This window comes from Heterocephalus glaber, unplaced genomic scaffold (genome assembly GCF_053883595.1).
Source record: "Heterocephalus glaber isolate CG9 unplaced genomic scaffold, H.glaber_assembly_v1.0 deba00001463, whole genome shotgun sequence".
Lineage (NCBI taxonomy): Eukaryota > Metazoa > Chordata > Mammalia > Rodentia > Bathyergidae > Heterocephalus > Heterocephalus glaber.
Window position 1 is genome coordinate 9,683,574 of NW_028258310.1, and position 56,361 is coordinate 9,739,934.

The 56,361-nt window shown below is 40.1% G+C and overlaps 1 protein-coding gene across 1 annotated transcript; it reads left to right on the plus strand.

The window, feature by feature from the left end:
• Window positions 1-13,738: 13,738 nt before the first annotated feature.
• Window positions 13,739-39,946, plus strand: LOC101698514 (interferon-inducible GTPase 1-like). The gene is given in 3 exon segments (XM_087180569.1): window positions 13,739-13,821; window positions 38,017-38,554; window positions 38,557-39,946. Coding segments are annotated over 2 exon segments (1,284 nt in total). The 5' UTR covers window positions 13,739-13,821; window positions 38,017-38,037; the 3' UTR covers window positions 39,324-39,946.
• The last annotated feature ends 16,415 nt before the right edge of the window (window positions 39,947-56,361 follow it).

Below are 56,361 nucleotides of genomic sequence, written 5' to 3' on the forward strand. Positions count from 1 at the left end.
GGATAGGATTGGCACTGCAGAAGCAAAATCTTTATATGTAGATGAAATGATAATTTACAGAGAAAATACTAAGAAATCTCTAGGAGCCCGTAGAACTTGAATTTGAATTTAGCAGGATTAGAAAACACAAGGAAGGGCAGGGGATTTAGCTCAGTGGTTCCGGTGCCTGCCTCGCAAGTGCAAGGTCCCAAGTTCGATCCCCGGTGCCAAAAAAAAGAAAAGAAAATACAAAATATATATAAAAATTCAGGTCTGTGTATACTTGCTATAAATGAAGAATTGGATATTGAAATTTAAAAGTTATGTAGGAGTACAAACGACCTAGAAAAGTTAAAAACAAAAACAAAAACAGCGTTGGAAGACATTTAGTACCTAACTTTAAGATTTCTTCTAAAGCTACAGTAATCAAGGCAGTGTTAGTGTAAGGAAAGACATATAGATCATTGGAATAAAACAGAGAATCTAGAAATAGAACCACACATATATGTTCCACTGAGTTTTGAAAGATTATTTAACATTAACATTTTATAGAATATAAACTCAATTCAAGAGCCGAGAAAGAGGAGGAAGAGATAGTGTTTTCAGCAAATGGCACTAGAACACCTGGTATCCGTATATAAAAAAAATTAACCTCAACCTTTTTTTTTCCATACATGAAAATAAATTGAAGGGATCTATGAACCTAAATAAGAAAGCCTAAAAGTATAAAACTTTAAGAAGAAATTATAAGGGAAAATATTTATGAATTCAGGGTAGGCAAGAACTACCTAGGATACAGAAAACATGATGTATAAAAGAAAAAACTTGATAAATGAGATTCCATCAAAATTTAGAACTTTAAATGACATCATTAAAATGAAAAGTCCTTAGACCATATTTACAATACATATAACCTATGACTAGAATATATAAAGAACTCTTACAGCTCATTAATAGACAAACCATTTAAAAAGTAGACATAAGAAGATGATAAACAGCCAGTACAGCACAAGGAATGAATGGTGTGCAACTCTAGAATCAGAAAAATACTAATCAGTACAATAACAAGATTGAATTATATACTCATTAGACTGATGAAGTTAAAAGTTTTGAAAGCCTTGTCATGACTTTTTCTTTTTGTTGGATTCTCCCTCTTTGCATTTAATTTGTCATGCCCAATGGATTCATTCTGCTGGGCTTCCTGGGGTTGTGATCCTCATTGTCTTTTCCTAGGAAATTGTCTAAAACTTTTTGGAGTGCTGGTTTGGTATTCATGAAGTTCCTGAGGTGCTCTTTATCATGAAAGTATCTTATTTCTCCATCAATTTTGAAAGATAGTTTTGCAGGGTACATCAATCTGGGTTGGAGGCTGTTTTCCTTTAGGGCTTGAAATACATCACTCCAAGCTCTTCTTGCCTCAAGAGTTTGCACTGAGAAGTCTGCTGTGATTCTGATGGGTTTTCCTTTGTATGTGATTTGTTTCTTTTCTCTCACTGCTTGTAGAATTTTGTTCTTCTGTTGGATTTCTGGAATCCTAACTATTCTATGCCTATGTGGAGATTTTTTTTTATTAAGGCTAGCTGGAATCCTATATGCCTCACTTATCTGTATGTCAAGTTCTTTTCCCTTGCTGGGGAAGTTTTCTGCCATCACTTCTGTGAAGAGTTTTTTTATGTCATCTGTACTCTCTCCTCTTTCTTCATTGACTCCAATTGGTCTTATGTTATTCTTCTTTGCATCATCTAGCAGCTGCTGGATTGATTTCTTGTGTTCCTTTACAATTTTAAAGCAATTTTTCTTTTTCTGGTCACTAATTGCAATCTTATCTTCTATATGTGAAATTCTATCCTCACATTGGTTCATTCTGCTGCACAGACTTTCAATGGAGTTTTTAATCCCTTGGAAATCTGTTTGTATCTGTTTTATGGATTCCATTTGTTTCCTATGTTGGGATTCCATCATGTTCCTCAGATCCTTTATTTGATTAATCATGTCTTGCACCATGAGCAAAATCTTTGCTGTTATCTGAGTAATTATTTCTGATTTCATTTTTCCCAGGTCCTCTTTTGTTGCCAGTTCAGAGGGTCCAGGTGGTTGAGTATCAGATTGTTCCATCTCATTCCCCTTTGGGGTTGCTGTAGGTGACCTCAAGGTCTGTTTTTGAGACTTGTTTACATGTCTTCTCATCCACTGGAGGGGATTCTTCTGGCGCCCACGCGGCTCACCTTCTCTGCCCTAGGAGTTTGAGATGGCAGTGGGGGAGCTTCCTTCTGGGTTCTGGGACTGGCTCAGGTTCTCTGCCCCAGGAGCTTGGGATGGTGGTAGGGGAGCTTCCTTCCAGGTTCTGGGACCGGCTCACATTCTCTGCCCTAGGTGTCTGGGATGGCAGTGGAGGAGCTTCCTTCCAGGTGCTGGGACCAGCTGAGCTTCTCTGCCCTAGGAGCCTGGGATGGAGATGGACAGCTTGCTTCCAAGTGCTGGGACCGGCTCACCTTCTCTGTCCTAGGTGCCTGACATCCAAATTTAGAGGGGAAAGGGTTTATCTGGCTTCAGTTCATAGAGGTTTCAGTCCATAATCAGCTGGCTCTCGCTTCTGAGAACATTTAAAAGGCCAACAACATCTAGGAGCAGAGAAGATCTTCTGACACTAGACACTGAATCTGTTGGCAACTTAACCTTAGACTTCCCAGCCTCCAAAACTGTGAGTGATAAATCTCTGCACTTATATTATTGTCCAAATATTCTGTGACCATACTAATTTTTATCTATATGTTTTATCATTCTAAGTTCTTGTTCCTTCCAGGAGAGGAGGGTAAATGTTGATTAAATTGAAATTATGATTATAAATTACACCTAATATCATGTATAATGAATGAAAGAGTAGAAGCTGTGCAAATTACTTGCAAGTGACAAGAAAAACAATTGTATCATAAAATTCAGTCTAGAGGAAGACAAAAGTAAAATGCAGCAGAAACAAAATGTTACTTCTAAGCTGAAAATGCCCATAATTACATTGTCATTGCCCAAATATTTTAGTTAAAAGTAGAAAGACAGGGCTGGGGATTTAGCTCAGTGGTTCTGCCACTTGTCTCACAAGCACAAGGTCCAGAGTTCAATCCCAGGTACCAAAAAAAAAAAGTAGAGAGATTGTTAAGATGTATTTATAATTTTCTACCATATATATTTCATGAGTGACCTATCTCAGATGAGGACATAGAAAATAGCATCCAGAAAAGAAATTCATTGTAGGATTAAATATCCATGAAATAATATTGTAGAGGAAATCCTAAATGGCAAAAATATTCATTAAAACCTGAGAAATAATCTTAATATGTTAATGTTAAACTCCAAATTTTGAGGGGGAACAGGAGAGTTTTTCTGGCTATTGTGGAAGGTCTTGTTTCTTTTTCTACTGAGAGCTGATCAGACCTTGATCTACACTTTGAGGAGAATGACAAGGAATAAAAAGAAAGAGACAGAGACAATTTTCAAGATATTAAGGGGGATTGGAGAGGAGACCTGCCTCTAGCAAACAGACTCAAATGAAACTCCCTAGTTGGCCCACTTTTATTACCCAGTGAGAAGCACAGGAGGAGGGGTAGCATGCTTTTCCTAAAACAGGAACTATAGAGAATGGGTAGGTAAGTGTAGGGAACAGGGAAAGGGATGTTACCAGAAGCCCTACAGTGAGTCCTGGTATCCTGTTAGCCACAACAGCACAAGGTGAATTAAAGAATAAAGGCAGGAAATGAGACTTAGAGAAGAATCTGGGTTCTGGGCCTAATCAATGCTGCTCTTAGCAGCAAAGATGAAGGCATCCCAAGTTTGCCACTATTTATTGGGTTTATAGAGAGTAGTAACAAATGACTCAGAGGGTAGCAATAATCCTAAATTGAAAAGGATCTTATAATCAGAGGAAGCATCAGATGTCACAGAGGGTGGTGGTAATCCTATGACCATGACAATCTTATTTTGATGAGGATCTAAGGTCAATGAGAAGCTTATGTTGATTAGGATGGTACGATGAGCAAAGACATTCTTACAACAGTAGGTGGGATGAGTTAAACTGATAAGGAATTTGTTCCTCCCCAAGTGAAACTTTTCTCTTACTACTCGATTTTCAAGGAACCAGGATGTCTTCAGATCATGTAATCTTGCCCTTGAGTGTCACAGCATCATGGGACCATTGAGGTCTCAGCTGTGACTGGAGGGAAAAATAGTTATGTTTTGGCATGTTATAGCTGGTCTGTAGGCAAGAAGATTAGGCCTAATCATAATTTAATTATGAAATGATTTCTCCCTAAAATGGTGTAGAATGGCTCCTGACAGATAAGGATTAAACTAATGAGGAGCCAGATTTTCTCTACACCCAAAGACCTGTATATTAACAACTGTCTTCAGCAGATGCTGTCTTGCTTCAGGAATGCCAGGTTATTGGCATTCTGCCCACAGCCAGGGTTCATGTGGCTTTGCACATACTTTCCTGTTCCCAAGGCAAATAATACTGACCTCAAATGAGATCTGAGTTATATAGCTTAGTCCCCAACATTTTTCATTCTTTTTTTTCTTTTTTTTAAATAACTGCTTTATGGATATAGTATTCATATCAGTTTTTTTCTCAATGTGGCTGTAAAAGAAATGTCTGCTTATAATTAAATTATAAATAGATTTTAATGTATTGTTTGCAATATTTTCTAATGATTAAAAAATTGCAAAAAATTTCAAAGGAAGAAATCTTCATATATTATATAGAACAACAATCATACTCCTAAAGAAAAAGCAACTTTGCAGACATGATTCAAGGAATGCTATCATGTCTATAAAATTGTGAAAGTGTGTACATGCTTGCTCATAAAATTGTTCTGCAAGGACATATTATTGGCTACCTCTATACACCTCTTGAATTTTGCTATGTGTATATTCTATTGAAGAAAAAAACTGTTGCTTGGGATAAGAAGTGGATAGTGTTAAAAGATTGTAGAAACATGAGATATAAATTTCATTAAACTAAGAAGAGATGGCCAGTCCTCTAGCTAAGAGGAGAAATGCTAGTTAGACATGGACAATGACAAAATGTGACAATTTAAAAGTGCAGATAAAGACTTGCTGTCATATATTCTTGAACCAATATGAAGTGACATGATTCATAGTGAGGGAAATATCTTTAAAAAGTAAGCACACTCTTACACTTTGATCCAGCAATACTACATTGAGACTCTATGCCACAAAAATAAAGAAAAATATGGGCCTAGAGATAGTACTTTTTGGAGTGGAAAAAGACTGTAAAATAATCCAAATGTGGTACTATCAGAAGGACCCAGGACCATGAGAGGGGCCTGCAGGTGGGGGGCAACTGGAGACTGGAAGGGCCTGAGAGGTGATGTGGAAGGGCAGCTAAGAAGGGGCACACTAAGCAAGGTGAGTGACATAGCCAAAAGGTTATTCAGAAAGTGAAGTTCAGCAGGAGCTGGTGTGCCTGGTAATGGGACAGACAAGGTAGGTGCATTAAGGTGTGATTGACAGAGGATACAGTGGCTTCAAACCCTAAATCCTAAGGACAGAGAAATGCTCCCAATTATGTCGCACTCAGACAACTCGAGAAAAGACCTAAGAAAATTGCATGCAATTGAAATAGAATCATCTAAAATAAGTCAGATTATATGCACAAACTATGAAATGATTATAAATTCCATACATATCAGATGGTCATCAGAGATGGAAGATCAGTGAAGCTATGGAGCAGAGATGAATTGTGTTCATCCAGTCACAACATTGTGGTGCCATTTCAGTGGGTAAACAAAAATTCTGACCATCCTTTATCAAGATTAACCTAGGCCCCTGTCACCATTCCACCACTCCTAGGGCAGAGGAGGTAAGGCAATCCCAGAGCCCAGGAGGAGGCTACCTGCTGCCATTCCACCACTCCTAGGGCAGAGGAGGTGAGCTGCACAGCACCAGCAGCACCCCCCACCCCCGTTGGAAATGAGAAGACACATAAACAAGCCTCAAAAACAGACTTCCAGATCACCTGCAGCAACCCCAAAGGGAAATGAGATGGAACAATCTGATACTCAACCACCTGGACTCCCTGAACTGGCAACAAAAGAGAACCTGGAAAAAATGAAATCAGAAATAATTTCTCAGATAACAGCAGAGATTGTGCCCCATAGTGCAAGACATGGTTAATAAATCTAGAGAGGACACAGATAAAAAAAAATAGAGAGAGAATCTGATGAACATGATGGAATCCCAACATAGGAAACAAATGGAATCCATAAAACAGATACAAACAGATTTGCAGGACATTAAAAACTCCTTTGAAAGTCTACACAGCAGAATGAACCAATGTGAGGACAGAATTTCAGATATAGAAGATAAGATTGCAATTAGTGACCAGAAAAAGAAAAATTGCTTTAAAATTGTAAGGGACCATGAGAAGTCAATCCAACAGCTGCTAGACGATGCAAAGAAGAATAACATAAGACTGATTGGAGTCAATGAAGAAACAGGAGAGAGTGCAGAGGACATAAAAAAACTCTTCACAGAAGTGATGGCAGAAAACTTCCCCAGCAGGGGAAAAGAACTTAACATACAGATAAGTGAGGCATGTAGGACTCCAACTAGCTTTGATCAAAAAAAATCTCCATATAGGCATAGAATAGTTAGGACTCCAGAAATCCAACAGAAGAACAAAATTCTACAAGCAGTAAGAGAAAAGAAACAAATCACATACAAAGGAAAGCCCATCAGAATCATAGCAGACTCCTCAATGCAAACCCTCAAGGCAAGAAGAGCTTGGAATGATGTATTTCAAGCCCTAAAGGAAAACAGCCTCCAACCCAGATTGATATACCCTGCAAAACTATCCTTCAAAATTTCTGGAGAAATAAGATACTTTCATGATAAAGAGCACCTTAGGAACTTCATGAATACCAAACCAGTACTCCAAAAAATTTTAGACAATATCCTAGGAAAAGACAATGAGGATCACAACCCCAGGAAGCCCAGCAGAATGAATCCATTGGGCATGACAAATTAAATGCAAAGGGGGAGAATCCAACAAAAAGAAAAGGTCATGACAAAGCTTTTAAAACTTTTAACTTCATTTGTCTAATGAGCATATAATTCAATCTTGTTATTGTACTGATTGTATTTTTCTGATTCTAGAGTTGCATACCTTTCCTTGTGCTGTAATGGCTATTTATCATCTTGTGTTTACTTTTTAATTGGGTTGTCTATTAATGAGCTAGCTGTAAGAGTTCTTTATATAATCCAGTCATACGTTAATATGCTTTGTAAATATGGTCTGTTTAAGGACTACTTTTCATTTTAATGATGTCATTTAAAGTTCTAAATTTTGATGGAATCTCATTTATCAAATTTTTTCTTTCATACATCATGTTTTTTGTATCCTAGGAAGTTCTTGCCTACCCTAAATTCAGCAACATTTTCCCTTTAATTTCTTCTTAAAGTTTTATACTTTCAGGCTTTCATATTTAGGTTCATAGATCCTTTCAAGGTATTTTTATGTATGGAAATAAAGAGTTGAGGTTAATTTCTTATATACAGATACCAGGTTTTCTAGTGCCATTTGCTGAAAACACTATCTTTTCCTCTGCTCTTGAATTAAGTTTATATTCTATAAAATGTTAATGTTAAATAATCTTTCAAAACTCAGTGGACCATATAAGTGTGCTTCTATTTGTAGATTCTCTCTTTTATTCCAATGATCTATATTTCTTTCCTTATACCAACACTGCCTTGATTACTGTAGCTTTAGAGGAAGTCTTAAAATTAGGTACTAAATGTCTTCCAACACTGTTTTGTTTTTCTTTTTCTTTTTGCTTTTCTAGGTCCTTTTTACTCCTACTTAACTTTTAAATTTCAATATCCAATTCTTCATTTATAGCATATACATAGACCTGAATTTTTATATATACCTTGTGTTTTCTAATCCTGCTAAATTCAAATACAAGTTCTATGGGCTCCTAGAGATTTCTTAGTATTTTCCCTGTAAATGATCATTTCATCTATATATAAAGATTTTGCTTCTATCCTGCCAATCCTATCCTAATTGTGTCATTTTATTGCCACACTATTTGGGTTTAGGCCTATGTTTCAAAGTTTAATGCACAGATAAAGAGTAAGCATATCTGCCCTTGTTCCCCACCTTAGGGAGAAAGCATTGTATCTTTTCTATTCATATAAGGCATTCTCACTGGAAGTATGGAGTACATGTCTTTGATCTGGTGAGAAGGTTCTGTTCTCCTGATAGCTTTTACCATGAACAGCTGTAGAATTTAGTCCAGTACTTTTTCTCCAACTAGTGACAGGAGCATATGGCTTTTTCCTTTCCTCTGTTAAAATGATGACTTTTGGGGGTGGATCGTCCAATGATGAACCAACACTGCCATCCCTATAATAAAAACACTTTCCACATACTGCCAGATCTGACTTCTAATTGTTTGTTTTGTTAAACAAATTTCTATCTATGTTCATACTTTTTTCTTCTATTATCTTTATCCAGTTTTAGAATTAGCATAATGTCGATTTCCTAAAATGAGGGGAGAAGTGTTCCTTCTTTCTTCTGCTTTAAATGTTTGATATAATTTATCAGTTAAAATGTATATGAAGTAGGTTTTCAAGCTAGGAATATACTTTCTTTAATAGGTGCTATTCAAATGTTATATTTCCTCCAGAGTTAGTTTCATTAATTTGTCTTCCAAGGTACTTCTTAGAAGTTGTCAAATTTATTTCAAAACAGATTTTTGAAATATGCTTTCTATATCCTTTTAAATTCTGTAAAATCTGTGGTAATGTCTCCTAGATCTTGATATTGTAAATTTTAAAAGTGTGTAACTGATATTTTCTAATGGGAAGTAAAGGTCTCAAGGAGCCGGGGAAGTGGGAGGGGTAGGGGAAAGGGAAGAAGAGAAAAGAAAAATAGGAGAAAAGGAGAAAAATGGAAACAAAGTCTTTGCAAATAGGGAAGGGTGGAAGGGGTGAAGGGATAGCAGGGGAAGGGGAAAAAAATAAGAAGCAAGATACTCATTTAATGGTACAAGATCCCAATGATGAATGTAACTGTATATTATACCTAAAATGTACCAATAAACTTAATGGAGGGAAAAAAAGAGTAACCTAGAATTATGTAAGCTTTTAATGTACAAAATAATCCTCATGTAAAGTGAGAATGCTTGTCCTAGACACTTTGGAATTTGCATACAGGGTTCCCTGGGGATAAAGCCCAAAACCAACTCTGGCTATCTTTATCTAAAACAAGGGAACTGTGGAAGGAAGTCCTGCATAAGCAAACCTGGGGAAAGTAAGGACCATGGTGGCCCCTTAAGCACAGGAGTTTATCAGTAATCATTAATGATACTTCATGTTCCCAGCAGATGTCTCAAATCCACTTTTCATCTTAGTTCACAGGAGAGACAGCCTGAATAGTCTCTCTTGGGTTACATGACCATTTCTTGTGGAGTGAGGTCCAGGAAGGAAGCCCTTGACTAGATATTCCAAGAGGAATACATGATATGGAGGAAGAACTGGTTCCCAAAGTGAAAAAGAGTTGCTATAGGGATCCAGCTTGACATGACTGGAGCCATCTTGATAGTAATTGCCATTTTGCCAGTCACGTGAACCTGGCCATGTTCTAAATTCCATAGAATATACAAAGCCATTAAGATAGTCAGCTGAGCCAGGTGCAGGGAACATACCTAAAATCCCAACTACTTCGGAGGTTGAAGCAAGAGGATCACAAGTTCAAGGCCAGCCTGAGCAACACAGCCAGATGCCAACTCTAAAGAGAAAGAGAAAGCCAGATGAATCTTTGGCTCTGGCCACTGACTAACAGACTATTTCTTAACTGATGTTTTGACATATTAACAGTTTTTAAGAAAGCCCAGAAACCTTCTGGTTGGCTGCCACCAAACTGTGTCTAGCTTAGCAGATAAACTCCCTCCTCTGCTTGGAGCAAGAGGATGCTCCTATCTTGTTGCTGCCCCAGACAAAGCTTATGTCCCTAAGTCTTCAATAAATTGCCCTCTATGCAGCCCTCCCCGCAAAAAGAAGAAGAAGAAGAAGAAGAAGGTCCCAGGAAACAACTTGAAAAGTTTCCCACTGGACAAAATGTGGGAATCCATATAGAGACAGCCACAGTTTATGCAAACACTCCCAATATATTTACATCACGAAGGTCAACCTGACTCTCTTACTCCTGGTTCTCTGGAGATGTGGGGTTTAGTCATATTCAGCAGGTGACTCCTTCAGCATGTAGCTGCAGTGACAGAATGAAGAGGTTGCGGTATCTTCCAGCACAGGAGGCTGAAAGAAAGCTGAGCTGAGGCCAGTGTAGCAGATCTATAATGCATATCTCTCTAAGCTAAATCCATATGCAGAAGAAATATGTGGCATTGTCAAACACATTACATTTTGCTACATACTGTGATATGTGTATAAAGAACTTTATTTGATAATTACATTTTGCTTAAAGAAATTAAGTTTTGTCATAAGTTAGTGTATGCTTACATATTCACCAGGTTGAGGGCCTTGAAGCTCTGGGAGACATTTCAAAAGATGTTGCCTCACAGAAAATCAGACTTACCATTCCTTTACAGTAGCCACCTGGATTGAAGTTGCATAGAAATGTCTGGATAGAATTCCACTTCTTCCACATCCTCCTCTGACATTCTCCTTCCAACTCCATGTGTTTATCTCCTACAGAAGCTTGAGGGTGAGCCTTTCTACCAGGAGGAGGAGTTCCTGTAGGTATATGTGGCTCTTCCCTGGAAACACACAGACTACGGAAGTGCAGGCATTCTTCCTGCCATCACATCTAAATTGTCAGAGGCTATTCAATGTGTGAAAGAGAAAAAGTAGTAATGGCTTCTTCATGACATGCAAGTTAGATGTTACTCCATCAGAACATAAAGTCTGGAGCATGTGGATTCTCCTGACTCAGCAGTCCTACCTAGCCACACAAGGACTGGGCTCCATCTCACCAGCTTTCTGAACTCTTCTACCTCTGATCTTGTAAGGCAACTTAATAAATCCCACTGCATAATTTTCATATATTTTCTATTGATTCTGTTTTTCTAGAGAACCCTGACTAATACATCAGCATAGATTTTTAGACATCATTTTTCCAGTGGAAAAGCAGAACTTTTTCCTGAAGCCATATAGTTAGGGTGAAATATAAGTCTGCTAGCAGAGTCTGTTATATTTTTCTTTAAGGGAAAAATCTTTTAATATTTACAAACAAACAAATTGAAGGGTGGAGTAATATGGCAAAAAGGAAACAGCAGGCTAAGAAGAATACAAATTAGCTAGAATGATTGCTCAGGAGAATAATACATATTTCTTAGCATAATACTGATGTTAAAGAGCCAAAATATCTGCCATTTGGGGGAAGTGGCATCTAGTCTAATAGGCAGTTAGCTGCTCTGAATTGACCTCTTCTTTGCATTTCTCTTTACTCTTCCTTAGCACACATTGCTTCACCTTTCACCATCTGCATAGTTTGAAGCAAAGTCTAGAAAAATGGCACAGAAATACACAGAACTGCAACTATCAGGCAATTGTGTAAACTACCAGTGATTATTTTTTAGTTTTTAAATTCTCATACCTGCATGGAAAAATTACCAATATTCAATGGGTAAAATATTCATTAAAATTTTTTACTTGTCTTTTCATTTAAAGTTTTTTATTAGTACATGTTTGTAATGCATAGTGATTACATTCAGCTTGGGCCTCTTAATTGTACATATCACATCTTAATTTTTTACTCTCCCTATTTGTCGGGAGCAATGCAACATAATTTTAGGGTAAAATCATTTGGTTAGCCTAGTTCTCCTGCCTACAGCCCAGCTACGGAATTCTGAGACATAATTCCATTTTGCCCTCCGGTCACAACTAAGACCTCAATGATCCTGTGATGCTGCGATTCTCCAGGACAAGAAACATCCTGGGAGCTGAAAACATCCTGAGAAGAACAAACATCTACTCAGTTCCTCCTTGTTCTTGGATTGTTACATCTTATGTACTGAACTCTCTGCAAGTCATTTGTTACACTTTGTTTCTCCCGATGTACTGAATAAAAGGTGCGGTAAGCTGGAGGCTTTCATCTTTGCCACCCAGAGCAGCACTGATCAGACCCAAAGCTCAGCTTCTTCTCAGTCTCATTTTTTTCCTTTCCTGTAATTCGCCTTGAGCTGCCGTGGCTCACAGGAGACTAGGACTTACTGCAGAGGTTCTAGTAACGTCCCCTTTCCCTGTTCCCTACACCTATTCCCCACCTCCCTCTCCCTCCTCCAGATTCCCTTCCCACCTCCACAGAGTCTCCCTCCCGGTTTCTTAACATGGCTCTTTACAATATTCAAATTTTGACTTTCTCATATTAGAAAAACCAGGTGATATTTAAGCTTTCATGACTGACTTATTTCACTTAGAATTATGGTCTCAAGATCCATCTCTTTCCCTCCAAATGATTTGAGATTACCCTTCTTTATGGCTGAGTAGTACTGCCTGGCTATAAATACCACATTTTCTTTATTCATTCATGTAGGCAGATGGGCTCCTTCTGAGATATTACTATTATGAGTTGTACTGCTATAAACATAGGTATGTATGTATCACTGTGGTATGATGACTTTAGCTTTTTCAGGAAGATAACCAGAAGAGGTATATAGCTGGATCAAGTGGAACTTCTATTATTAGTATTTTGAGAAAACGCCAACTGATTTTCAAAATGATTTTACTTGATCTTTAATATAAGTATTGGTATAAATCAAAGGCTTACTTTTACAGGAGTGGATAGTTTTTGTAGAAAATTAAGTTTTTGAGTTTGCCATATGTAAAATTCAGGCTTTTCAATGTGTCCTATTAATGTTGTGAGTGGATTTACTTATTACTACTGCTTTACAAATTACCAAGACACTAGTTATTTGTCACTTTGGAGTTTTTTGGAACATTGAGATTGGCTTAAATCTGTAAAGGGACTACTTAAAAGATGTCTGTTTCTAAATTAATATTCATTCCACCGCCTGCCTCACAAACGCAAGGTCCGGAGTTGGATCCCCAGTACCAAAAAAACCCCAAAAAACTAAATTAATATTTAATTAATAAAAGGTAGTCATGTAAGTTCTATTTAATCTTGTTTTATTACTTACACATTTTATAATATGTAAGTAAAAATAGTTTTGATATTATTTAAAAATTAAAATGCTTTGACTTCTTCATTCAATCTTTAATTGAGTTACTAGTTTAATAGATCAAACTCCCCCTGGAAAAAAAGAAAAGAGCACTTTAGAAACTCTAGCAAGGAAACTGATATATGTTTTAATGATAATTATCTGGCTGGAAGTGGAGAGTGGCTAAGATGAGACTGCAGTTGACATTTGCACAGAACCTGGTGGTTCTATCATGTGACTCTTACTTTGGGATGTTATCTGTGAAGTCAGCAGTCAGAGTACATGTCTCTTGTGATCATGGAAAATGTTCCCACTTTGTTAGTGAACTATTTCCCTGTGGTCACCTGGTTTCGTTTATTTCAGGACAGTGCAACTTCTTTTCTCTTAATTGACTGAGTTACAGGAAAGTGAAACAAGCACTACAGCATTTTGGTTTCACTTTTCTGTTCTTGGAAGCCATGGATTCTAAAATGGTAGTAGAGCCATACTGCTCCATGATTGGTTTACAGCACACTGGGGGCTGGGAGAGAAGTCAGGTGATTGTTCAAGTCCAACTGTGCTGCTTGCAGGGCCTCAGATGAGGAAGATTTCAAGGGACTGGATCACAGTGGAGGACAATCCCTGTGCCCTGAACTACATCAACCAATAACAGGTATTTCTGGTAATTCTGGAAGAACATTCAGAGCTGATTTCTGACCCAGAAGGTCTCTTTTCTCTGTGGAGCTAATGGGCAACAAGGCACTTAGAAGCACAGGCTGAAGAGCTGGGGTGCTCAGTTTGCAAGCTAGGGAGCCTGAATGGGAGGGAGGCAGGATTGGCTTGTGGATGGCACATTACTTAAATTTAGCTAATATATTGGATATTATTTACTTGGTAAAATCATCTACTTGTTTTTGCCTGTTTCTAGTGCTTCCCCCTAGAGTAGTTGAAAATGCGTATATCTGAATATATGTCATCAAATATAGAATTTATGAGGTTTGTTGTATCTCAAACCTTTCTTACCTTCTCTATCCACTTCAGAATTTTCATTTTTTAATACTTGAGTGAAAGCTAGACTTGGAATAAAGAATCACTCTCCGCATGCTACTTGTATTAAAACAAACTCTGGAATGTCTATGATTCAGGAGTCTTTTTCATGTTCTTTTTTTTTAAATGAAAAGTAGGAATACTAATAATCTTCTTTTACATTGTGAGAAAATTAAGACTTGCCAGGATATATTGATAAAATAATGTCAGTTATGTGCTGTAATTGTTGCTATCACAAATCCTGCTCACTTTTTTGTTTACGTACTCAGTGGACAAGATTTTTAAGAAATATTTTGGAATATGCATCATTAAAATAAGAAATTTGGACCAAATTAATGAGAGAGGGAAACTGAGAAGATGAAATCAGCTTGAAACAGGAGTTGCTCCTTCAGTAATGGTCTGTACATGCCCAGGGGATGCCTGTCTCCTTTCTCAGTAAATCTGGATGTGGTATTTTTTTTATCTGTTGTCACTTGCAGGTTTAACTTCTCTTTTATTAGATTCTTTCTATCCCTGTCTTCTTGGTCAACAGTGAGGGATGATCTGATCTCACTACTGGATTTTGGCCACGAATGCTTTCAGTCTTCTCCGAGGACTGGTATGAAAAAAACCCCATTTGCCCATCTAAATAGCACAATTCCCACTATTTGTCTGCATCTTGGTCCTTACCCTGCATTCTATCATATTGGGTTAATTTCTTTACATTTCTGTGTGCTTTTCTTTACTTCAAACAGAACAACTGGCATAACCATCAGTGAGCTCCCCTACCAGATGTTCCTAAAATAATGAAAGTAATTTCTTCCCATATTGTCCCTCAGCCCTACCATCCCACCCCAGAACTATGCTGTGCTATAAGGTACCTGAAATGAGGAGAAACTGGCTTGCTCACTCTTTCCCAGTAGCCAAAGAACCTCACCTCAGCATTATTGCCATTTTGGTCCTGAACATATTCTGGTGTATGTGGGGGTGAGGGGTAGGCTGGAAATGGGTGTTCCTGTTTTGTATGCTATTGGATGTTTCACAGCATTCTTGGTCTCTCCATAAGCCAGAAGCATCACCCCTTTCAGCTGTGGCCACCAGAAACGCCTCTAGAGATTGCCAGTATCCTCAGCATGACACAGTTTTCCTGAGCCACTTCAGAGGCACATGCATGTTTTCACCTTGACCATTTTCCTTATCACTGGTTCTTTGTCATGGTGTCCTGGTACCGTGACAATCTGCTCTGTCATCCTGGATTTATATGTTCACAGGAACCCTTTTGCACCTATTCAGGGTTCTAAAAGCCAAGCCTCTGTATCCTGTCTTAATGGTAAAGGTGAACCAATGCATACTTTATACTTTCTGTCATATATTTTGTTTTTCTTCTTCTAATTTATATACATTTTGTGGGCATCAGACCATTGGAAATTGGATTTATTCATGAGCAATTTATGTAACATTTTGTTTCACATTTCACTGGACTGATTGATAAATATATGCACAGTGTTTCATGATTCTGAGGAGGCCCTGTTTTGCATTAGAATGTTGTTTGACCCTTGTCAGAATCCTCAAACCCATTCTCTACAAATAGAGTAGGACTTCAGTGAGCCCTGGACCAGTTAGAACCAGAGAATGGGCACAACTGTTCACAAAGCATTTAAGTGATTTCCTCACTCACTCCATTCAGTTCCTTAAAAGTAAATGATCATATTTTTGTAAGCATTGGTGTTGGAGCTATGGACCAAACAAAAACTCATACTGCCACCCAGAGGCTCAATTGTATTATAGAACTCTGACAGTAAAGTTTAAAAAGATAAATAGCAGAAAGTGCTACAGCAAAAAAGAAAGAGAAATACGGAAGGTGAATGATGGGGACAGGTAAAACTTTTGATCTTAATGAGTATAAAATTTAAACACAGCATGACGATTTTTATTAGTACATGTTTGTAGTACATAATGTTTACATTCCTTGTGGGGAGTTGGTATGTGTGCATAATACATCTTAATCCATTTTTTCATCCTCTTCCCCTTCCCACCCACACCCCTGCTGTGTGACATAATTTAAACAGAGCCTGGGGGTGGGTGATTAAATTAAGAACCTTGTAGCTATCAAGGGAAAAGCAATGAAGAATGTATAAATAGTAAGTACAAAACTCCTGAAATAAGAGGATGGCTCAGGGATAACGGGGTGATTTGAATGCAGAAGCCAAGGGGCCCAGAAGTAGTAAATGAGTTAAAGGTGTTCTGTGTGGTAGGTGTGCTGTGTGGTAGGTAGTGAAGGAATTTTACTCAGTGAGACAAGAATCCTTATGGTGGCTTTAAGGAGAGGAGGGACATGAGTTATCTTATTCATCAACTCTGGCTATGCTCAATAATTCATGTGGTTGGCAAGAACAGGGCAAATAGTTACATGTGGATTGACATAATCCAAACTGGAAATGATGATGCCTTGGAAAAGGTAGAGTGGCTAACCGTGGCAAGTGATTCAGTCTGAATGAATTTGGAGATACAGCCTGTCTCAGTCACCCTTCCCATCTCTGAGACACAATACCTGACACCTGAAACTCAAAGAGGTTTAATTTGGCTCATGGTTACAGTCCATGGTGTGCCTGCTCCAGGGTAGTAACAACATGGCAGAAGGGCATAGTGGAGAAAAGCTGTTTACTCTGTGGCAGCCAGGAGGCAGAAAGGGAAGAGAAGAGCCAGGGAGGGAGATATACCCTTCCAGGTCACACCCAAGCAACCCACCTCTTCTGACTAGACCTTTCCTCTTTATGGCAAGTCAGCTAGAGCACCCTTGGTCCAGTCCCCTTCACCACATTTGTGCACAGTAGACTTTGGGGGACATTCTCCATATAAACTATAACAGAGCCAAAAAGGTTCACTGACAAATTTAATACAAGATTAGATAGAAAGGGAGGATCAAGGATAAATGCAAGAATTTTGCAGTGTTTCCTTAATTAATGATGGGGGTCTGTGTACTGACTGACATAAGATGTCTTGGAAGAGACGGTTTGGGGAAGAGAAAAGGTAAGAACACCAAATCTGAGCTAGTTGAAAATCCATTTCAAAAATCATCTTGTTTTCTCCAACTTCTAGAATGTCACACTCATGACTAATTGACTATATACTGCTACCTGATTTCACACGTGTGTATATGTGGGAGGAGTATATTTGTCTTACACTTTCAGGTAGCTAATGCTATTTATTTGAGTGATTTTCCAGCTGTAATTATAATTAAGATTGATTTGTCATTTTCTTTTCTCTTAGTTTAATTATTCAGAATTACCGTCAGTGGTATTTCACATCTAAAATGAATTAAGCATGATTAATTCATTTTTTCCTTTCATTTTAAAATCTACAACATATATATACACATACATATGTATGTGTATATATATGTATATGTGTATGTATATATATCTAAACTTTGATAATTTGTAGAACTTTTTGGCCATTTAGATCTGACCTCTTATTTTGAAATAAGGAAGTTTAACATTTTTTTCTCAATTTCTATCATGACTCCTGGGTTATTGCCATTTTCTGTTTATTAGTCCCCTAATTTCAACTTCATATTTTATAGAAATTTCATGTTTATTGGCAAGTTTGTGATGGCTCTTGAAATTTCTACTACCATATTTAAATTTTTTGTGGCATTCAAACTGTAATATATTTCTTGCCTGTCCCCTTTTTCTCTTGTCTTGTTAGAATATTTTTGTTTTACTAACAGTTTGTTAAGTCTCTAATTTTGCTAATTATTCACATTTTAAGACTCTCTTTTAAAGGAATTTCTATTCTTTATTTTCTTCTTTGCTATTGTTCTTTTAGGTTTACTCCTGTTTATTTTGCATGAATTTAAGCTTAATTTCCTTAGATCATTTGTTTTCTTCTTTTTCTATTTGAATCTGCAGTTGTAGTGTAGAAACGAATTCCATCACTTACTGTATGGACTGCAGCCCTCCATGGTTCTAGCAAAGGCTGTCTCTTCATTCTTCACTCTATTTTCCCTTTTGTACCCATAATGCTACTCTTGTTTAACTCCAGTACCCATACGTGCAGAGTCAATCTATGAACCTGTGATTTTTTTTTTTCTTTTTTTGGTACCGGGGATCAAACTCGGGACTTTTAACCTGTAATTTCAATCAAGTGAATGGTGTTGGGTCACAGATATCATTCTCTTTCATCTTTCTTTTTCCTCTTTACCTTACATTTTTAGAATTACACACTGCAGATTGGTTATCTCTCTCTCTCTCTCTGAGTAATAAATTATCCCCAGACTTATCCACTTAAACCAATATACATTTATTATCTCACACTTTCTCTGGGTCATGTATCTGAGCATAGATTAATGGCTACTTCACCTCATCCTTTCTCACAGGTCTGCACTCATGGGAGTCAGACAGGACGGTGTCTCAGCTGAGGGGTCCGGTGAGGGCACAGCCTTTTTCTAAGCTCATTTAAATGGTGGAGGCAAGATTTAGGTCCCTGAGAACTATTGCAGTAAAAATTCAGCTCCTTGATAGCCACTGAATGATGGCTTTTCTCAATTTACTGCCACATGGGCACCTGAAAATGGAAGTTTACTGCATCAAAGTCTGAAAGAGGAGAGTCTGCAAGCAAGATGGAGCCACAGACTCTCTGGACTGAATCAAAGAAGGGGCATTCAGTCTCCTCCACTATATTGTCTCTGTCCACTATATTTCTCTGTGAGAAGCAAGATGCAAGTTTGTCATCACCAGGGGGAAGGAAATTACATAGTAAACTGGATATAGAAGTCAGGGATTACAGTGGGTTGTCTTAGAAGATTACTTAACACAAAAATCCATATTTTTTTTCTTTTCACTTTTTTCCTTCCCACCTTATACATTGTTCCCTTCAGAGGCAGCCCCTCCACTTCACTTAGGATTTCCTCTAGTGATGGAAATTGGCAGTATCTTCCAGCCTATATTAATATAGGCAATACAATGAGTAGTATTTTTGCAAGATGAGGAAATATCCATAGAACACAATTGCTTTTACACAAATGTATAAATGTGCCTCGTTCTTAGGCATTCTTGATATTCATACATGATACAATATCTTTTTAATTTTATAGTTTTTCCTCAAATTCATATTTTCTGTTTCTATCCTCTGTTTAAATGTGGTTTAAGCACATTAATTTGTATTTAACTCATTTTTTTTATTGATTGGTTTTTACCATAATTGGTGAGCTTACTCCACTTACACTTATATGAGGGCTTATTTCTGCCATCTTTTTGTTGTTGTTGTTGTTGTTGTTGTTGTTGTTTTGTTTGGTACTGGAGATCGAACGCGGGACCTTGCACTTGCGAGGCAGGTGGCAGAACCACTGAGCTAAATCCCTGGCCCTATTTCTGCCATCTTAATTCTGACTTTCAAAGTGTTGTGCTTAGTTTATTATCTCTTTCTCTCCTTTCTTTTCTTTCAGTAGTTAGACTAAATGTCTTGTAAGTTTTTTGAAATGTTATATCTCTAAATTATTGAGAAAACCTCATAAACACAGAAAAAATTAAGAGTGGACCACTTAAAATTCTTTTCAAATACCCTGGCTTAAAATGTACTTGTGCAAATTATTGGGCTTTGGGATCAGAAATCATTTTTTCTCCCCAAATCAATATTCCAGGTGTCTTATGAATAGATTAAATACAAGTAACTCCTGACAGAGGAGTAGCATACAAAAACTGACTGATGTAATTATTCACAATTTACCTTTTGTTCCTATTATCTGAGTTCGTTTAGTCTACTAAATTTTTTATTATAGAACATCCTTTTCTTTTAATTTTTATTGTATATGTTTGCAATACATAATTATTACCTTCTTTGTAGGGAGTTGGCACATGTACATAACACATTTTAATTATTTTTTCATCCCCTTTCCCTGCCCTCCCTAACCCTCCCTCCATCTCTTTGTCCCCCTCCCTTTTGCAAAGGATCTATCACCCTGTTTCCTATTATCTATCTTTTTTCCTCTTTATTTATATTTTGTGTTTCTCATATAAGAGAAACCATGCAATATTTAAGCTTGGGTGTCTGATTTATTTCACTTAACATTATAGCCTGAAGGTGCATCCATTTTGCTACAAATGACTCAAGTTTATCCTTTTTATGGGAGACTAGTACTCCATTGTAAATAAATACCATATTTTATTTAGTCATTCATCTGTTGATGGACATTTAGGCTGCTTCCAGGATTTAGTTATTAGTTGTGCTGCTATGAGTATGCATGTATCTGTATAATATGATGCCTTTAACTCTTTTGGGAAGAAACCTAGATAGGGAATAAATGGGCCCCATGGAAATTCTATTTGTAATTTTTTAAGGAATTCCCATACTGATATACACAGTTGTTATACTAGTTTACATTCCCATCAACAGTGTAGAAGAGTTCTTCCCCACATACACCTTGTAGTCTTGGCAGCATTTATTATTTGATATCTTGATGATAGCCATTTTTTCTGAAGTAAGAGGGAATGCTAGTACTGTTTTTATTTGCATTTCTACAATGTCCAGAGATGTTAAAATGTTAACAGATTTTTTGAGCTCTTTCTGCATTCTAGACATTAGTCCTGTTGCCATTCTGCAGGTTGTCACTCCACTCTGTTGGTTTCCTTTGCACTTTTTAATTTGATGTGATCCCATGTGTTGATTCTTGATGTTATTTCTTGTGCAACTGAGGCTCTGTTCAGAAGGTCTTTCCTTATTCTTATGTCTTCAAGATGTTTACCTACTTTATCTTTGAGTAGAGTCCTTTCATTCTTTCTTTCTTTCTTTCCTTTTTTTCGTACCAGGGATCAAACTCAGGTCCTTGCCCTTGAGAGGCAGGCAGCAGCAGCACTGAGCTAAATCCCTTGCCTGAGTGTTTTATTTTAATCAGTGGGGCTGGGGATTTAGCTCAGTGGTTCTGGAGCCTGCTGTGCAAGTGCAAGATCCCAAGTTCAATCCCTATTACAAAAATGAAATAAAATAAAACAATATTTTAATCAGTGGTGGTGAACCTATGGCACAAGTGCCACAGAGGGCTGTTTGTTACCACTGAAAACTAAAAACTTCACCATCACTGATTTAGATCTTTGATCCATTTTTATTTTAGTTAGAACAATGTGAGAGATGTGGTCTAGATTCAGTCTTCTAAATATGGATAGTAAGTTTTCCCAGGGCCATTTATTAAAGATGCTATCTTTCCTCCAGTGTATGTTTCTGGCCACTTTGTCAAAGATCAAATATCTGAATGTGCATAGAATTGTTTTTGCATCTTCTGTTCTGATTCATTCATCTACATGTCTGTTTTTGTGCCTGTACCATGCTGTTTTTATCACTGTAGCTTTGTAATATAACTTAGGTCTGAGAATGTGATGCCTCCTGCTTTTAGAATGCTTTGGCTATTCTTGATTGAACCCAGAATGGCTCAACACATGCAAATCAATAAATGTGATCTATAACATAAACACAAGCAAGACAAAAATCACATGATCATCTCAATAGATAGAGAAAAGGATCTTTGAAAAAATACATCATCCATTTATGATAAATAAAAAAACCTTTAAAAAGTAGGTAAGGGGCCAGGGATTTAGCTCAGTCATTTCACCACCTGCTGTGCAAGCACAGGGACCCGAGTTCGATCCCCGGTACCAAAAAAAATAAAGAAATAAATAAATAAATAAAATAGGTAAGAAGGACCTCATCTCAATCTGATAAAAGTGAAGTTGTCCTGCAGTTGTCTTAAGCAATTAACCCCTTCCCAAAATAGCTCCTGATTAAACCCTTTCAAATATGGCGGGCACAACACTAGATTTCTTCCCCAACTCTAGCCTGCATATGGAAGATGTCATTTTAGAATAAAACCCCATGCTTTTTGCAGTTTACAACCACTGTGGGATTTTCTTGGAGCTAGTGCTGCTGACTTGATCCTCTGTTTCTCCCTGGAGGTGCCTACCTTCTCTGGGCTTTCTTTGTGTTAGAAGAGACAGGGCCCCCTCCCCGGGAGCCAGAGTGAGCTTTCCAGACTTTCATTCTTGTCTTTGTGTTGTACTACCTTTCTCCAATTTCACTGTGGTTTCTAGTGTTCCTGTATGCTCTCACCCAATTCCCCAGAAATCTTTTTTTCCTGCATCACATTGTTGTTTTGCAGCTGTCTTGATTCCAGGTCTTAGAGGGGTTGTGTTTTATTATTCCTGGGTTCCTGGAACATCCTGTCCTCTTCCAATTATAGAGAAGTCAACTTTTTCATCACCCTTTCCACATATACAGGAATATATTCACAAACTTGCAATATCAAAATGCTCCCTCATTTATGGTAGCATCTGTTTAAAATTTGAAATACTAGGAGCACTATGAGTTCACAGGGGGTTTAGATAAGCTCCTGAATACTTTCATTTCCAATCTTTCATTTCCAATCTATTATTCTTATTTAATGAACATAGTTACCAAAATCTGCCTCATTTGTTGGGGTTTAGAATACATTCAGTTCAAAAATTTACCTCCTGACGTGGTGGCACATATTGTAATCCAAGCACTCAGAAGACTGAGGCAAGAGGATTGCCATGAGTTTGAGGCCATCCTGGGCTACATAGTGAGTTCAAGGCCAGCCTGGACTACATAGCAAGACCTTGTCCCAAAACTTAAAAAAAAAAATCCCAGTGAAGAGAAAGCAAGATGGTAGCAGAATAATATCTTTAGTGACCTCACCCCTCACCACAGAAACATCAACTTTAATAGATGTTCACACACAAAACTACCTTTATAAGAGCTAAGAATCCAGGTGAAACATCATATCACCTGATTTTAGCACAGTAAGGGAAGATGTAATATAGAAGGCAGTAAGGGAGGAGTTGCTCCTGACATCCCTCCCCAATTCCAAGCAATGCAGGTGGAGAGAGACTCCTCCCACTTGGGTGAAGAAGACAGAATTAAGACATCTTAAGACTTGGAAAACATTACCAGACCTACCATGGTGAAACCCAGTACCAGGCAGAATCCTGCAGCTTCTGCCCCAAGGCAATGCCCTTGGACCAATCTCTGAACCTGAGTTAGCCCAGCAGGTAAGGCTACCTCCACCTCACTCTCCTTCAACCTTTGGTAGCAGAGTATGGAGAAAGATTTCATCTTCTGGGGATTAAGACACAGGAGTAAGCATAAGACTGCCTTATAACTGAGTGCCAGACTGGGAAACTCAACTCTAGGAAGAACCCAGCAGGCTTTGTCTCAGTGCCAATGCCCATGGATGGAGCCTCTAAACCCACCTAAGTGCCAGGTAGAGACCTGTGGCCAAGGTATGATGGACTTGCTTTCTAACCAGCATCACCTGCAACTGCATCCAGCTGTTTTGGGCCATGAATACAACAGCAGCAGAAAGGTAGCCCAGAGAAGCATGGGCTTGGTTTTGTCCCTGTGCTGCACTGGTCTGAGTGAGCTGTGAGCTTTGAATATGACACAGCATTGAGTAATTTGTGGCCTCAGGAATGGATACGCCAGGCAGCAGATGACATTTGCAAATCATTGTCATCTTGGGGTAGGAAGGTGGAAATAGGCTCCAAGTAGTTGCTTAAGAGCCTATAGCCAGTGTCTCTAGAGGAAAGCCCAGTACCAGACAGAAGCTAATGGCCCTTGACCATAGGCTAGTGATTGTGAATTAATGAGTTAACTGGGACAGGCCCAGCCCCATACAGAGACTAGCAGGGATGAACTACCCATTTGGGGGTTTCCTTTGGTTTATCCTAAACAACACACAACCTGCATATTCTCCACAAACTGGACCTTTTCCTATCAATTCCTTACAATCCATGTTAGATTGCTACCGTGTCAAACTATCTTATTATAGTAAAGAGATGTTTTCAGTAAGACTTATTGTAACCACAAAGCAGAAACCTACAATAAACACACCAAAAATTATAAGCAAGAAATCAAAACACACTGCTAGAGAAGATCACTTAACCACAGTGGAATACTATACGAGAAGAAGGAAGAAAGAAAGAAAATAAAAAACAAATAATAATATGGCAGTAATAAGACCTTACCTGTCCATAATTATTTTAAATACAAACAATAAATTCTTATTTAAAAGACAGAGAGTGATTAATGTCAGGGGAGGGGGAATGAGACCAAATTATATGCTACCCACAAGAAATTCACTTCATCAAGAACATGAATACACTGAAAGTAAAGCGATAGAAAAAGATAATCCATTCAATGGAATTTTTAAAAAGGCAGGAACACCCATATTCGTATGAGATAAAATAGGCTTTAAATCAAAAGCAGTAAAAACATCCAGGAAAGTCAATTAATAATAATAAAGGAGTCAATTTAGCAAGAGGAAATAACAATTCTAAATATATATGGACCCAAATACTGGAGCACCTAAATATATAAAGCAACTATCAATTGAACTAAAAGACCAATTTCATTAAAATGATACTAGAGGTTTATAACATCCCATTTTCAGCAATGAGGAAAACAGTCAAACATAAAGCCAACAAAGATATAGCAGATCTAAACTTCACCCTAGGAAAAATGAACCTAACAGAAATATACATAACATTCTACCAACAGCTGCAGAATACCCATTCTTCTCAACTGCACTTGGAATATGCTCTAAGATAGATAACATATTAAACCATATGACAATTCTCAACATTTTTTTACAAATTAAAGTCATGTTGCAGATCTTTTCCTATCAGAATTCAGTAAAACTAGAAATTAATAATAAGTGGAAAATATGTGGAAAATGAATACCATACTTCTGAATACCAATAGATCAAGAAAGTCAAGAAATAAATTTTTTTTAATTTTGAAACAAATGAAAGAGGAAACACAACATAGCAAAAACTATGAGATACACCAAAAGCAGTACTAAGAGAGAATTTTATAGAAATCAATGCCTACATCAAAAATCACAGTGATCTTAAACAACCTGTTTTTGCACCTCGGTGAACCAGAAAAACAAAGCAAATTGAACTTAAAAGTAGAAGACAGGTGGAGGAACGATAGCCTCTCTAATAAATGGTGTTGGAAAAACTGGATTTCAACCTGCCAAAGATTAAAACTAGACACCTATCTTTCACCATGCACTAAACTAAAATTGAAGTGGATTAAAGATCTAAATATCAAAACAGAAACACTAAACTTGCTGGAAGACAAGTTAGGTAGAACTCTTGAAGAATTTGGTATAGGAAAGGACTTTATGAACAAATCCTCAGTAGCATGGGAACTAGCACAAAGAATCAACAACTGGGATCTCATCTTATTAAGCTTCTGCACTGCAAGAGAAACCATCAACATATGGGCCTATGTTTCAAAGTTTAATGGACAGATAAAGAGTAAGCATATCTGCCCTTGTTCCCCACCTTAGGGAGAAAGCATTGTATCTTTTCCATTCATATAAGGCATTTTTGCTGGAAGTATGGAGTACATGTCCTTGATCTGTTGAGAAGGTTCTGTTCTACTTCTAGTCTCCTGACAGCTTTTACCATGAGCATCTGTAGAATTTAGTTCAATACTTTTTCTGCAACTACTGACAGGAACATATGGCTTTTTCCTTTCCTCTGTTAAAATGATGACTTTTGGGGGTGGATCTTTCAATGCTGAACCAACACTACCATCTCTATAATAAAAACACTTTGTACATACTGCCAGATCTGATTTCTAATAGTTTGTATAACAAATTTTTATCTATGTTCATACTTTTCTTTTCTATTATCTTTATCCAGTTTTAGTATTAGCACAATGTTGATTTCCTAAAATGTGGGGAGAAGTGTTCCTTCTTTTTTCTGTTTTAAATGTTTAATATAATTCATCAGTTAAAATGCATATGAGCCTGAGTCACCTGGAAGATACCGAATCACCTCGCTGCAGACAGGTAGGTCTGCCCATACCCTACCGAGGTCCCCAGTCGCGCGGAACACAGGCCGAATTAGCCCGCTGCAGACAGGCAGGTCTGCCCACGCCCTACCGAGGTCCTAAGTCGAACAGAACACGCCGAATCAGCCTGCTGCAGACAGGCAGGTCTGTGCACGCCCTACCGAGGTCCTGAGTCTAGCGGAAGACGCCTAATCACCCCGCTGCAGACGGGCAGGTCAGCCCACACTCTACCGAGGTCTCCAGTCGCGAGGAACACACGCTGAAACAGCCCGCTGCAAACAGATAGGTCCTGAGTCACACAGAACACGCTGAATCAGCCCGCTGCGGACAGACAGGTCTGTGCACGCATTACCGAGGTCCTGAGTCGCGTGGAAGACACCGAATCACCCCGCTGCAGACAGGCAGCCACCTGATTCCACACTACAAAGACGCAGAGGACACCAGACCACCAGACCAAGGTACTGAGTCCGACTGTTCCCGGCCCAGAGGTAGGAGCTTCTGAGGCATCGTCCCACTGCTCCTGGTCCAGAGGAAGGGGTTTCCCGGCCACCATCCCTCCAGCTGCTCCCAGCCCACAGGAAAGGGCTTTTGGGTCACCATCCCTACCGCTGCTCCCGGCCCCTGTCCCACCTCACCCAGCTCAGAGGAGATAATCCATGCAGGTGCTAAGAGCCCCCCGCCCCAGTCGAAATGAGAAAACATGTAAATAAGTCTCAAAACCAGACTTCCAGATCACCTACAGCAACCCCAAAGGGAAATGAGATGGAACACTCTGATACTGAACCACCTGGACCCACTGAACTGGCAACAAAAGGGGATCTGGAAAAAATGAAATCAGAAATAATTTCTCAGATAACAGGAGAAATTGTGCCCCTAGTGCAAGACATGATTAATAAATCTAGAGAGGAGCTGAGGAACGTGATGGAATCCCAACATGAGAAACAAATGGAATCCATAAAACAGATGCAAATAGATTTCCAGGACATGAAAAACCCCATTGAAAGTCTACACAGTAGAATGAGCCAATGTGAGGACAGAATTTCAGATATAAAAGATATGATGGTAGCTACTGACAAGGAAAGGAAAAATTGCTTTAAAATTGTAATGGATCAGGAGAAATCTGTCCAGCAACTGCTAGATGATGCAAAGAAAAATAACATAAGACTGATTGGAGTCAATGAAGAAACAGGAGAGAGTGCAGAGGACATAAAAAGACTGTTCACAGAAATAATGGCAGAAAACTTCCCAAGCACGGGGAAAGAGCTTGAGATACAGATAAGTGAGGCATATAGGACTCCAAATAGCCTTGATCAAAAAAAATCTACACAAAGGCATATAATTGTTAAGATTCCAGAAACACAACAGAAGAACAAAGTTCTACAAGCAGTTAGAGAAAAGAAACAAACCACATACAAAGGAAAGCCCATCAGAATCGCAGCAGACTTGTCAACACAAACCATCAAGGCAAGAAGAGCTTGGAGTGACATATTCCAAGCCCTAAAAGAAAACAGCCTCCAACCCAGATTGATGTACCCTGCAAAACTATCTTTCAAAATGGATGGAGAAATAAGATATTTTCATGACAAAGAGCACCTTAGGAACTTCGTGAATACCAAACCAGCACTCCAAAGAATTTTACACAATATCCTAGGAACAGACATTGAGGATCACAACCCCAGCAAGCAAAGCAGAATGAACACACATGGCATGACAAGAAATTAAATGTAAAGGGGGAGAACCCAACAAAAAGAAAAGGTCATGGCAATGACAAGTCAATGTGTTTCAGTTATAACCATCAATGTTAATGGTCTCAATTCACCAATCAAAAGAAATAGACTGGCGGAATGAGTCAAGAAGCAAAATCCAACAATATGCTGCATACAAGAAACACACTTAATTCAAAAGGAAACTCATAGACTGAAAGTTAAAGGGTGGAAAACAATACTCCATGAGACAGGAACCTGTACAAAAGCAGGAGTAGCTATTCTCTTTGCAGATCAAGTAGATTTCAAACCAACACTGATTAAGAGAGATGAAGAAGTACACTACATCCTTGGAAAGGGAAGAATCCAAGAGGAAGAGATGACAATCATAAATATCTATGCATCAAACACTAGTTCACCCAACTATGTAAAACAAATACTAATGGACATGAAAAGTCATATATGCACTAATACAATTGTAGTGGGTGACCTCAACACCCCACTGTCACAAATAGATAGATCAACTAGACAAAAAGTCAGTAATGAAATACTAGAGCTCAATTGAACTCTTGAACAAATGAACTTAACAGATGTTCACAGAATCTTCCACCCCACAAAATCAGAATACACATTCTTCTCAGCTGCACATGGGTCATTCTCCAAAATAGACCACATACTCACACATAGAACATGTTTAAGTAAGTGCAAAGGAATTAAAGTTATCCCCTGTATATTATCAGACCATAGTGCAATGAAATTGGAGATCCATAGCAAAAGAAACTCAAAAAATTTCATAAACACATGGAAACTGAACAACACACTTCTGAATAACCAATGGGTCAAGGAGGAAATTAAAGAAGAAATCAGACAGTTCCTTCAATTAAATGACAATGACAATACAACATATCGGAATCTATGGGACACAATGAAAGCAGTCTTATGAAGGAAATTCATAGCAGTGAATACTCATATTAGGAAAACTGAGTGATCCCAATTAAACAACCTGATGCTGCACCTCAAGCTTCTAGAAAAAGAAGAACCGGACAACCCCAGAACTCATACAAGGGAGGAAATTATAAAGATCAGAAGAGAAATCAATGCAATGGAGACTAAGAGAATGATACAAAAAAAATCAATGAAACCAAGAGTTGGTTCTTCGAAAGAATCAAATTGACAAACCCTTAGCCAACCTTGTCAGAAAAAGGAAAGAAAAGGCCCAAATCCATGCAATTAGGAATGAAAAGGGTGAAATGACAACAGACCCAGCAGAAATCCAGAGAATCATCAATACCTACTTCCAGAACCTATACTCCAATAAGATGGACAACACAGAAGAAATGGACAGATTCCTAGATACATATGAATTATCAAAGTTGAACAAAGAAGACCTAAAAATTCTGAACAACCCAATTTCAACCAATGAAATTCAAAAGGTAATTAAAAACTTGTCAACTAAGAAAAGCCCTGGCCTTGATGGCTTCACTGCTGAATTCTACAAGACATTTAGAGAGGAACTGCTGCCACTACTGTTTAAACTCTTCAATGAAATTGAAAGAGAAGCAATATTCCCAAATTCATTCCTGGAAGCAAGCATCACCTTCATCCCCAAAGCAGAGAAAGACCCAACCGAAAAGGAGAACTATAGGCCAATCTCACTAATGAACATAGATGCAAAAATCCTTAATAAGATACTGGCAAATAGAATGCAGAAGATCATCAAGAAGATCATACACCCTGATCAAGTGGGATTCATCCCAGGGATGCAGGGATGGTTCAATATACGCAAATCAATCAATGTAATACACTATACCAGTAGAGCCAAGGAGCAAAACCATATGATTATCTCCATAGACACAGAAAAAGCATTTGACAAAATCCAACATGCATTTATGATAAAAAAAAAAAACCTCCAAAAAATTGGAATAGACAGCCTCTACCTCAATCGGATAAAAGCCTTCTATGAAAAACCAACTTACTAAATGGTCAAAAACTGAAATCCTTCACACTAAAATCAGGAACAAGACAAAGATGTCCACTATCACAGCTCCTGTTCAATATAGTTCTGGAAACATGAGCCATGGCAATTAGACAAGACAAAGAAATAAAAGGAATAAAGATAGGAAATAAAGTCAAATTGTAATTATTTGCAGATGACATGATACTCTATATAGAAGACCACAAGAACTCCACCAAAAGTCTTCTAGACTTAATAACCAAATTCAGTCAAGTAGCTGGATACAAGGTCAACACACAAAAATCAATAGCTTTCCTCTACACAAATGACAGACTCACTGAGAGAGAAATAGGGCAAATAATTCCCTTCACAATACCATCCAAAAACCTGAAATACCTAGGAATCAACCTAACAAAAGAAATCAAAGACTTCTTCTCTGAAAACTATGGCACTCTGAAAAGAGAGATTGAAGATGATATAAAAAAATGGAAAGACATCCCCTGCTCCTGGGTAGGAAGGACTAATATAGTGAAAATGGCCATACTTCCAAAACTGCTATATAGATTTAATGCAATTTCAATTGAGATCCCAGCAGCATACTTCGTGGACCTTGAGAAAACAATCCAAAATTTCATTTGGAACAAGAAGAGAGCCAGAATAGCAAAAGCAATTCTAGGTAACAGAGACATGGCAGGGGGTTTCACAATCCTCAACCGGCAACTATACTACAAAGCTACTGTGATAAAAACAGCATGGTACTGGCAAAGAAACAGACCTGAGGACCAGTGGAACAGATTAGAAAATGCAGAAACAATGCCAGACACACTCAGCCATCTCATCTTTGACAAAGGAGCCAAACACCCTCACTGGAGGAAAGATAGCCTCTTTAATAAATGGTGATGGAAAAACTAGGCTTCAACTTGCCAAAGATTAAAACTAGACCTATATCTCTCACCATGCACTAAACTAAAATCAAAATGGATTAAAGATCTAAATATTAAAATAGAAACTCTGAACCAGCTGGAACAGAGGTTAGGTAGAACTCTTGAAGACATTGGTGTAGGAAAAGATTTTATGAACAAAACCTCAGTTGCCCATGAACTAGCACAAACAATCAACATGTGGGATCTCTTCTTCTTAAAAGGCTTCTGCGTGGCAAGAGAAACCACCAGCAGTGTGAAGAGACAACCCACAATGTGGGAAAAAATCTTCACCTGCTCTTCCTCAGACAAAGGTCTACTATCTCGAAGCTATAAAGAACTTAAAAAGATCAGACCTCCCAAATTTAAAGACTCAATCCAAAAATGGGCATCTGAAATGGACAGATATTTCTCAGAGAAGTAGAAATAGCTAATAAATACATGAAAACATGTTCAACATCACTGATCATTTAAGAGATGCAAATGAAAACAATGCTGAGATTCCAACTCACTCCAGAAAAAATGGCTGCTATCATGAAATCAACCAATAACAAAAGCTGATGGGGCTGTGGGGAAAGAGGGACACTGCTCCACTGCTGGTGGGAGTGTAGACTGGTGCAACCACTTTGGAAATTAGTATGGAGATACCTCAAAGAACTAGGACTGGAAGTCCCATTTGACCCAGCTATTCTCCTGCTGGATATCTTCCCCAAAGAATTAAAAGAATCATACCACAGTGATATATGTGCACCCATGTTCATAGCAGCACAGTTTGTGATAGCTAAAACTTGTAAACAGCCCAAATGCCCATCAACTGGAGACTGGATAAAGAAAATGTGGGGGTTTTTTATAAAATGGAGTACTACTCGGCCATAAAAAATGATAAATTAGAGACATTTATAGCTAAGTGGATGCACATTGAGGCAATACTCTTAAGTGAAATAAGTAGGACACACATGTATAAATACCAAATAGTTTCTCTGGTGTGAGAAACTGAAAGTATAAATAAGGACTAAAATGTATAATAGGTAATGTGAAATAGGAAGAAAAGGGGCAAAGGGGAAGGAAGTGGGAGGGCTAGGGGCAAGGATAGAAGAGAATGGGATTAATATGAGAAAATGGAAAAATAGGAACAAAATCTTTGTAAATAGGGTGGACTGGAGGGGTTGAAAGGAGGGCTGGGCAAGGGTGAAAAATAAGAATCAAGAGAGACTATGTAAAGGTACAAATTTCCAATGATGAATTCATTATATTGTATACCTAAAATGTACCAATGATTAGAATGAATAATCAATAATGCAAAATAGGAAGAAAAGATCCAAAGGGGTAGGGGTAGTGGGAGGAGCAGGGGAAAGGAAAGAAGGGAAAGGAAAAATGATGAGAAATGGAAAAAATGGAAATAAAGTCTTAGTAAATAGGGAAGGGTGGAGGGTGTGAAGGGAGGGCTAGGAATGGGGAAAAAATAAGAACCAAGATGCATTATGTAAAGGTACAATTCCCAATGTGAAATGTAATTGTGTTGTATACCTACAATGTACCAATAAAAACATTTAATAAAGTGCAAAAAAAAGAACAACGTGTTTAAAAGTTTAATCATAGAAACAAGTAAATTATATTTCAAACAAAGATAATAAATGTTCAAAACTGATCACTTCCTAGTTCATATACTGTATTTTTCAACTACCTATGCTTTGAATTTTCTTACATCTACTGTAGCCATATGATGGAAAAGCTGTAATGATGCATAACTGCACATCTATTCCTAAATTGATGTCCAGTGGTAGCTGGAAATTGCCTGTGGGAGGAATATTTGTAGCATTTCATGAAAATTGGTAAATGTTACAAATCAAAGATTAGACTCACTGCTTTGCTGATGTCTACATCTAGATTTAAGACAGTGATAAAAGAAATGTTAAGGCAGATTAAATTTTTAAATATGTCCTTCTAATCACCAGGCATGGTGGCACATGCCTGTAATCCCAGCCAGCTAAGGCAGGAGGATTGCCATGAGTTCAAGGCCAGCCCAGGCTACGTAGGGAGTTTGAGGACAGCCTGAGCTACATAGCAAGATCTTGTCTCAAAAAAACAAAAAAAAATAATATAATAAAATTAAAAAGAAGAAGAATAACCTAAGACTGCTTGGAGTCAATGAAGAAACAGGAGAGAGTTCAGATGACATTAAAAAAAAAACTGTTCACAGAAGTGATGGCAGATCCCAATGATGAATGTAACTGTATTTTATACCTAAAATGTACCAATAAACTTAAAGGAAAAAAAATAAAAATAAATATATCAGTTTAGAAGAAAAAAAAAAGTGATGGCAGAAAACTTCCCAAGCAAGGGAAAAGAGCTTGACATACAGATAAGTGAGGCATATAGGACTCCAACTAGCTTTGATCAAAAAAATCTACACTTAGGCAGAGAATAGTTAGGATTCCAGAAACCCAACAGAAGAACAAAATTCTACAAACAGTGAGAGAAAAGAAACAAATCACATACAAAGGAAAGCTCATCAGAATCACAGCAGACTTCTCAATGCAAACCCTCAAGGCAAGAAGAGCTTGGAGTATTTCAAGCCCTTGACATATTTCAAGCCCTAAAGGAAAACAGCCTCCAACGCAGATTGATGTACCCTGCAAAACTATCTTTCAAAATTGCTTCAGAAATAAGATACTTTCATGATAAAGAGCACCTCAGGGGCTGGGGATTTAACTCAGTGGTTCCAGTGCCTGCCTCACAAATGCAAGGTCCCGAGTTCAATCACAGCTACCAAAACAAAAAAAAATTTAGGGGCCGGGTATTTAGCTCAGTGGTTTCACTGCCTGCTGTGCAAGCACAAGGACCCAAGTTCGATCCCTGGTACCAAAAAAAAAAAAAAAAAAAAAAACCAGAAGAGCACCTCAGGAACTTCATGAATACCAAACCAGCACTCCAAAAAATTTTAGACAATATCCTAGGAAAAGACAATGAGGATCACAACCCCAGGAAGCCCAGCAGAATGAATCCATTGGGCACGACAAATTAAATGCAAAGGTGGAGAATCCAACAAAAAGAAAAAGTCATGACAAGGCTTTTAAAACTTTTAACTTCATCTCCATAATGAGTGTATAATTCAGTCTTCTTATTGTACTGATTAGTATTTTTCTGATTCTAGTGTTGCATACCTTTCCTTGTGCTGTAATGGCTATTTATCATCTTCTTGTGTCTACTTTTTAATTGGGTTATCTATTAATGAGCTAGCTGTAAGAGTTCTTTATATATTCTGGTCACAGGTTATATGCATTGTAAATATGGTCTGTTTAAGACTACTTTTCATTTTAACGATGTCATTTAAAGTTCTAAATTTTGATGGAATCTCATTTATCAAGTTTTTCTTTCATACATCATGTTTTTTGTATCCTAGGAAGTTCTTGCCTACCCTAAATTCATAAACATTTTCCCTTATAATTTCTTCTTAAAGATTTATAGTTTTAGTCTTTCATATTTAGGTTCATAGATCCTTTCAAGGTATTTTTATGTATGGAATAAAGTGTTGAGGTTACTTTTTTATATACGGATACCAGGTATTCTAGTGCCATTTGCTGAAAACACTATCTTTTCCTCTGCTCTTGAATTAAGTTTATAGTCTATAAAATGTTAATGTTAAATAATCTTTCAAAACTCAGTGGACCATATATGTGTGCTTCTATTTGTAGATTCCCTCTTTTATTCCAATGATCTATATGTCTTTCCTTACACCAACACTGCCTTGATTACTGTAGTTTCAGAGGAAGTCTTAAAATTAGGTACTAAACGTCTTCCAACACTGTTTTGTTTTTCTTTTTCTTTTTGCTTTTCTAGGTCCTTTGTACTCCTACTTAACTTTTAAATTTCAATATCCAATTCTTCATTTATAGCAAGTATACATAGACCTGAATTTTTATGTATACCTTGTGTTTTCTAATCCTGCTAAATTCATATACAAGTTCTACGGGCTCCTAGAGATTTCTTAGTATTTTCATCTACACATAAAGATTTTGCTTCTACCTTGGCAATCCTATTCTAATTTTGTCATTTTATTGCCAAACTATTCAGGTTTGGGCCTATGTTTCAAAGTGTAATGGACAGATGAAGAGTAAGCATATCTGTCCTTGTTCCCCACCTTAAGGAGAAAGCATTGTATCTTCTCCATTCATATAAGGCATTTTTGGTGGAAGTATAGAGTACATGTCTTTGACCTGTTGAGAAGGTTTTGTTCCCCTGATAGCTTTTACCATGAACAGCTGTAGAATTTAGTCCAATACTTTTTCTCCAACTAGTGACAGGAGCATATGGCTTTTTCCTTTCCTCTGTTAAAATGATGACTTTTGGGGGGTAGATCTTCCAATGATGAACCAACACTGCCATCCCTATAAGAAAACCACTTTCTACATCCTGCCAGATCTGACTTCTAATAGTTTGTTTTGTTAAACAAATTTCTATCTATGCTCATACTTTTTTCTTCTATTATCTTTATCCAGTTTTAGGATTAGCACAATGTTGAGTTCCTAAAATGAGGGAAGACATGTTCCTTCTTTTTTCTGCTTTCAATGTTTGATATAATTCATCAGTTAAAATGTATGTGAGCCTGTTGTTGTCATATAGGTAGGTTTTCAAGCTAGGAATATACTTTCTTTAATAGGTACTATTCAAATTTTATATTTCCTCCAGAGTTAGTTTCATTAATTCCTCTTCCAAGGTACTTCTTAGAAGTTGTCAAATTTATTTCAAAAAGGATTTTTGTAATATGCTTTTTATATCCTTTTAAATTCTATAAAATCTGTGGTAATGTCTCTTAGATCTTGATATTGTAATTTTTTAAATGTATGATTAATATTGTGAATAGGAAGAAAAGGTCTAAAGGAGCAGAGGAAGTGGGAGGAGTAGGGGAAAGGAACAAAGAGAAAAGAAAATTATGAGAAAAGGAAAAAATGGAAACAAAGTCTTTGCAAATAGGGAAGGGTGGAGGGGGTGAAGGGAGGGCAGGGGAAGGGGAAAAAAATAAGAACCAAGATATTCATGTAAAGGTGCAAGATCCCAATGATGAATGTAACTGTATTTTATACCTAAAATGTACCAATAAACTTAATGAGAAAAAAATGAAAAAAAAACCAAATGAACAATAGGCAAACTTTGTAATATCACATATCAACCACTCATACAGCATCTTACTTCCTAGAAATAATATTTAGTGTATTAGGTGTCACTAAAATGAATTATTTTTTATTTACAGAGAGAAACACCATTTGCTCTGGGTGATCCTGAATCATCCAGCCATGACAATGTCAGTTGTTGGATGTCAGGAGCAGATGATGTCAATGGCTAGACATCCTCAGTAGTTGAAAGATATTTTTCTTAAAAATAAAATCTTTTGGAAGGATGTCGTGATGAAAAGTTGCCTCTCCTTTTAACTCTTTATGTTGCTTCTGCAGAGGTTGTGATCCTTCAGTGATCAATGGAGCATTCTATTTGCCAAAAATCGAAGCAGTGTAAGGGCCTCATCAAATCTCAGCAGGTTCTGGTGCCAGGGTTTTGACTTCCCAGCCTCCCAACTGTGAACTAAATAAACCTCTATTCTTTGTAAATTAGCCAGTCTCAGGTATTCTGTTATAGCAACAGAAAATGGATCATGAAAGTAGATTACTGATTTTTAAACACACACATTTTGTGTTTTATATGTATTCTATTTGGTGTTTTGAAATTCACTTTTACAAAATAAAATATTTAGAACCAGGCATGGTGACTCACATATGAGTTTAAGCTAAGTGTGGGCAATTTAGTGACTTAGCAAAACCCTGTCTCAAAAAAAAAAAAATTAAAACACTTGGGATGTAGCTCAGTGTGACAATTCTGAGTTCAATCCCCAGTACAAAAATAAAACATTTAAAAGAAAACCAAGCTAAATAAGGGCTTGAATACACTGAAACATTACATTGAATAAATGGACATAAGTTTGGACCTGAAGAGCAAAGATATTTTATATTTCCTGGAGGAAAACACTCATGGACCTGAGTTTCAATGTGAGGAAAAAGCAAATCAATGCAACTTAAAGATCATATCAACCAAAAATAATGGCTGGCTTTTAATCACATCTTGATTCAAACCACTAGTGTAAACAAAAAATGCAAATAGACAAATGAAACCCTATGTAGTTGTTGGGAAAATCTGACATTGATTAGCTATTAATGATGATTATAAATTAGTACTTACTTTTCAGTTTTATAATAGTATTGAAACAAATTAATTTAAATTTCTTATAATTTAAAGGACTATACTGAGGATTTAATGGGATGTCTTGGATTTTCTTTAAAGTACTCTAGTATGAGTAGATGCACTAGGACTGGCTATGTTTGGGCAGTTGTTGGAGCTGGCTAAATGACACATGGAGTTCTTTACATTATTTTCCCTGACTCTGAGTTTAAAATTTTCCAAAACAAAAAGCAAAAAATGCTGGCCAGGCTAGGTAGGGAGGAATGAACCCTTCCACATTTTCGGTGGGAATGTAAACTAATCCAACCACTATGGAAGTCAGTATGGAGATTTCTCAAAAAGTTAAAAACACCTGGCTATACCTCTTCTGGGTATATTTGCAAAAGAATTAAAGACATCATACTATAATGCTACATGCATACCCATGTTTATAGTAGCACAATTTGCAATAGCTAAGCTCTGGAAACAGCCTGGATGCCCATCAACAGGCAAATGGGTGAAGAAAATGATATTATATACAATGGAATATATTCAGCCATAAAGAAGAGTGGAATGATGCCATTTGTAGGAAAATGGATGACTTTGAGACTATAATATTAAGTAAAATAAGTCAGAAAGTTAAATAACATATGTTTCCCTTATAGGACTAATCTAAAATATAAATAAATTAAAGTATAATAAAGGAGAATTGGTGGGAAACAAAAAGGCAGACATTTTATTTGTTTGTTTGTTTGTTTGTTTGTTTGGTACCAGGGATCAAACTTGGGTCCTTGTGCTTGCACAGCAGGCAGCAAAACCACTGAGCTAAATCCCGGCCCAAAGGCAGACATTTTGAAGATGAGGAAGGGGATGAGGAGAGGGGGGATAAAGAACAAAAATGAGAAAGATATGTTATATATATATCAATCCCCAAAAACTAATGTAACTATTCTGTATTGCAAATATACACTTGTAAAGAGAGACAGGAAGCAGAATGACCTGAGAACTATTGCAAACATACACTAATAAAGAGAGAGAGAAAGAAGAATGACCTGAGAATTGGTGTGGGTCAGGACACAGCTGAGGGAAGCAACACTGACACTGCAGCAGTTTTGTTCAGAGCAAAACACAAAGATAATCTTCTGGTACAGAGATCTCTTTCAACTCTGTTCTTCCCTCTCTTCCAGTTCCTCTGTTTACTCACCATCATGAGCCAGCTGTACTCAGATACTCCTAATGCTGAAGAACACCTAGATTTGGTCTCCAGCTTTAAATATTTTAAGAACTCAAACATGAAAAACAAACTCATCTCTCAAGAAACCATCAGTGCAATTGAGTTACACTTGTCAAAAGGAGACATTCAAGGGACAAATTCTGTGATCACTGCTGCCTTAAAAGAAATTGATAATATGCCACTCAACATTGCTGTGACAGGGGAATCTGGAACAGGGAAGTCCAGTTTCATCAATGCCCTGAGAGGGGTTGAGCATGAATCAAAATATGCAGCTCCCATTGGGGTGTGTGAAACAACCATGGAGAGATTTTCATACTCTCACCCGATCTTTCCCAATGTGATGATATGGGACCTACCTGGCATCGGAACCACCAATTTCCAACCAAAAGATTATCTTAGGCAAGTACAGTTTGTTGAATATGACTTTTTTATTATTGTTTCTGCTACATGCTTCAAAAAAAATGATATAGACCTGGCCAAAGTGATCAGAATTATGAAAAAAATTTCTACTTTGTGAGAACCAAGGTGGACTCTGACTTAAGAAATGAAAAGAAATGTAAACCATCCACATTTAATGAAGAAAGAGTCTTGCAGACAATCCGAAACAACTGTCTGGATAACTTTAAGAAGAACAACATGATCGAACCACAAATCTTCTTAATCTCTAACAACAATTCATCTAAATTTGATTTCCCAATCCTGATGGACACCTTAATAAATGATGTCCCTATTCAAAAGCGCCACATTTTTATGCTTTCCTTGCCTAATATTACTGAGGCAGCCATTGAAAGAAAGCGGGAGTCTCTGAAGCACTATATCTGGCTAGAAGCCTTTAAGGGTGGATTACTGGCTACCTTGCCCATGCAGGGTGTGATCAGTGTCAATGATATGAAGAAGCTGAAGGCAATTTTAAACCACTTCCAAGTCCTGTTTGGAGTGGATGATTTGTCACTGAAGTCTTTGGCTAAGAATTTGCAAGTACCTCTGGAACAACTTAAGGCAATCATTAAATCTCCAAATTTGTTGGAAATTAATAATGAAGAAACAACAGGAGAAAAACTTTGGAGACATATGGAGACATTCTGTTTTATTAATGGAGGTCTCCTTGCTACAGGACTTTACTTTAAGAAAATCTTTTACTTGCAACTACATTTTCTTGACACAGTGACTGAAGATGCTAAAGTTATCATTAAAAAGTCATATTCAAGACAAAATTCAAACCTACCTCACCTCACAGCTGCTGATCTTAATAAAACCTAATGGTCAACACCAGAGTCATGGATAAATTCTCTCTTCTCACAAGTTTTCTTTAGAGGGTTTTAGACCTTAATTATGGAATAATACTATTATAGGGAGCTAAGTTAGATAACAATTAATGCTTTCAAGGAAATTGGGAAATTGCCCTCTCAAGGAAGTTGGTGAAGAATAAAGACATCAGAATTGTGGCTGGAGGTGCATCTGAAGAAGGCCAGGCCTTAAGATAAAGATATAATGGCCAGATCTGCATGTCTCCCTAAGGGATAGACAATAATTTGAGATTATATTGTAATTAGCACCATTTGCTCCAATAAGTCCAGACAGGCATCAGTTGCCCAGATGGGTGACCAGAGGATCCAGACCTATCCCTTCCCAAAAATGCCTTTGTTCTTTCCAAATACCCTTGCTACTAGACTCATTTCCCTTTCTGATCAATATTAGCTAAGCAGCTATACTTATAATCCTATAGGCTGATTGTAGTTTGACCCATGTTATACAGATATTGTGACTTTGCTGTATAAATTACCTCTGAAAAAGAGCCTTGGTGATCACCCCATTTGTGACCCCTCCTGGAACTCCAGGAATTAGTCTTCTTTCCTTATTCCCAATAAAATTCTCCTAACTTCTTCCTGTGATTCATGACTTAATTCCTAGATGTTATGGAACCACAAACTCGGCACATTTGTTATCTAACAGGTTGGGAGTGATATTTCTCCTATATCATTCCCATTGTACTTATCTTAAACAGTGGTTATTACAGCCTATGGCTTTTTTTCCCAGAAGATTGAGCCCAGGGCCTTTGCAGTGAGCTAAAACCCAGCCATTTTTATTTTTCATTTTGAGACATGTTCTCACTAAATTGCCAGTTTGTCCAGGCTGGGCATGAACTCAGGATCTTCATGCCTCAGTGCTCAAGTGCTGGGACTATAGGCATGTGCTACCACAGCAACCTCCTTCCTGAGAAAACAAGGAAAATCCAAAATTCTATGCTGGGAGTAGTAGAGAGCCCTATGACATCTCATGGATACATGACTATTTCAAGTCTTTTAGTTGTCGTGATGGTGAGGATTGGCAGTAATCCATATCTGATATCAGTGAGTGCTTAATAAATGCTTGGGTTATTTTTTTTAAAAAAAAAAAGGTTTTTTCTGTTGTCTTTTGATATCTTCAATGCACCCATGATATTATAGACAGCTGAGTTAGGTAGAAATATTATAGGTAGTCAGACAGGGCTACCCCTTTGAAGGAGTCAGTGCAGAAGATAACACCTTACAACTGTGGCTGGAGGCGCATTCATTGAAGGCCAGGATTCAAGATAAAGATGGAATGACTAGGCCTACATACTTCTCTGAGGGATAAATAACATACTATAATCACAATGAGTGGTGCCAAATGCACCCCCAGGCCATGGGGTTCAGGCTGCCTGAGCTGCACCACCCACCAAAACCACTGCAGCTCCTCCTCCTCCTCCTCCTCCTCATCCTCATCCTCATCCTCCTCCTCTTCCTTCTTTCTGGGCTTGTTTGTCCAGATGGCCCTCCTGTTCCTTTTGCTGTGCCCCATGTTAGATGTGGGGGAGGTGCCAAGTCAGGCTTTGTGCTCTGGGTGACCCAACCAAGCACACCTCACACCTGTGCCTCCTGCTGCTCTCCTCAGGCAGCCCCCCCACCCCACTGAGCTTCCTGCCACTCCCAGACAACCTCCCACTGAGCCTCCTGTGCTTCTCCCCCTCCCCCAGACCCTCCTGCCAATTAGGTGCCACCCCCTAACTCCAACGCTCCTCATTACACTTTACCCAGCCTCCCACCACCTCACACTTGGTCCAGATTACAGTTTGGCTCCAAAACCTTGCCTCCTAATCCCTAGTTCCTTCTCCAGAGGCAGCGGGTATAGTCTGAGTCCATGTTCCTTTCTCTCTGTCAGACCTCTCCCAAGATAACCAGTGTCTGGGCTCCTTCTTCTCAAACCCCACCCAATATATCCAAGACTTCCAATACCTAACCCAGCCATAAAGCCTCACCTGGGCTGACTTAAATGTTATCCTTAGTGCCACTCCCTCCCCAGACAAGCAGGAAATGAGTAGTCTCCCTGGCCCGGTCTTATGAGGACAAATGCAGGTGCCTTCAGCCCAACTTTCCTGAGGTCCTGCAGCTGTACCCCCAGGAGTACTCAAACTGGAACTATCAGACAGGATCCCAGGGCATAGTCAGACAGGATCACATGGTTTCCTACCTAGTAGAGGGACTTCACAAGGCAGCTCCTAAGGCAGTTAATTTTGATAAGCTTAAAGAGATCACTCAGTCCAGAGATAAAAATCTGGCCCAGTTTATGGCCCACCTGGCCACTGCCCTTAGGCAATTCACAACATTAGACCCAGAAAAGCCAGAAGGGCAACTTATTCTTAAGATGCACTTCATCGCTCAGTCATCCCCAGACATTCATGAGAAACTACAGAAACTGGAGACTAGTCCTCAAACCGCACAGCAATAGCTAATCAATATGACCTTTTAGGGTTTAAGTAACTGAGATGAAAATGCTCAAAAGCAGCAGTTTCTTTTTTTTTTCAGTACCAGAAATCAAACTCAGGACCTTGTACTTGCAAGGCAGGCACAGTGCCACTGAACTAAATCCCCACTCTAAGCAGCACATTTCTGAGCTACAGATGCTGGCCACTGAAATAAACCCCTCAAAGTCAACCACCAAGTTGACATCAAAGGGATCAAGAATGCCCCTGACTCGATGCACCCCACCAGGCTCATGTTTCAAATGTTTACAGAATGGTCATTGGACTAGGGAATGCCCACAGTCCAGGATTCCCCCCAAGCCATATCCTTCCTGTGGGGGTCCCCACTGGAAGTCAGATTGCTCAACAATGGCAGCCACCCTTGCTGCCTCTGGGTCATGACCCTAGGGACCCCCCAACCTGCTCTTTCCAAGACCTTCTTGGTTTGGTCCTAAAGCTGCCCAAGGCCTCAGAGGCCCCCAAGAACATCTTGGACTCCAAACTTCAGGTAACTCTTACAGTAGAGGGTGAGTCCATCCCTTTCCTGACTAATATATGGGCCATTCATTCTATCCTTCCTTCATTCCAATGACTGGTCTTTCCAGCCCCAACTACTGTTGTGGGTATTGATAACAAAGTCCCCAGACCCTTAAATCCCCCTCCAATCTGGTTTCAATCGGGTCAACACCTTTTCCCACATTCATTCTTAGTCATCTCCCTCCACACCCCTAAGGGTTAATATTTTGCCCATTCCAGCTTCACCACAGCCTATTCCCTTTCTGAATGCCAAAAATATCAGGATCTCACCACCAAAGATGGGTGGTTCCTAAGTAAGGGAAAGTTCCTCCTTCCTGCTTCACAGGTGCACACTATTCTTTCATCCTTTCATGACCATTTTTATGCAGGCTACAGACCCCTAACCTGACTGCTTGAGCCTCTTATCTGCTTTTCCTCCTGGAAGACCCTCCTCAAAACCATCACCCCTCAATGCTCCATATGCCACACAACCACATCTCAGAGTTTTCTAAGGCCCCCTCCTTTTCTTACACACCAAGTGCAAGGCTTTATCCCTGAACCTTAACTACTCTACCTTTCCACCCCTCCACCTACTAGAACAGGGAGAAGCTTGCCCTACTTTCCATGCCATTTAAATCTAGCACTGGCCACAGACATGTCCTCCAAGAAGACTGTCTTCTCTTAATGTTTGATCAACATTTGGGGATGCCTGCCTTGAAGGCTCACCCACATTACAGCCCTTGTCCCAGCTGGAGACAACAGATGTGGTTCCTTGCTGCCAGTCTCATTGTCTCTCTCTGCTCTCCAAAAAATATCTCCCTCCATTTATTACCCCTTCCTCCTCCCTAGCCTCCCTATCACCATTAAACCCCCAATCTGACAACATAGAGCCCTACAACTATACCCCTGCTCATTGGTTTGGGTACCACCACTGCCACAAGGATGGGGATAGGAAGTCTAGCTACCTCTCTGACCTACTGTCACTCCTTCTCCCAAGACCTTTCTGACTTGGGAAATAGCTAATTCTATTTTTACCTTGCAGAACCAGATAGACTCCCTGATGTCAGTAATGCTCCAAAATCATAGGGGCCTAGATCTTCTCACAGCCAAAAAAGGTGGCTTATCCATCTTTCTGTGAAAGGACCAGGCATAGTGCAAGACACAGCAAAAGGACTAATTGAAAAGCCTTTGGAAATTAGATGCCTGTCTCACTCTTGGACCAATATTCGGGGCTGGGCCTCATGACTCCTTCCAATAACTAGGCCTCTTGTCTCTGTTCTCCTCCTCCTTCTTTTTGGGCTATGCCTCTTCAGGGTTTGTTTGGGGGTTTTTTGTTGTTGTTGTTTTCACAATTTCCACAAAATTTAGTTCAGGCTATCATTAGTCAATCAGTGCAACAAATGCTAGTTCTGACCACCTTCTTGTACTGTTCCATCCCCCAAGGACTCTCTCCCAATTAAGGTGTCCACTGTAGACCTTTGTTGTCACTCTCTTCCTGACCTCTCTTCTCTCCATGGAAAATCCACTCCCCCAAATTCTCTTTCAATTAAGGTGTCTATGCTCCCCATATGTCTCACATTAAGAAGCCATGAGAGCCAGGGATTTAGCTCAGTGGTTCTGGTGCCTGCCTCTTAAGCACAAGGTCCTGAGTTTGATCCCCCATACCAAAAAGAAAAAAAAGAAAAAAAATTGCAGGAGATAAGAAGCCATGAGAAACAGCACCCCTTTCCTCAATCTTCCCTCCCTTTATAACAACAAAATGATGGGAGTGTCATACCCAGCAGGTGAGTCCTATCTCCATGACAGCCACACGACTCAAAGCACAGCACCAAGTGTAGCCTAGACGCCAACCAGCCTAAGCAGCAGAAGTACAGGCAACCGCAAAGAACAAAGGCAAGAAACCATGTCCCAGCCCCTCACCACTGAGAAGTTCAGTAACACCTGCACTGCCCATTCCAAGGAGCATGACCACACTCTCTGCCCCTCAAATTCCAACCCCTCCCAACCCCCTTTAAATTCTTCATTCTCTGCCCTCTCTATGCTGAATTCCCTTTTTCACATTCAGCCCACCTGCTGCCAGCCCAAGAGTAATAGCCTTATTGCCCATACAATGCCTACCCATGATTTGTTCTCTCTCTCTCTGCATCTTTAATACAATTACCTAAGCAACTATATTTATAATCTTATTGGTTGATCATAGTTTTGTCCATGGTGCACCTACCTCATGATTTTGCACCTACTTCATGATTTTGCTCTATAAAACTTCCTCTGTAAAGTGGGCTCATTAGCAACCCATTTCCCAGGTCCCTTCCCATCTCTCTCTGGAACTTTCTCTCTCAATATAATTTTCCTACTCTTAACCTCTGTTTTTCCTCAGAATTCATTCTTTGGTTCTGGGAAAATGAACTTGGCATATCAGACATCTAGCAGGTTGGGAGTTATATTATTTCCCCTATATCATTTGGAGGTCCTATATAAATGATAGCTTCATGTTGATTGTTATTTACTGATAATCTCCTTGCCTACCCCTAGCTAAGACTTTATTTTCCTCTGAATAAAATAAATTACAGTACCTTGTCTATAAAAAATAATGAAAGAGAAACACAGAGGAAGGGGACAATAATTCATTGGTGAGTTGTGGTATCTTAGTAAATTTGGACTTCTACAATAATAACATAAACCAGGCAGATTCATCAACAGAACTTTATTTGTAGGGACAGGGGACACCACAGGTAGGGAAAAGATAGGACAAAGGCCTCACTGAGATATATTAAAAATTAATAAGATAGCTTTGATCTCTGCAGACTCCAGCAATCCAAAGGGCAAAGGCAGCTAGACTCTGAGGAATTTGAAAGACAAAGGCAGCTAAATTGAAGCAATTAGGAAGACAAAGGCAAAGAACTCAGGACCAGTGGAAAATTGCTAGGTAACTCCAGTAACAAAAAAATGGCAAACTTCCTCTTTACTTAATCCTGTAGCCTAAAATACCTGTGCATAAGCCCCTCACTCATAATCTTAGCCTCCACCAAAGGACAGGGAAAGGTTGTAAGGTCAGAAGAAATCCAAAGTTATGATGAAAGACAAGTCAGGCAGCCAATCAGATTACAGGAGCCTACATGGGACAAGGATCTCAATCAAAGGAGCTTCAAAAAAGAATCCATGAGCAGTTCACTTTCAAATTCTCCCTACTCAGCCAAAGTAGCTTTCTGTCATCTCTCTTTTTCTCCTTCCCCATCTTCAGATAGGTTGGTTTGTCATATTTTAAACTGCTTCTTTAGGTATTTACCAGTGCTGAGCTTAGGATCTCCAGGAGCTTTGTGTTCCAGCAGAGCAGTGGCATGATGCAGCAGAGCAGAGGCTTGCTGTCCACCCTTGGATGTTACAGTGTGGCATAGTGCATGGCATGGTGTACAACCCTCCCTGTAAGACCCAGGTGAGACTTAGCACAAGTAACGCCATCTTGTTACAGGCCCTCCATCTTGTCCCTGTGGGTTTCAGGTTCACTAAAGGACATAGAGTTCCCAGAATGTACTTGTTTATCTGTTAAGACACCATGGAATGTACCATTATTTCTGTGCAAAGAACATCCTGTTAGATAAGTAAAGAACATCTGCAAACTCCCCTAACCGTCCCCTAACCACAAAAATTCCTCTTCTGTAATTCTGCTTGCTAAGCTCCCCTGCAGCCCCTATAAAACCTTCCAACCCCCTGAGCTCAGGGCCTCTCTAAGCTTATTGCTTGGAGGGTGCCATCTGGCCAGACTAATAAAGGTCTGTTTTTTTACTATCTCAATCTCTCCCGTGTGTTTCCTCCTGGGTGATCCTCACTGGAGTCAGCTCCTCGGAGTGTTTGGTAAGGCCCTTGGTCTTACATTTTGGAGGCCCCAGTGAGATCCCCGGGTAGGAACCCCCAATTCAGCCAAGACTCCGTGGCAGGATCCAGCAGGAGACCCTCAGACACAGACCTCAGAAAACCTCCGGAGGTAAGCTTTTGGCCAGTTGCAACCATTTGTTAAGTCAGGAGTGAGGTGGCTGACAAGCTGGAAAGCCTCCCCTGGCCCGGAGGTTCCTGACGAGGAACAAGGGAAGATTTAGTTTCATTTTGTCATGGCACCCATTTGTCTCATCTTTTATGTGTTAGTGTTGTGTCTGTTGTGTGTCTGATTTAACATTCTTTTCAGTCCTCATCAGAAGCAGAGTGATGGGAGGATCCTGTTCTACTGGGTCCACTCCGCTTGACTGTTTTCTTACTAATTTTAAATTGGCTTTCTCTCCAGAACAAGAAGATGAATATGGGGTGAAATTTTCTTGCAGAAAACTCCACTCCCTGTGCCAACTGGAATGGCCAGCTTTCGGGGTGGGATGGCCAGCCAAAGGGACTTTTGACCCCAGTATTTGCTGGAAGGTGTGGGGCAAAGTCACCAGTCGCCCTGGCCACCAAGACCAATTTCCCTACATAGACATCTGGGTTCAGGCTTGTGAGGAACCCCCGGCTTGGCTGCAGTGCTGTTCTCTTCAAACAGACACTCGCATTTTAGTCACTGCCCCGAAAGGACCCCGGGGACTTAAGACCCGGGCTCCCAAGCCGGTACTCTCATAGGAACCTGACCCCCTAGACCCCTTGGGAGGGCCTCTGCCCTATGTGGAATCCTCCACCTCCTCAGATAGATCCCACTCTAGACCCCAAAATCCTTTCCTTCCTCTATTTGTTCAACCTTCGGCCCCTACCCCTCTCTATACTCCTCTCCCTGAGGGGCCCCAGTCCCCAGACTCAGTGACTTCTCCCCCACACACATGAGCTGGGGCTGCATATGGACCTAGCGAGGTCCCCATGGGGGAAACTAGTTCAGCCCCTCTCTTGGCCCTTCGGGAGACTGAACAAGGTCACTATGTTTATATCCCTTTACTACCAGTGACTTATACAATTGGAAACACCAGAATCCTCCTTTTTCAGAGAAACCCCAGGCTCTAATCTCTCTCCTGGAGTCTATCTTTCATACCCATGATCCTACTTGGGATGATTGCCAACAACTCCTCCAGGCCCTTTTTACCTCAGAGGAGAGGGAAAGAATCCGAGGACAAGCTGTAAGGTCAGTACTAGGTGGAACAGAGGGCCCCCTAGATGAGCAGCAGCGAGCCTGTATTGAGGCACAACTCCCATCCACCCAACCCCACTGGCAAGTTAGTTCCTCAGGCAGGAGAGAGGCTCTCCAGAACTATCATCAGCATCTCCTGGCTGGCCTGAGGGGAGCTGCTCAGAAGCCTAACAATTTGAGCAAGGTAAGCGAGGTACTTCAAGGATCAGAGGAATCCCCTTCTGCCTTTTTGGAGCGTCTGTTGGAAGCATACCGTACATATACTCCAATCGATCCAGGTGCCCCTGCAAATCACCAGGCAATAAATTTAGCATTTGTTACCCAGTCAGCCCCAGACATTAGAAAGAAGCTACAGAGACTAGAAGGATTTGAGGGAGAGAATAGGGAAAAGTTGATGAGTGTAGCCATGAAGGCATTTAACAACAGAGATCCCCTAGAAGAGAGAATGGCCAAGAGACTGGGAAAAGCAACCATAGCCACCTTGGCTGATGGAGGATTTGTCCAGGTGGGGATATCTAAACAGATCCACCGACTCCAGGAAGCTGGCATCTTGGTCCCTTGCCAATCAGCCTGGAATACACCCCTGATTCCCGTGAGAAAGCCTGGCACCTCAGACTTCAGACTGGTACAGGATTTTTGGGAGGTAAACAGCCAGGTGGAGACCGACCACCCAATGGTACCAAACCCCTATACTCTGTTGAGTCTCATCCCTCCTGCTCACGTGTGGTACTCAGTATTAGACCTCAAAGATGCATTTTTCAGCCTGCCCCTAGCACCAGTGAGCCAGCCCCTCTTTGCCTTTGAATGGACTGACCCAGACACCAGGACTACCGGACAGCTGACATGGACCCAGTTGCCACAGGGATTCAAGAACTCCCCCACCCTGTTTGGGGAAGCTCTCAGCAAAGATTTATTAGAGGTAAGGAGAGTTTTTCCCCAAGCAACTATTCTTCAGTATGTAGATGACCTCCTGGTGGCAACTTCAACTGATGAAGAGTGTCTTTCGACCACCGAGGGCCTCCTGGAAGCCCTCCAAGACCTGGGATATTGGGTGTCCTGGAAGAAAGCTCAGCTCTGCTAGACCAAGGTAACCTACTTGGGCTATATTCTTGAGGAAGGAAAGAGGAGGCTGGCAGAATCAAGGGTATCAGCAATTCTCCAGATTCCGGAGCCGAGCTCAAAGAAACAGGTGCATCAATTCTTAGGGACAGTTGGGTATTGCAGAATTTGGATTCCAGGCTTTGCTGAGATTGCCAAACCCCTGCATGAAGCCACCACAGGGGGAAATACACCCCTCGAATGGACTGAGGCTTGCCAGCAGGCATTTCAATTGCTTAAGACTGCACTTGCATTGGCACCAGCCCTGGCACTGCCAAACTTAAACAAGCCCTTCACTCTGTATGTAGCGGAGAAAAATGGGGTAGCCAAGGGGGTGATTACTCAGCTTTTGGGACTGTGGAAGTAGCCAGTGGCATACCTCTTGAAAAAGCTAGACCCAGTGGCCCAAGGGCAGCCTACCTGTCTGAGAACGGTAGCAGCAGCAGCTGCTCTAACCCAAGAGGCTGACAAACTGACATTTGGACAGGATTTGACTTTGATCACACCCCATGCCATTGAGCCATTGTTAAATAGCTCACCTAGCAAGTGGCTGTCTAATGCCAGACTGTTACAATACCAAGGACTCTTGTTAGAACAGCCACGCATTAAGTTTGCCACCACCACTAGCCTCAACACAGCTACTCTACTCCCAGAATCCAATGAACAGATGCCCATCCATGATTGCCTCAAGACTCTTGAAAACTTGAGGGGAGGGCATCCGGATTTAATGGGCCAGGCCCTCCCCTGTGCAGAGGCAACACTCTACACTGATGGGTGCAGCTTCATGCGTGACGGAGTGCAGTATGCTGGGGCAGCGGTGGTCAACCAGGACCAGCAGGTGAAATGGGAACAGGGGCTACCCCAAGGGACATTGGCACAGAGGGCTGAACTGATTGCTTTGACTAAGGCTCTGGAACTGGGAAAAGACAAAAGGATAAATATTTTCACTGACAGCCATTATGCTTTTGCCACCACCCATGTGCACGGGGAGATTTATCAGAACCGAGGGCTGCTGACCTCTGAAGGAAAGGAAATTAAAAACAAGAATGAGATATTGGCATTGCTACAAGTCATCTGGTTGCCCCGAGAGGTTGCTATCATTCATTGCCATGGGCATCAAAAAGGGTCTAGCCCCGAGGTGATTGGTAATAATGCAGTTGATCAGGCAGCAAAACAAGCTGCCCAAAAATCAGTGGGGAGGCAAATGGTTTGCTTCCCACACTGGTACTCCCAGAAAAACCTGAATACACAGATAAAGAAGTAATAGAAATGGACAGGAAACGCTGGACCCAAGGTAAACATGGGTGGTGGATGACTAATGATGGAAATGTGGTGCTCCCAGCCGCTGTAGCAGACACGCTGCTATGTGAACTACATGAGTCCACCCACCTCGGCAAGAAAAGGATGATGGCTGCCCTGTGACCCCATTTCATCAGCGAGGGATTGGCCCAAAAGGCCCAGGACATGGTGAGACGATGCCCCACCTGCATCAAGGTAAATGCAAATCGGGTGACCAGACCCCCCGGGGTCTGACACAGAGGATTAACTCCAGGAGAACATTGGGAATTGGACTTAATTGAAGCCTGGCATGTATGGGTATAAATATTTACTAGTTTTTGTGGATACCTTTTCAGGATGGATAGAAGCATACCCCACTAGAGAGAGACAGCTGAAGTAACCGTCAAAAAGCTCTTGACAGAAATAGTTCCTCGTTTTGGTTTGCCCCTAGCCCTGGGGTCCGACAATGGCCCAGGCTTCATGGCTAAAATATCTAAATTGATTGGTAAAGTTCTAGGGATAAAATGGAATTTACATTGTGCCTATAGGCCTCAGAGTTCAGGGCAAGTAGAGAGAGCAAATCGAACTTTAAAGGAGGTCCTAACTAAATTATGCCTGGAGACTGAACTAGGTTGGGTGGAGCTTCTTCCCTTTGCTCTTCTCCACACTAGGTGCACTCCTAAGCCACCCCTTAATCTGTCACCCTTCCAGATCGTTTATGGGAGATCTCCCCTGATCGTCCCCATGATAGATTTGGAGTTGGGGGAAAAGCTTTCCCACCTCTAGGTCCTTAAGTCTTTAAATGCTGTCCATCAGCTTCAGTCAGAATTACATGATAGATTGAGAAAGACCATGCCTGACCTCAACAAGAAACCTCTACAACCCTTGCCTTATAAGCTGGGAGATTTGGTTTTCATTTGCAGGTTTGACTCCAAGACCCTGGAACCCCATTGGAAGGGACTGTTTCCCATTGTCCTGGTGACTCCCTCGGCCATGAAGGTAGCTGGACATTCAGCCTGGATACATCACAGTCATCTGAAGGCAGCGCCAACCCCAACCCCAGGCTCAGGATGGTGAGTCATTCAACAAGCAAAGGACCCCTTAAAGATAAGATTGATCAAGGACTGAGATGGGTAACGTGGGGCTTATAGGAACCTTGGTCCTGTCGGCTCAGGTACAAGGAGATGTTCAATGGCTAGCGCCGTCCAGCCATGCCCCCCAAAACTGGACATGGTCTCTCAAAAATTCACTTACTGGAGCCCTGATTGTCACTGTTACAACAGACTGGCAGCCCATCTTTCAGGTTGACTTGTGTAATATAGGACTAGTTACTGGGACCGTGGGAGTGTCTGACATTGCAGGACCATGTTCAGATCCCCCTTCAACCCCTGGGGGACAACGGGGATGGTCTACACTTAACAGAGAGAGGGGTCTCCAGACCATAGATATTTATGCATCTCCTACAGGTAAAGACCCAAAATGTAATGGGGGGGCAGGATACCATTGTTACTATTGGGGCTGTGAGTCCATAGCCCCATGGAAAAATAATGAACAGTACTTAGCCTTGGAGCGGCAAACAGCTAGTAGCTCATGCTCCCTGGGACATTGTAACCCCATTTGGTTGATACTAAAACAATGGCAAAATCCATACAAAGAATGGGAGGAACGTAAATCTTGGATGGTGGCACTGAATGCAAATGGGCAGGACCCAATGACAGACATCATCATTCAGCAAAGTCTGGTAGTGACACCGCCCAAACCAGTGGGAAACCTTTTTAAGATATTGAGCCCCCAAAAAGACAGTGGCCAACCCCACAGGTGCTGAGAAAATTCCACTTCCTCACCACCAAAAAAGAAAAAATGCACTCACCCCACTGGCCACCTGGGTAACACCCTACCCAACAAGGTGCCCGTAACTGCCCCAGACTCACCAATCCAACCATACTTAAAAATGCTGGATGCTATGTTTATGGTGTTAAATGGATCAAACAATAATGTTACTAATGAATGTTGGATGTGTCTAAACCCAAAGCCCCCATATTATATAGGAATAGCAATCAATGGAAGTTACACTGAAACCAGCCAAGATGGGTATGATTGGAAACAGATGAGGTTGTCAATAGGGGATATACAAGGAAGAGGGTCGTGCATTAAAAACCCTAAGGTCACCTCATCTTACTTAGATACTGCCTGCTTTTACCAAGCAGCTTCTGCAGAACCTGATAAGTACCTAAGAGCAGAAAACAACTCATGGTGGGCATGCACAGGAGGCATAATCCCTTGCCTCTCTGTTGCTGTCCTACAAAGGGAGCCTGAGGTTTGTGTGCTAGTCCATATCTTGCCCCAGGTATTTATATATGGTGGAGAACAGGGATGGAAATATTTGACCAGAAAAGTCCACCCTATAAGAATAAAGCATCACCCTGCCCTCATCCCAGTACTGGCTATAGGAGGAATTGCAGGATCCACAGCTCTAGGAGCAGCAGCATTGGTGGTGCAGGACGCTAACTTTAAGGCCCTAACTCAACAAGTAAGGATAGACTTGGGCCTGATCACTAAATCAGTATCCCATCTGGAAAAACAAGGGGACTCCTTGGCGAAAATGGTCCTCCAGAACCGCCGAGGTCTCGATCTCCTGTTCATGAAAGAAGGTGGACTGTGTGCAGCCTTAGGAGAACAGTGCTGTTATTATGCCAATAAATCAGGAGTTATTTGAGACACCCTGGCTACAGTAACCAAACATTTGCAAGAAAAGTATGACAGATAAGAAGAAAATTCTGGGTGATATCAGTCTTTGTTTAACTGGTCTCCCTGGTTGACTACCCTAGTGTCCGCCCTGGCAGGACCTTTGATGATCCTGCTGCTGGCACTAACTTTCAGGCCGTGCATCATCAACAAGCTCATGCCCTACATTCAGGCCCGAGTAGGGTCCGTTCGTCTCATGGTTCTAAACCAGCGAGCTAGATATAGGCCGCTACCACTTGAGGAAAAAGAAAGCAGTGCATAAGATTACTTGCCTAGATAAATCAGTGGGGAATGTAAGACCCAGGTGAGACTTAGCACAAGTAATGCCATCTTGTTACAGGCCCTCCATCTTGTCCCTGTGGGTTTCAGGTTCACTAAAGGACATAGAGTTCTGGAATGTACTTGTTTATCTGTTAAGACACCATGGAATGTACCATTGTTTCTGTGTAAAGAACATCCTGTTAGATAAGTAAAGAACATCTGCAAACTCCCCTAACCATCAGATAACCAGAAAAATTCCTCTTCTGTAGTTCTGCTTGCTAAACTCCCCTGCAGCCCCTATAAAACCTTCCAACTCCCTGAGCTTGGGGCCTCTCTAAGCTTATTGCTTGGAGGGTGCCATCTGGCCAGACTAATAAAGGTCTGTGTTTTTACCATCTCAATCTGTCTGGTGTGTTTCCTCCCGGGTGATCCTCACTGCAGTCAGCTCCTCGGAGCATTTGGTAAGGCCTTCAGTCTTACACTCCCCAGATGTTACACTCTGGAGACTGAAAGTCTGAAATTGAGATGGAGTATGATTGGGTCTTTGGAAGCACATTCTTCCTAGTTGTTTTCTCACATGGCCTTATTTGGTGCATGCATGCAGAGTTCCCTCATCTCTTTCTGTAAGAGCATCAGTGCCACCATCTGGGCTTCACTCTCATGGCCTAGTTAACCATAATTATCTTCAAAAAACTACCTTCCAACAATACCATTCAGCCATTTCCTTTTTACTTGCAAAGGGTCCTCTTTCAGCTGTGAATAGACTCCCTTTTCACCTGTAAATTAGCCCATCACCCAAAACATAAAAAATTATCTTACTATGGGAGGGCCATCCTCCCCCACCCACCAGACCAAGACCAAGAGTATAGATGATCAAATTCCACATATTTCCACTGCCAAAGACACATAAATATTCCTAATCCAAAACTGTAATATACCTCATTTCTAAGCACCCACACTCTGCTCTTGAGTGCACTCTAAAATCTCTAATGAACACTTCCCATGCCTCTTTTATTAAATATCAACTGTTTAAAGTCATAAAATGAGGGTTACTTCATATCAAAAGGTACATGGTTCATTTCAGCAAATAATGGAAAATATATAATACTTACAAGATTTTTCTGACAGGGGTGACCACAAGGTTTAGGTGAAATTTAATGCTTTTTAGGCTGAAGACAAATCAAGGCCATTTGTAAAAGGGCCAATGGGAAGTCTGTGTGAAAGACTTCGGATTTCGACTATTTGATTTTAATGTGGCTCAATGAGAACCTCTTTGGGTTGAATATTTTGGGCAACCTTTGAGTTTCATTGATCTGAATATCTATATTCCTCTTATGACATAGGAAGTTTTCCACAATTATTTCCTCAGGTAAGGCATTCCTTTCTGTGTTTTCACTATTTGTCCCTTAGGATTTCTTTCTTTCTTTCTTTTTTCCTTTCTTTCTTTCTTATATTGGTTGGTACCACCAACACGCATAATGGGTCTTCCTTCTTCAGTAAATCCATTCAGCCCAACCAGAACTATGCTAATCCAATTAGGTATCTAATCCAGTTATCATGCCCTTAATCCAGTGATGATATAGTTGAGTGGTCCAAAAATAGTCTAGATTCTTGTGTACACCAAGGAAAGAACTGCCAAGCCACCTCATAGTATGTAGTTACATTTACTGAAGATCGAGGGGCAGCAGCAGGAACAGGCAGAAGGGCAGAGGAGGCAAAAGAGCCTTTGTAACTCAGGTTCCCAATATTTATAGGGTCAGACATTCATTGGTCCTAGGTGCCTCCTACCATCTCTCTTTTCTTTCATACTTTTTTTTTCCCCTCTCTTGTATCAGGAATTGAATTCAGGACCTTGCATTTACAAGGCAGGCACAGGGACACTGACCTAAATCCCCAGCCCATCCACCATCTCTCTTTTCTGAAGTCAGCAATCTGTGCAACCTCCTAAGCTTTAAACCTGAATAATCATTTAGGATGGTCTTGTGTTTATGGTTTAATGGAGAGAAAGGAGATGGCTCACACAACTTCAGTTTTAGGATTATGGAAGCATAGGTAACAAGTAGGGGTGGTGTAATGTTTACAGTTGAAGGAAGGGAAGGGAGTGACTCAGCTCGTTTGTTTCTAACTGTACTAGTATAACGCACCCATCATCCAGCCATCTCCCAAAAGCTGTATCTATGAGCTCATGAGGCCTTGGGGGAGACATCTAGTACAAGCCATAACTTTCTTCTCCTAGCCCCCTAAAGACTCATACACTCATACATCCATTTATGCAAACTTCATTTAGTCCATCTCTAAGAGTTGCCAAAGTCCTAACAGTTTCAGCACTGCTGAAAAGTCCAAGTCGAAATTCTCCTCTGAGATTTAAGGCAAACTCTTAGCTACCAGTCACTATAAAAATGTTTTTTAAAAAAAAAAATTTAAATACTAAACACTTCCAACATACACTGGTATAAGATAAACTTTCCATTCCAAAAGGTACAAATAGAGGAATAAAATGAAGTGGGACCAAAGCAAGTCCAAAATCCAGTAATGCAAACATTAAATCCCATAGTTCCATGTCCAGCATCCAGAGCAATCTGTGCGATGATGTGAACTCCAAAGGACTTTGGTCACTCCACCCCTGTGGCACTGCTGGTTGTTGTGGCTCCCATGGCTTCTCTCTTGAGCTGGCTTTGCTCCTTCCTTGCAACTTTCCTCAGATGATCCACATTCCTAGCTTCTCCAAACATCTAGAGTCTCCACTGCACCTTTGGCTTCACACTCACAGCTTCATACCCGGCCCTCTCAGGGACACACTCCCTGGCCTCCTGGGCCTCCTTCTGAAATCTGGATGGGAGCTTTCCTGACCCCATGACTCTTGTAATCTGCATGCACCTAAAACCAGCACCATGTGGATGAAGCCAAGGTCTGTTGGCCGCTCTTGAAGCTCTTATATCTATTATTTCATTTATGAAATCCTTCAGCTCCAAGATTTCTCTTTGATGCTTTTTAATGGTATTTCCGTTGGATTTCTCAAGATCACTGTTCTTGTCTTCTCCAGAGTGGGGAATCTTAGATCAGAAGGTTCCTTTTGGTGTCAGGGATGACATCACCCACAAACAGCCATAGAAGCACTGAGATCCAGGTCACAGGTGCTGGGAACAGCTTGGAATAAAGGTCCTGGGACCAAGATCTCATGAAATTACTGTGGGACTTAGGACTTGAGGCTCACGCTCACTCTCACTTTCGAAGTACAGGTGGATGCAGACCACCCATAGAGCCAAAGTCTGTGACTCTGGGACACAGCCTCTCAGGTCCAGAAGGAAGGGATGCATCAGTGACTTTGACCCTGGGGCTAGGGCACAGCGTTGGCATGCCCTCAAAAAAGGAGAGGTGCTCCAGAGGTTCAAGCTTAAGGGAGCAGGGCTCAGTTGTAATTTAGGTCCTGGGACCAAAAACACACAGCAGTATCTCAGATGCCAGATGTGGCACAATTCAGGATAGGACACAGCAGTCACCCAGGCTCTGTAAGACTGTGCTGAAGAAGCTAGGACCCAGGAAGG